Source organism: Lepisosteus oculatus, chromosome 2, assembly GCF_040954835.1.
Source record: "Lepisosteus oculatus isolate fLepOcu1 chromosome 2, fLepOcu1.hap2, whole genome shotgun sequence".
Lineage (NCBI taxonomy): Eukaryota > Metazoa > Chordata > Actinopteri > Semionotiformes > Lepisosteidae > Lepisosteus > Lepisosteus oculatus.
Window position 1 is genome coordinate 32,797,561 of NC_090697.1, and position 60,948 is coordinate 32,858,508.

A 60,948-nucleotide genomic window follows, 5' to 3' on the forward strand; every position below is an offset into this window, starting at 1 on the left:
CCCCAGAGCTGGATCATGGAAAGGACACTTGATAGCCGCTGTTTCCATGGCTGGAATATTTGTGAAGTTAACGCATAATCTGAAAGCAGAAGCTAATAAATTACAGGGTGCTAATTGGAGCTGGAGTGGAGCTGTCAATCACATTATCCTAAACACACAGGGACCCTTTTAACCTAAAAAGGAAAGGGACTCGAAGAGGAGCAACCAGTTGTCACCACGCGTGCCCTTCACTGCTGTTACAATTGAGCATTCAACCGGTGCAGACTGAACAGAATGATTAAAGCAAAAAAAACAACAACAAAACTTTAGAGCAGACATTTAATGAGCATGTGTGCAAATTACATTTGGGTTTTAACTCTGGCAAGGATTAAATCATTTGGTAAGATTTGTTTTTAAAGTGTCATAATCTTTCACGCAAGCACAGATGCATACACTCAGTCAAAAGGATTGACTTGAACAGACGATTCTATGCTTATTTTTATTCGGTAACTAGGCTGTGGTGTCATAATTCAAAAGGCTATTTTCATTAGGTGTTTGCTGACATAAAGTTCCCTTTATGGAGCACTACTTACGTATTCACCTAGAATCAGGGTAATTTGTTCAAATGTTTTTTAGTCTGTCTTTGTATGCAGGATTTTACTACACTGTTGTCTTACTAACATTGTCTTCTATATCGGAATAAGATGAAACAAAATTATATTTGGAATGTTTTTCTTAATTTGTGCTATATATTTTAAAATAATGTATACATTTTTCCATACATAATGACATGCTATATAGAATTGGTGTGGTATGGCTAATTCATTAGTCATGGGATCACTATGTGTTACATACATAAATAACAAAAACTACATGTTTATTTAAGAAAGCACTTAAGAACAGGACTTTTCAACCTATTTTCTAAATAGAATACAGATTAGGTTAGAGTGGGAAGCTGCACAGTTCACTCATCAGAAGAAGGCCTCACTGTTGAAAAGTTGTATCTTGTGCTTTGCAGATCTTGTTGCTTTACAGATCGTTTCTCAAACATTTTTTTTTCTCTGGAGTGCCAGTCATGATTAAAACACAACTAGGGAGATTAATTTAAATTTGAGGCTGCACTTGCATTTTCCCCATCGAACTTAGAGCACTGATGATGTTAATGCATTGAAGAACCGCTGGTGGTAAACAGCCGAAAACTTGAATGTGCACACCTGAGAATATCATTTGTAGTATGTATGTTAACAACTGTATGTTTTCCATTCAGTTTCTGAATTTATCATGATGTGTTCTTGCTTTTCCTCAATTTCTTTGCCCAGAAATAAGGTGACCTTTAAAATCACATTTTATTATATACTCACCTGATTTAGAATCACAAATTTATTTAAGGTTCGACTCCTCAATGACTCCTCTACTTTCTCGGGTCTCGGCTATGATATACTGTATAACATACAGTAGACACACACATTCAGGGCTAATCATCATTTCACATGAACCCAGCTTCAACCTACCTGACAAGACAGTTAGCACTAAAGGGAAGAGCATTGCATCTTTTACTTTTGTCACTCTAACCCCAGCAAGATAGTGGAATGGCTCTGATAGAGCCTTGACCGCTGACCAGGACATTTTTCAACACCACTGGATTTTAAAATGACGACATACTATAAATTGAAAAAATGTAATTTCCAAAATGCCTGTGTGCAACACAAGCATCTGTTCACAGCAAAATCAGACTTGAAGCTTTTGGACAAACCAGTAACATTGCTCAGCTGTTTACACAGTCTAATTCTTGGCAGAAACAGTACTCTGCATGGATATTAATTAACATATTTTATCTCAGCAATACAATACACATTTAACCTTTGCAGTCTTCCAATTTTTGATTTTTTAAAATCCTCTCCTGGGTCAAAGTGTCTAAGTGAACACAACATGATATTGTTACCCTCCGCAAGGAAAACTGGTGATTTTTGGGCCACAGAGCTCAGCCTGCACTCAGATCCAGGGCCTTCGCTAATTGAGCCACTGGGGAATCAATTTCAGTTTTCAAAGGTCTGAAATTCAAAACTTGTTGTCTTTTTCTTTGAAATGGTAAATTACCTTTTCAAATTTAACAAGCAGCATAGTAACATCACTTTGTAGAGGGTATGGATACAGACTGGGGAATCTCAAACAATTTCACAAAACGGGAATCATACAGTATATAGGAAATCCCTCTGCTTCTGTTTTGTTTTTGCTGTTTCTTGGTCACACTAGTATACATCTTATAATGCCATTGACCCAGCCTTGAAATACAAGATGGGAAAGAACACTGTAGACATTAACTTTAAGCAAAAAAATGTTGTCATCAAAACTGATCAGATACTTGAGAAACAGACACTATTGATCATGATTTTAAAAATGCATCGTTACCACCTTGTAGCCTCATCGGAGCTCAGAAGCTAAGCAATGCTGTGCTGAGGCTGGACAGATGGACAGTGCTGACAGTAAAACGTGGGTCCCACTGGTGTTACTGGTCAGTGGCAATCACTTCTGAAGCAGTGCCCATATTATGATGACAGGCAACACTTTACTGGAGGAGATGCTATCCTTCAGCTGAGATGTTAATCTGAGCTCTTGGCTATTGGTTATTGAAGATCCTATGGTCTTGTTAGTAAGAGTAGTTGTATCAACAGCAGCGTCCTTAGTTAAACTGTACTGCACAATCTGGTCTCTCTAAATTTCCTTTGTATTTCAACTGTTAAAGCACTTTCTGTCTTCACCAGCTGATCTGCTGTGTAGTGGAACTGCTGACACATAATAGTTGGTGTGTTTTACCCAGGTGGTTGCAACATTGCAGTGGTGAACAAAGTGAGTCCTCTCCTATGTGTGAAGTACTTTATGAATCTTTGGGATGAAAAATTATATAAATGTAATGAATTATTAGCAACAGATCTACCAACAGGCAGGAAACATCTTTGAATTATGATCAGTTACATGCAATAATGACAGAATGACACGATTCCTGTATTTGAAAAGAGTCACATCAGGCGTCATTTTCACAAAGGAAAAATTTACGGCTTCAGATACAGTAAGTTGGGCATCATGACATACAGTACAGTAGGTGCTGTTGATGATGCAGTAAACTACTACACTGCAATATAATAATCAGACTTTGAAACCTGGATTCTACCTATTGTTACAGCAAAACCAATTTTAACATAATACCTTAACAATACAAGAATGCTAGAGTCACCCAAGATATTTTGCTTCATGCTGGTTCCAAAATAGTTCATTAACCTGCTGTTTCACCAGATCATGAGAAAACTAGCCACTTGTGGTGCAATAAATGTTTGTCAGTATCACTTGGGCATAATTTACTTATACAGAGGTACCTGTTTTAAATACACTGTGGTGACCTTATCCTTTTCTTTGCTAGAAATGTGTTGAAAGTGATATCACAATCACAATTTATACAAGAAACATTATATTGTCCTTTGTTTTGCTGCAAATATATGGCTGTATTTAAGGGCTTCAGAATGCATATTTTGCAAAATCCTATAAAAATATTCTCATAAATGCAAAGAAAAATGGATCTGAAAGTATTATTGTAAACATACCACAACTAAATAACACATGGTATTAGGTTCTTACTGAGAGGATGAATAAATCACCCTGTAACCTTACACTTTCAAGTACTCTAACATGACGTGCCACTGACCTTTTACCATGAAGCTCTGGGCAACACGCCACAGCAAGGAGTTCCACAAAATAAATAACAAACCGACAACTGATATTTACACATCTTTTCTTCCTTTTAGGATCATACACATTTATAGAAATGTTTGCATAGAAAGGTGATTTTTGAATTGTTTTGTGCATCAAGTCCGGTGAAAGGTTTTACTCCCATGTGCGGAAAAAAAAACCTTTGTCAGACACTTTTTTTAATAAGATTTTTTATTTATTTCCAGTTTCTCTTTGAAAATTGCTAGATAAACTATGCAATTAAAACCGGGTGTAGGACTTAACCATCCCAATTGTTTCGAAAACACCAGTCTAGCTGAAGAAATTCGTTTTTATGTTGATTATAAGAAGGGCTGGTAGTATCATAACCCCGCAGGACGATTTGAAGAGGAATGTTAATAATGCTAATGCAGTAGTTGTAAAGCAGCTCTATATGACATTCAGACAGTGCACATGTCCCACATGGTTGGCAATTTTCACACCACTAGCACTGGCATTTTTCACATTAGTCAACATAAGCACTACAAATGCTACCTTGGAACTAACTACAGAAACAGTGTAGAATGGCCTTCATAAGGCTTGACTTTAGTTAGTTTAGTACAGAAAACATTTTGTAAAATTTAATTGCTATGCCATTTTAAATATTGCAATGAGTGTATTTTTATTGCGAAAAAGCATTTTTTTTTATCATCACCCTTTTCAGTCCAATTAACACACTTCAAAACACGGTGCTGCGCCAGAAGTTTTTAAATTCCAAATTTCTATATCATGTCATTAGCATTTGCTTTCCCTGTAACTGGTGTGTCAGGCATGGCAGGATGTAGCAGCTGTATCACTCCCACTGAGGAGGTGTCAGCAACAGTCGTACTTCCACCTCAAACATGCTGGACATTTGAGCATACAGTCAACGGCACTGGTCTTGGGTGCAGTATGTTGGCACTAGCCTACTTAAGCTAATTCTACACTCGAAGTATGGCTCAGTTAGTACAGAACTTTTTATAAGAGTATGTAATGGAGCAGATTCAGCCCACATTCTGTATTAGTCTTGATAGACAATGGCATTTTCCTGTACAGAAATCTCCACATCTGTGGTACAGTATCTGTGTTAAATATGTTGTTCCTCTTTAATGAATTGTCTTGATCGCTGCTCCATTGTGATCATGTCTGTAAGCAAAAAAGGGTTGTGCTCTTCTAGTAGTTTGTAACTATATTGTATCAGTTCTTTGTTTTTCTTTTAATGACACACACTGAAAAATGTACATGAATAACTTTCCCTTAATCGCAATGAATCCCAAAGAGCTTTGACCACAGCAGGACGCTCACTGCATTCACCACTGAAACCCACCTGGGTGACGTTCATCAGCCATAACGCGCCAACAGCCCATGTACCTAACAGGCAGAAAAGTGAGAAAGTGCTTCACCAATCCTGAAATAAGGTGAAAGTTCAGATAGGCAAGATTGTGCCAGAGTAGAATTTAGCCAGGATACCATGATTATCAACCCTGATCCTACAAACAATTCTAAGTCATCTTTAATGGCTAAGTAGTCAGGACATTGATTTAACAATTCATCTGAGGACTGGCACCTCCTACAGCAACAAGTGCCCTGTTGCCATACTGGCATGCCGATAGAACCACCCACCTGTAATAAACAGTACGACAAATAGTATTTATTTAGTATTTTCTAGGTGTAGAAGTTCTTTGTACTACAGTATCTTAACATAATTCAGCATACTGGAGACTAAAAATGTCTTTCCCATTGACAGAAAGCAATGAAGGCAAACTAGTGATAGAAAAAATATGAGACCAATCTTAATTTGTGAACAATAGGTTTATTTTTTCCACTCGTCTTTGTGTAAAATATTCTGAAAACTGTACAAACTAAAATTATAAATCTATAAACAGAGGAGGGCACCAAAGAGAGTACATTTATCACAATTTTTACATCTCATCCCTAACTGTCTGATACTTCACAATTTAATTCTTCATCTGTAATGTAATCCGTAAAATCAGGAAGAACAGAAGTGGTTTTTACAGTTTGTCCACAATCACATCAATGAAAAAACGTATTCCATGACTTGTGCTGCGCAAGATAACTCAAGAAACTTATTTGTTCGTTATATATTGTTTATATGGAGTCACTTCTATGTAATGCCTTCATAAACTAGCGAAACAGAACAAAAAGGTACAAACTAAAAATAACTTTCAGCATGTATCCCATTAAACCCGTTTTGCTCAGGATGACATATTCATTCAGACATCTATGAAAACATTACCTAAAAGGCAATTAATTGAAGTTTCTGCATTTGACTCACAGATGTGTACAGCACACTTTGCATTTGTATATTATCATTTCCTTTATATGAAAGAATCAGTATTTTAAACTACAAACATATGCGGCACATGTAGTCATGCTAAAATTGGGAACAGACCTGTCATGTCCTATATGAGCAAGCAGTCCAAAACACAAAAACTAAGAATTTTTCTACTCACCCAATTTACAGGGAAACACAACTAAGAAAGGAAGGTTTCTGCAGAATGCACCTCAGGAAGGTGGCATGTGGGAAAAGGAATTTTCATTTCAGCATTGTTATGGACCTAAACACATAGCCAGACAACTCAAACCAGTGGTAGATGAATAAAGGATTTTGGACGTTGCTGGAATAAGCTTAAAAAAAAGGATAAGAAACCAGCGCAAATTGCTCTTGGGCAGATTTAAGACTGAATGCACAGAACATAATGGTATTACTCTGCTAAAGCTTAATAATCAGAATGCTTGCCATGTACTCTACATCCATAATTGCTCAAAAGGGGTGGATATGCTAATAAGAAATATTTTAATTAAACTGCTAGCAAAAGATGTCCTCCTTTGCATTTCCTTTTCAGAGGGTTGCCTAGACTTCACTTTAATGTTGACATTAAGATAAATGGTCTATGCTCTGTAATTTCTAAAGGACAGTCAAAGGTTATTTAAAGTGCTGTTTCTGCTAATGATCTGAATCTCCTTTATGATGTAACAATGGAAATATGAGCTAAGAAATCTGTATTCCCATTGCAGTAGTTTAGCTTCAGTTCATTCAATGCATTTCATGTCAGCAAGTCCATATTTTAGGAGCCCTCAGTGGCGGAAGAACCCGACAAATAATGTTCCTCCTCTTCCAGCACACTCCTGTCCGTCTGAAGCATCAGGTAGTTAAGTCCTTCACTGTTGTAAACCTGGGTTAATCCCTCTAAGATACTACCATCTTCATCCTCTTTACAAAAAGCTTCATCAGAGTCTGTATGAGAACAGGAAGAGAAGATTTAGGTGAATTTTCACATGAAAACAAGAAGGTTCTGTAACCTGGGAGCTGCGTAATCCATAAAAAACAGAATCCTTACAACAATGAAAAGTCTTTTTCTGTCCTCAAACAGAAGTATTTCTACTTGTTGATTGCACAAGAAATCAGGAGTGATGTAAGGAGACAAAAAAACAAATGTTTTTTTTTATGTCATGTATTTTTGTTTGCTTGTTTTTAAGAAGGGGGTTGTTAATCGGACCATAATTTGTCACGGTGGCATACCAGAGAGCTGAATTTTTTATATTATACTTATATGTACTTATAGTACTCTTTGGCTGGATGAATGAAAAATAAATTATGTCATGCTCAGTGACTGCTCACAGTATGTTTTGAACTTTACTGTGTACTTTGTTTAAAGTTTTAAAAGTTGGATGTTTTATCAAACTTATGATCTCCATCATTTTCAGGTATTTATCAGTTAGACATTTTTCATATATGAATACACTGTATACAAGTGTTTGTACCACATAATCTAATGCCCAATGCACACTGTATACCTGAAGGTTACATGGATATAAACTATTCAATTAAGAGACACTTTTTAGAATTTCAGCTAAAGATCAGATGTTGTATTTTTCTTGGGGTTTTTATAAAAGACTTTCAGTACTAATGTAAAAAGTATGTACTGTAATTTTAGCAACAGAGAATACCATAAAAAACAACAAGACATTATATATACACAGAATAATATATAAGTATACTAGGCGGATAAAACAACAATATAACTTAATAAAGAATCTAAAGATTAAACTGTACAGTAAAGCAAAGGGTATTCTCATAACATGGCAAATAATATGGAAAAAATAAATCCTATCTTTTTACTTAATAAAAGTATTTTGGCACCCTTAATAGTAAAATGCACTGCCCTTTTACAACTTAGACCATTTGGTTTGTTGTAGCCAGTTCTTGGCATGTTTCCAGATATTTTGCTCATTTTCAGTGCATTCTGCAATCAGCTTTGTTTTCCTCTTTGTTATAGTAAATCACTCAAAATGTCTTGATGGAGTCCAAGCAGAAAACCAGGCAGAATACAGCATCTATTGCACTTTCTTCCACACAAATAAAACCCATTTCTGAAGAACAGAAACCTGCCTTTATCTTCACACAACCTCATCCATGTTTACCACTGGACGTCTGATTTTCCTTTTCTCTTCCACCAGGCATATTGTTTAAAGAAATTAATTTGTATTCTAATGGTTTATTCAAATATTCTTCTTTTAGGTGTAAATATTTTTTAAATAAGCTTTGCATCCTGCTCATCTCTATGGAATTTCTTCATGTCACATTTAACTAAATTGTACACCCATCAATCTCTCAATTGTTTTTTCTCATTTCTTATCAAATCCAAGGGTATTTCTGGCGCACTCGAACAGTTCTTACTCTTTGTTTTGCATAAAATTAAGTTTGGTTGGCTGTACATGTTTCCTGTGTTGGTTAGTCATAGCCCACACACTGCTTTTGGCACACTAAGTCCTTTATTGAGTTAAATTGCTGCCATTTTGAAATTATTGCATGTTCATTTAATTTTTAGTTACGAACCACTTCAGTTGCTTTTTTGAGTTAAAAGTTTTAGATTTAGTTTTAATTTAGTTAGATGCTTGACGGTCTTGTATTATATGTGAATAAATGTATGTATAAATTTTGCATCAATATAAAACAGATGAATCACCAGTTGCTTTTTTCATGTACTGTACAACTCAGGGACAACAATGACATGCACCAATTCTGCTCTGAGCAAAGCCTTTTGAGCAAACCCTAAAGCCCCTAGTCATATCCCTGCCAAAGCCTACCAGTGACATGACTCAGGCTTGAACCAGCAACATCGGGATCAGCCCCAGTCTGTGTTCTGACCAAGCACCTCCACTGGTTGAGCCACTTTCTACTTCCTCACAGTTCTTGGGCTCTGGGTTCGATTTCAGACTGGGGCACTTTACAAATAAGGGTTTCATGTTCACCCCTTGGTCATGTGGGTTTTCTCCGGATGCTCCTGTTTCTTCTCATCTTCCAAAGACAAGCTCGCTGGGTTAATTGCTGTTTCTGAATTGTTGCTCAGGACAACCGGACTGAGCAGCCTTCTGATAAAGGATGGATGGCTAATTAGACAGTATTAGGTGCCTTTCTACTGTATATTAACATCCATCCATCCACTTTCTAACCGCTTCTTCCATTTCAGGGTCATGGGAAGGCTGAAGCCCATGTCAGCAAGCAATGGGTGCAAGGCAGGTTACACCTTTGAGGGGATGGCAGTCAATCACAGATCACTCAGAGACACAGACACAGACACAAACACAAGCATGTACTGTACACACTCACACAAGGGCCAATTTCACAGAAGCTAATTAACCTACCAATATGTCTTTGGATTGTGGGGAGTTACATAAACATGGGGAGAACACAAAACTCCACGCAGACAGAAGCCCGGGAACTGAACGCAGGGACTCAGTGCTGTGAGGCAACAATGTCAACCACTTCACCACTGTCCCGTCCCGCCTGTCTATATTAACATCTTTGGGGGGAAAAATTCAACGTGAATTTATATATCATTATAAAGAATGAGTAATTTGTCTAAAGTTTAAATTACAAGGCATCTGGCAAACTGCTTTTGATTTCCTAGATGCCCCTTATTTTACTGTACCTATCATGTACTTAATGTGGACTAGGCTTGAGGGAGAGTTTCTCTTTGCATAGCAGTGTGTACTGTTTATGTACAAAAATACACTGATACTGAAGGGAGCTGTTAGTCTTTGTTTTCAGAATGCTTTGAATAACTAAGGTGCTTTGCAACAGTTCTTATTGTAGAACAAACAAGAGCCCCGGTTATGGATGACTGACAAAAAGGCAGAGAGGAAAAAGAAGATTCTTAAAGTAATGTACCATGAAAACCAACAAAGACAGGCTGTTGACAGAAAACAGTGTGTTAAGCATATTGGGGGTGGGAAGAACGATTGATGGGTATAGAGGCTGACCTGTTAACTTTGAGCACAAAGACAATAAAAACCAGCTTCGATACATTACTGTTCTCATGCTCCTAAAAGCTTTAAAGACTAGGCCAAGACTGGATTTCTATTTATGATAGTAAATAAAAAACTGAAGGCATTTCATCTTGTGATTGTCTTCCTTTGCAATTCACTTTTTTACTTTCTGCGTGGCTTGTCAACTGAGGACTTAACGTCATTTTCCTTCACTGACATGTGCATCATTTCCAAAAAAAAGAAATTAGTTCTGTGAAACAAACATCAGACATTGCTACAGCTATGGCAGGCTGGTGAAGGGGCATATGTCAAAAGTGTTTTAAAACCTAAATGAACAAATTACGTTTGTCTTCAATACTGGTCTATGAATGTAACAGCCAAGACAAAAAAGAGAAAATGTGATAGCATGTGTTGCTTTTTTTGTCTTTTTTGAAAAATTATAAGAGTATAATTTCATACTGAAAGCTGCAAGATCCATGATAACATAGTGATTTATGTGTAGTTCAGTCCTTGGTAACCTCAGTATGGTAACTATAATTCAGTATGAAGTATACTTATGGCATACATTGTTGCAAGTTAAGTTATCAGACCCAACTTTTTAAATAGCTTGCAACAGTTCTGTGGTTTTTATAAGTGTCTTAAAATCAGCTACACTAAAGGCCTTGGAATAAAGGAGATTTAAGCTTTTTAAGGTTAATTTATTTAATATGAAGTTCTGACTGAACATACACCTCAAAGAAAATGTGAAAATTATTTACCTCTCTAGTTCAGCCCCACTCCCAAATATAAGGTAAACCAAGGCCCAATCACAAATTACAGGCTTAGTATTTATTGACGTTGTTGACAGTCAATAGTTTACTACAGAGTTTACAGAGTAAACTAGAAGATAGTTCAAGTAGGTAGCTGCATCAGCATGCATAGGCTACAAAGGAACAGGTAAAGGTTTATTCAATGCTGAAAAGAGATTAAAAGAAACACAATGTTTCAGCTATGGAGCCTCCTTCTTCTGTGGAGTCAACATTTTGGCTGTTCAGGTGTGTCACAGAAGACAACGTCACAGCCAAAATGTTGTGTTTCTTTTCTTCTCTTTCCAGCTTGGAATAAACCTTAACCTGTTCCTAAACTAAGTTGCAGTGGAGTGAAGTCTGATTTAGTTCCAAACAGATTTTTTGAAAGGAGATTAAGAAATTAGGAGAAGACATCCATTTCCATGCAAAATGTGGTTAAATCACATCCATTGTGCAACAGACTATCACTGACAATGCTGGCTCACAGTAGACATTTTTATAAAACGTTTCATAGTAAAAGGGCTTCGATTGTTTGGTTTGACAACCATCCATCCATTTCTTACAGCTTAATTCAATACAAGGTCATGTGACAGAGCCAATTGGCCAGAGCCAATTATTTCAAGCAATGGATAGAATGGGAGGATGTACCCTGAATGGGACACCAGTCCATTGCAGGGCCAGTTTTCTCAGAAGCCAATTGACCTACAAGTATGTTTTTGGACTGTGGCAGCAAACAAGAGCACCTACCACCATGTGTACCATTATGCCACCCCACTTTCCTACATTAACATTTATGAGGGAAAAAAATCAATATGACTGCACCACTGTGCCAACCACTTTTTAAAAAGTTTTAAAATTGGAATGCTGTAATTATATACAACAGAGAAAAATGTCCTGTTTTGAAGGTGATATCTGAATTTGTATTTTCAATATTTTACTGGAAATAGTTTTGAATTAAACAATTGTGAAGACAAACTGCTACATACAAAAGACAAATTTTATGTTTTCATTCTGTCAACCAACCACTGCTCGCTTAAAAATTAAGAGAGGTACTAAAAGATCAAAGGCTCAAAGCAGAGAAAGCATTAATAAGAAAGAAAATTCCAGAATGCCCTTCAGAAGAACAGAATACAGATTGCTTCCCAGTACATGGCTGGCACTCACCTTGGAAGGCGTGATTTATGGCTCCAGCAGTGCTGTCAGGACTGTAATGGCAGTTCAGTGGAGATTCCCTCAGCTGTTCCAGACAGTCCTGGACATAATGAAAGCTTGGCCTCTTACTGGGTTCTTTGTGCCAGCATTTCAACATCAAGTCATATCTGCCAAAATAAATCGTTTCCATAAATTGCAGCCTTGTTTGTCAATTTATTTTTATTTTTTAGTCAGCAAAATGTAACGTGGCATAAACTGAGTCTAAACTATAGCCAAGTTCTTCAGGCTGTATTAGGATGTTAATGTAAAACCAGCATTTCCTGATTATAAAAATCTTCTTTCAGTCTCAGGAAATGCAGACAATGGTACAGGGTTTCTAATGTTTCCATCTGAACATGGAGCTCTGTTTGTAAATGGAGCGTACTTGTTAGCTCACACTCTTAAAAGAAATGCTGCTATGTCTTCATCAGGTAAAAGCTCACTGAGCTGCTCTGTCTCTGATCTTCTCTTTGACAGGCTTCATGCAAAGCATTGTGCTGCATGTTTTTGATGTTTGCTAAACCAAAATGCACAAAAATCATTTCAATCCAGGCGAGATCTGTAGCAAAGCAACTATAAGACTAGGACAGCTAACGGACATGCAGACATAGACTCCCATGCTTTTTGAACATTTTGCTGCAAGTCACCAGAAGTTAAGATTCTCAAATGAAAGGAGGTTAATTAGCCTTACTTGTGTCTAACACTAGGATTATTATACATCCATTGTGGAATGTGGACTTCATTGTGGAACAATCATCTCAATTGTACATTCCCAAAAACAATGCATGCATAAATGTTCAACAAATAAAAAATATATTAGCAAAGATATATTGCAATGATGTTTTGTAATGTACTTCAACAACAGTGTGTGATTGACAGCTCTTACTGCTTGTGTGTTATGTGTTTGTACAGTTCTTAATTTGATTTTTGCAAAGCAATTAGGTCTGAAACGAAGCGCGAAACACCCAGTTCAATTTCAAAAAGTGGTGAAGGCTAAGCTCTCTCTTGAGCCTTTGCAATGACCTGCTGTGAGGTTGCTGGTCACCCCAGTCTGAGATGACTCAGCCCCCTCCTTCTCATTTTTCACTCTGGACTGTGTTACTTTCTTGATAGGTCTGTGTTAATAACGATGCATTTTCTAAATCTGAAAAAAATGTATCATTCTCAAAACATCTTCAAAGAAAATGACAAATGTTCTATATGATAGGGACATTCAAATTTCATGTATTTGAAGCCAAACTTCAAAGGAACAAATGCGGGTTACATTAGCACAGCAGTAAATACTGTGGAAGTTCTGAAAAAAAAAATAGAAAACATACAAAACACAAGTAGAAAATAAAATAGATTCCCTACAATACAGTATGCCTACAAAATTATTTAAATACACCATTTAGGAGAAGCAATTATAAAGTACAAACGTTTACTGACTACTGTTTAACACATTAGGGTAAAAATAACTTTTGAGTTTTGATTCTTCTGTTGAAAAGGAATGTGAGAATGCCAGCAGTGAAGCACCAGGACAGTCACAATAGCAGGATTAAGTGTCAGCTATTTTAAATGTCAAACTTGCCACACATTCAAAGTCAGATTACTCCTTCTTTTTGTTGTAAGACCCTGGATCAGCACTAAAACTAGTAAATAAACAGAATCTTACCTGGCAAGTAAACTGATATTCTAACACTTCCTGCCTATGGGATACCTAAGAGCTGAGATTCGGCTGCTCTGGCCATTAAGGCCTGGCCCCAGGGCTTGTGGAGTGCACAGCCCTGTGGAGGGCTCTCAGTGGAGACCTAATGAAGCAGAAAAGCATTTACTGCCTGAAAAGCACAGTCAAAGAAAAAAAAAGGAAACAGTGGAAAGGAAGAAAGAGAAGGGATGAGAAGGGTCTGATTTGTGAGGTGTGAAGCTAAGGTGTGCTGAGTGCCCTTAGCGGGGATGAGTTCTCCATCTCTTAAGCAAAGAGTTGAAAGTGACAGGTGATATTCACTAACAAGAAAAAAGGGCAATATCTTATTGTTGGGCAACATTTCAGGGGCTCAACCACACCTGTTGAAATAACTTAAAACAAAACACCGCCTGTGGTATCACTCCACAGGCTGATCTGAGATCAACTGAGTTTGGGCAGGCAGAAGAGAAATAATGCCCAAAAGACAGACACTACCATTTGCACACTGGCTTATAAGTAAAACCTGTAACAGAATCCAACAACTGCACTCGAGCAATCCTCATCTGCCAGGGAGGGACTTCAGGCAGACTACATTATTCCGTCTTTTACTCATATTGCTCTTTTGAATAGGGCCATGGAATCTTTCATGATCAAGCAGTCAGTATCTCGATTTAATGTGTCTTTCTAAAGATGGCACCTCCTACACCGCAGTGTTCCCAGTCACCACACTGGGTTTGCAAATTACTGTCCAGCAGGAAGAATGACACTTACTGATCCACCTACAGTACCACTTACAGAAGACATCTATGGTTTGAGATATCAGAACCAAACCTTTACTGACATTTGCAATGTACTCCAATGTATGTAATGTGGGTGTACAGTTGTTAATTCACTTTTTCAAAGCAATTAAGTGTGAATCAAATAAGTGAAAATACTGAGTTCAGTTTCAAAAAATGGTTAAGGTGAGGACCAGGGTTTGCTCTCTCTCTGAGCCTTTTTGATTATCTGGTGTGAGATTGATTGAAAAGGTGTGAGGTCTTTGATATCAGGTTCCAAAGTGGTAATCTGTAGTTATTCATAAATAAGCAGGGTTGGTACGCTTCAACAGACAACCTCAGCAGACGAGCAGCGAATATGGAGTGTCCCTGTCAATCCACCGTTTGAAAGTTTACAGCAGGTTTGTAAAACACATCTCCAGTGGATTAAAGACTAGTTTGCTAAATAAGATGTATAAACTCTCAATTTTATTTGCTCTATCTGAAACTGCTGCTTAACTGTACATTTTGGAAAGTGTTATCACAAAAATTAAACTCAGTCAAAACATACAATGCAAATTGCAAATCAAAAATGCTTCTAGAAGGTTGCAATTGAACTCTAGCAGTTTTGCAGTTCCTATCCTGTATGTACTCTTTACAGGAACCTGATATACCCACACTTTCTGGACGGGTCACTACATTATATCCTGACTTACAATATGAAGAGTAAAAAAAATATGCCATCTAATTTAATGCCTCCTTCTTTATTCTTCTGGATGACATGCTGAGAACCGGCATGTTTCAGTTGCAGCTTAAAACAAGTTAACACACAGCTTTTCACCTCAGGAAATTCAAAACAAGCTCTACAGATAGAGATCTTGAACCATTAGAAAAACATTAGAAAAACTAATTGCATTAAAAATAAATACTCATCAAGATCAATAACATAATGATAGTCATTAAAAGAGACATCAAAAGATTAATGATTACAATAATGATTTGCTTTAAGCCATGTAATTTAACAACCACTAAAGTAAAATGGAAGTAGAAGTTGCAATGAGAGCCTAAATCCCTTTTAAGGTCTGTCCTTTGAAAGTTGTAATCAAAATTACTAATATGCTTCAATTTGAACAGATTTTTTTAAATGGTAGCCAAAGATCTGTACCCAACTTTTTAGAGGTTGTACAGAATATCATGAATATCGTGAAACAGCTATTAAATGGCTATATACCCTGACCTACTGTAAATCAGGTATGAACTCTGAAGGTACTCAGATTGTGATAAATTATTGCTGCCTTCTCTCACTCCCAGGTTAACATTTAACTACCATGTACTGTATTTCCCCAACACTACATGTAGCTTTCTTCTTGGCATCAACTTAGCAATAAACACCAAACAGTGCAGTTTGCTCAACAATTTTACATTTTAAATGATGTCCATTAAAATAGAAGCATGCACTATTCTCTCTGCATTATCCATAACTTTACTTGAACCAATTTAGCGTTTTATTCACAAAACTATATTTTGAAGAAAACGCATGAAACATATTACTGTCAAGTACAGCATAGAAGACCTTTTTGTATTTTGTAAAACAATGATGTGAACAATCCATTCTTCAAAGAGTTTTACAATCATCAGTTTTTAAAACCACCTTTCAGTAACTTGTTTAATTACTTTAATGGACTGTATTTAATATATGTTTTTTATATAATCAAAATTGTAGCCACTATAATTGTAGCTACTACTTAACTGTTGCTACAGTATACTGTATACTGGACAGCAACAACTGTATCCTGTTGTGTGAGAAAGGAAGAAGCATGGATTTTCATTAAAAAAACGATGATCATTAATCAATAAGAATGCTGAGTGAACTGTATTAAAGTGTAAAGTTAAATGTTACTGTATATCTGCCAAATCAAAGAGACCTGTAACTTTTTTTAATTTTGTGTTGTTGTGGCATGAAAATGTTTTATCATGTGATTAAAATAGTTTTTGTGCATTTTAAAGTGGATATTACCAATGCATTATTTTCAGAAGTTTCTGTGAATTAGCAAACAGTGCCCCCTAGTAACCACATCATTTTCATTATTAGTATTATAATCGCACAATAATCATTATGAATATACAGTACAGTACATACATCACATGAAATTAAAACGAAATCTGCTTTTCACAGTTGAAAGGCTAAATTTGAAATGAAAATTGCTCTTCTTGTCTTATGACAATCTCCCCTCACCCTGCAGAAGTTTATTTTGACCTGCTTCTGAGTTGTCAATGTATTATTCCATATCTGTCCATGAGCAGGTCTTCAAGACACATTTTTGGGTGAGGAATTTCACCAGATCTACTTGGGTTTCCAGTATTTTTTACAGCATTAACCCTTAACCATTGTTTCTAATTGTGCTAACTTGTAAATCTGTTTTTCTCTTCTTATTGTAAAGTGCTTTAAGAAGCGACTTTTAAAGGTGCAGTATAAAATAAAGTTGTTTTTTTTATTATTACTGTTACTTTTTACGTGATGAAATTGCAGAAAATGGTGAATTTAAATTTTTGATGGAAAGTTTTTAAATGTATCTTTAATCAATCCTTGATATATCTACGTAATTGATAAGATTCTGAGTTACTTAATCATTTCTTTAGTGATTGTGGGATCTACTGTATATATTACATTAAGTCAATATTTGTCTTGCAATGCTCCCTGCTTCTAAATGTCTGAAAATATCTAGCAACACAGTTCAATTACTCAGTTAAACATCACATCACAATTCAAAGTTTTAAGCATTTTCCATTCATATTTAATGAAAATTATTCTTATAAAAGTTTAATAAGGTACAGTATGCTTTGGTTATAAATAAAAAGTAGGAAAACACAATCAAAGAATACTGACATGACTAGCACTTTGCAGGCACATTTTCACAGCTGACTTTTTGGTGACATTACAATTCAGTTGATTCTGGGACAGCAGTTCTAGCCTTCCCGTTTGTCCATATAGTGTCTTACTCTGTACCGTTTTATTTACATCTGATAGTATTTCCTGACAGGAATGAAAAACTAATTTGTTTAAGAGGTTACAGTAGCATAACTATAAATGGCATTCAGATATCTGGAATAAAAGCACACTTCTACAAAAATAATGACAAATGCCACTATGTTTTGACACACTCATGCTGAACATTACATCACAAATATTTATGTTGCAGATCTTCACGCTTTGTGAAAGAAACACTGTATCTTTATCTTACAATACTGTATCCTCAGTATGCTCTTTGTGCACATTCTTAGAGAGTGCACTTTTATATTTTTGTATTTAGAGACATGGAGTCCAAATTATTATTGTATCATATTATACATGATATCCAATAGCCATAAGCAAACAATTAATAGAAATGATTATGACAGAACTAGGGATAATGATTTTTTTAATTTCTTTGTCACCTTTACAGTATAATGCCCTTTGAAAAAAAGGAATGCAATTCAGTTTTACCATCAATCCATTTTCTAACCTGCTTTATCCAGTACAGGGTCAGAGTCTACCCTGGCAAAGCAGGGTACACCTTGTATGGGATGCAAGCCTATTGCAAGGCACACACAGACAAAAATATACACACACTCAACCCAGGGCCAATTTTTACCAGAAACCCATAAACCTAACACTATGTCTTTGGACTGTCAGTGGAAGCATCCAGAGGAAAACCCAGCAAACATAGGGAATGCATACAGTACAAACTCCATGCAGACCTAACCCGACGTTCAGAATTGAACCCTGGGCCTCAGTGCTGCAAGGCAGCAGTGCTAACCACTGCTTCACTATGCTGCCACAGTTCAATTTTATATCCAAGTGTAACTGGATGTAAATTACACTTCAGTATCAAAACATGCAAGTGAAGGTATTTGCTTCAAAAGACACCTTCTTAGTTTGTTTATCGGAAAATATTTATCTAGCTCATATTTCACTTATCCACAATGGTGATCATAAAACCTTGTGGGGGTTAGTTTTAAGATAAATACAGTAAAATGGGGATGTGATATCATGCACCCATCATCTCAAAACCCTTAATCGACTGATTATTTTATTCTCTGTATGTACTTATCTGTAACAACCAATGATACTATTGGTCCAAAGCTGGAAGAAAATTATTCTCATAATATGTATTGAAAGGTACTAGGAGACTATTTCTCATGAAAAGGGAATTTTGAATATTGTGTAAATGCTATTTACACAATGCATGAGACTCAATTGTTGGTCAGTCTGGGAATGACATTCACTTGTGGCAGTTTCATGACCATAAGGACAAATTTGGTCCTTTCCGAAGACACTGTAGCTACCACTAGTTCTACTCATGCTAGAAAAATTAAAAAAGATCTTTTCACTTTCATTTATTATCTTGACAGTAATCATAAAGTGTTTTACCTGTTTGCCAATGAGCAAGGGAGTTACTGAAAACTACTCATACTAAATATCCTAACTAGTAAATGAGGGGGTACACTACAGCCATTAACTGTCATACAAAGAAAGAAATATAAAAATAGGATTTTCTTGATTCATTTTAGGTTAGTGTTGAGATAGATTGGGAAGCTATAGTTTTTTCAGGTAAACAGAAAAAACATAAATAAAAAACTAGGATTTAAAAGATATTTTTTCACTTCAATGTAATTACAAATCACATCCTTTTGTTTTAAAATAATGATTGTGCATCTATGTGCAATAAATTAATTTCCCACCGCAAATAATAAATGTATAATATTATTACAGTATACTGTGGATTTCAAATAACCCACATACTAAAAGAAAATGTGTATTTAAAAAGGTCATTGGAATGCAAATTTGACAGGATTTTTCAGGCTTAAATTGTGTGGAAGTATCTACAGTATATGCATGCAAATCTATAATGTAGAGTAACAACTCCCAGCACTTGTAAGGACAAGTAAAGGAAGAGTAACGCAAACAATAATTTTGGGTTCTCATCTGCACTCCCACACACTTTCTCATACTCTCCTACATACTATACAACTGCAGCACTAATCAGTTAAGCTATTTTGTCCTTTGAATTCTCCTTTCACGTCAAAGCTCTGTAATTTAGTTGAACGACAATCAGAAAACTGAAGCTGATAGAGGACAATTAATAATTGGTTGTACTGTGCAGGCTCAGAAGCATGTTAGGCGAATTTGGAATGAAAAACATCTAAGCATTCCTTTTTCAACAAAGTGAAGGAATAAAGAGATGTGTACTTTACTGACAGGCCATGCATGCAGGTGCTGAGGTTTGGCGTAATTGAACAAGAAGACAAAGGAAAATGCAGAAGTGAAAGGATCTATGATGAAACATCCATATATTGTTGCAAAAGAGGAATGTTGTTAATTCTTATATTAGTTGTTGACTATAGTTCAAAGCACACACTTACTTAGTTTCATCAATAAATGAAAGGATTATAAATGCAGACAGTGCAATTCTTAGACAGAAGTAATTACCTATGCAGCATCCTCTACAGCGAGAATGCTTTTGTAGCTTCTTTTGAAACCTTCTTCCATTATGTCTTCACAAAATTAAAACATGTTAAATGAAAACAATATTAGAATTTTTTAATAACAGTTTTATATAATAGTTGATGTGAAATGTAGCACTTTTCACTTAGGGGGACATTAAAAGGATACAAAGCCTTTTAAAAAATGCCAGTTTGTCATGCAACTGTGACATGAAATACTTCAAATGCCCTCAAGGTTTACAGAGATACAGAATTGTTCTTCTGAAAATTAGCAATTTTCAGCTCAGGGTGAGACTCTAAAGGAATACATCCCAGAAAGCCTTTTTTAAAAAAAAGATCTGCTTGTCATACAATGGTGATATTAAATACTTTAGATACACTCAAGGTTCAGAGAGATTACACAGGGAAAATAAAAGCCTGATTATCTTCTTACTCTGTGTAGGATGTGAAGGGTTCTGCTGTTCACAAAAACAGGAAGATCACAAATGTAATTTTGCGAGTGAAATTCAGGAGTTCACTTCTTCAACTTCTCCAACAAAAGTAGAAGAAACACAATTGCGATGGAAATAAATATGTGCAGCTACAGTTACAAAGAAAACATAACTTTTGTATGGTAGTGATTATTCAAAAACTGTATAAAATATGTCATACTTACGTGACTGATCTTTTGCTATATTATAATTCAACTGATATTATACAGGGACAGCAAAATCTCAGAAACTGTATAATTTTGCACTAAAGAAAGTGATGGAATAGAGACTCTCTAAGTTGATCAATATCTGCCCCTACTATTCTTAATCATATGTAATTGCATATTACTTGTTCTTAGATTGGTTTTACAAAGTATAAGTTACATGTAGAAGTAATTTGAAAAAATGTAATTAATTGCTTGTACTTATTACTTTGAATGAAGTATTTCTTATTCACTTCTCAATACTGTAGATGAACAGGTCTTAAATACTACTTTGATAGTGGTTATTATCAGATCACTTTATTGGCCATATACAATTTCTTGTTTTATGAATTTGTCTTTTGGCATACCCCAACTTGCTCTCCGTGAGACACGCGAGCAGTGAGAGAAGCTTGGGGTTAGAGCACAGGGCCACCCATTTATATGGCAGTTGGGGTTAAGGGTCTTGCTCAGGGGCCCAATGGAGTAGGATTCATCTGCCGGCCGTGGGATACGAACCGGCAACCTTCCAGCCACAGGCACAGATCCTTAGTCCTGTTTTTTCCAAGCAAAAAAAAATAATAACTACTGTAGTCTCAACTCAACTCCCTCAACTGCAAAATCTACAAACTACCCTTTAGGACATCAACCTGAATTTCAGCATTAGCAATCCAGCAAGTTATCCACATCAAGCACCACCTGGGCCCTGAAAACACAACCTGGCAGTTTAATAGCCCTCTCTTCTAGCCCTGTTGGTGTATATTCAGAAGCAGATTGAAAATAATCAGTGCTCCCTACTGGATTTCTAGCAGTGTCCCTGCAATCTCCAGTTTGCAGAACAAGCACACAAATGGTTTGCGATTTCTGGACCTATCAGGTACAGTACCAGTATGGTGAGGTGTGTTGCCGAAAGTCATCCCTCATAGAATTACAGTAGTCACTCCAAAGAGGTGGGACAAGTCCAGAGAAAACTTAGCAAAACAGTACAGGTGGGTGTGGCAGCAATACTCACCTCAACCCAACGGGGACAGATCATACAACATTCACCTTCATCCAGAAGCCACTGCAGAATATCTTATCAGACTTGGCAGCAGCTAGCCATACTTTAACTCAGGGAACACGTTCAACTACATTACTGAGAGGCAACTATAGAAGCTGCCCCCAACTGCAGAGGAGAATTCCATTGTAATGAGCATCAAATGGCTATTGTTGCTCAGAGCCTTGCAATCCATTTAGTTGCTGATCCTCTAAAATCCTCTCACCAGTTTCACAATTACTACAGATCACTATCCATGTCCAGTCCCTCCCCACCTTTTCAATACCTTATCACTAACCTGGCAACCCAGCAAACCTGCTTCAGAGGTCCTGCTTCAGAACTAGGGAACTTTACACTGGAGCTTGGAATTCATGCTGGGTTTGAGTATATCTTTGCTCTCCCTCTGGCCTCAGGCTGTGAAGATCCAGCATTTGCAGTTGCTTGTGAAACCAAGTTGAAGAACACAGCAAAACTGTGCACTTCCCTAGGTCTCTGAACCTTTAAAGCACCGGCCCTCTGCGCACAGTAGAGGAGTATTGTACATAGAGCAAAAGCAGAATTTCAACAAGCTGCTTACAACCTAGGCTGGACTTGAGGAAACTGCGGCTATCTCCCAGCCTCCATCCCTGTGGTTCTCCAGCACTTTGTAATTGAGGAAAAAAGTTAAACTGGCTCTTACGTTCACAGCTTGGAACCTGTGACCCAGTACTTATGCTAGCAGACTGGGATTCGTACTGATTGAAAAGATATCTGTTCCCCCAGCCCCAGAGTTACTTGCAGTAAAAGCAGAGGTAAAAATCAGTTCTTGTACTAGGTGCTTGGAGCATATGTTGGGTTCGAGAGCACATACTGTATCTGCTCTCTCCTGAACCAGTGGTGCTCCAGCATTCCTTTTTGCAGTAGCAGACTGTAATGGACACTTTCTGAAAAATGGCTTTGCCTTGTCTCACACCTCTGAATACTTATTGTCTCACTTTTCTCAAGGAAATGGATCCTTAATATAACATTTTCATAGGTATTTTTCAACTTTTGATAGTACAAAGATGTTTTTGATAAACGGTGCTTTGATGACAGCTTACATTTTTACTACGCTATTGAATGCCTTGTTGTAGTGAGCAAAAATAAAGCTATCTGATGGAGAATTGATCAATATGATCAATGGTGGAAATCTAGATCTGGTTGTTCACCCTTTAGTTGCTTGGCAAATCTTGTGACTGGTACTTTAGTAAAGGTCTTAAATAAGATCGGTAACAGACTAATTAAGGTGGTTCGTTGTCACCTGCAGCTCCTGGAGTGTCCTGATGAACAATTCTAACACTAGTTAGTTGGTACAATATAACTGCTCAGTATGCTTCAGGATCTTTGCACTTTTAACACAGAAGCCTGTAAATTCACTTAAAGAGTTTTCCGTTGTTCCTTTTTGTAGAGTCTGTTCTTACTTCTTTCTTTCCACTTTGATATTATAATATCCACTCAGTTCTTTCTGTTACATTCTTAGTTTTCTTCAGTTAGATCAGCTTATTTTTCCAGAGATGTTTTCAGAACACTAGTTTCTTGTCTCCTTTTCACTAATGTGATCATATTATCTGACAATACATCAAACTTTTAGAGGTCCTTTTCTTCACCAATTTCTGTCTTTCCTTTGCCAAAATAAGCTGCATTGTATTTCTTCCTAGATGATAGTCACTACCAGCAGTGTTGAGATCTTCTATTGCTGAGACTTCTTGTACCATGAAGCTTACTTCTTAAAGAAGGATACATCACGAACAACTTGTTGAACTTGCAGAATACAACTAATTATTAAACGCATTCATTTGATCTTCCTTACCCAAAATCTCCCAGTATCTGTTTTAATATTCTTTGTTTCTATATGAGGCAATAAAATCTCCTATGAAGGTTGCGTTTGATTCCATAGCTTCTCCATAAACTTGCTCAACTTCCTCATTGTCAATAGTCCGTTATTTCAATCACTACATAAAATCGCATAGCATTTACTGAGTTGCAGAGATGACAGGAGATACAGTATTATTCCTTACTGTCAAACCAAAAATACCCGCATCTTAAATTAATGGAAAGGAGCTGTATTTTTGCACCTTTGTGAAAATATGTATTCTTCATTTTAAATCCACCAGGCACAATCACTTACTATTGCTTTGGATTTAGATACACCTCTGCAGAGGGGCCAGAGTTTATGTCCCTTTAGTATCATTTTTGTGGAATTTGTTTTTATGAAAAAAACTCTTACTTTACTACTTTCCCATATAAAGATTTATGGTTTGTATTAGGGTTTGTCTGAGTAATAAAAGGGAAAAGCAACCTGCAAGTTTAACTGATAAATTATATTTATTTTCAGTTTTACAGATTGTAATAAAAACAGATTTTCAGAATAAATATGAAAAATAATGATTTCTTTTTTGATTTCCACAGTACTAGGAATCCAGAATTGCACAAAGATTTTTAATTATAAATGTGAAGAACCGGTAATTGTGAAAGAGTCATACATTGTCACTATATCATAAGCTTGAAACTGACTGTTTGTAAGTATACTTACAAATCATAAGGACAGTTCTTAGGAGATTCTAGTCGTCCTCCTGAATTGACAAAATGCAAGACTTCAACATTGGAATAGGCTGGGTAAGGCTGTTTTCCGAAAGACATAATTTCCCACAGTAGAACCCCAAATGACCTACAAAAAGCAAGAATAATTGCATATATTAAGATTTATAGTGATTTTTACACTTTTTACACACGTAGTCCTTGTTCAAGTTACAGTGTTCATAATGTATCAAAGTGCACCTACTTAAAACACAGTTCAATAGCTTATATTGTTTGGAGCTACAGTACATAATACCAGAGGCGAAAGTCACAACTTTGTTTTCAGAACATCTTTTAAAAGGATATTAAGAATATTATTTTTGGTAATCCATTAAATTCCATTAGTGATAGCAAAATACAGTTCAGCTCAACAAATCGGTGTACAGTAATGTAGATATTGTTCCGTGACTGAGGTATTGACCTGTGACTTTGCTTGACGGATCAAAAGAAAATCATAATTCATGTTCTTACCACACATCAGAGGCTGTGGTGAAGACTCCATCATTAAGGCTCTCCGGTGGCATCCAGCGCACGGGGAGGAGCCCTTCCCCTTTCTTCCTGTAGTAGTCATTTTTATAAATGTCTCGAGCTAGACCAAAATCTCCAATTTTCACCGTCCTGTTGCAGCTATCGTACTCCTTCACGGTTACCAAGCAGTTCCTGGCAGCCAGATCCCTGTGTGTGTAATTGAGATAAATTTATCTTTTGAAGGGAATCACCATACATCAGTGGTGCACAACTCCAGTCCTAGAAGGGCCCCAGTGCCTGAAGGCATTCATTCTACCTCCCCAAGAAGATGTCCAAATAGTGCAGAGGGACTGTCACCCAGTAAGATGCCCATGTACCCCTCAGGGAGGCAGATATTCTCACAACAATAGAAGAGTACTATGGTGTCTAAAAACAAAATTACACCCTTCATTGTGCACAGATGTGCAGAGAAGCAAAATGTTAAACAAATACTAGGCTTAATCCCTCAAGACAAGAAATGAACGAAAGGTGCCAGAAAATTCTTCCTGAAGTAAAGTTTAAGCCTTTTCCTGGCAAGGGGATTACAGATTCGTTGTTTACAGCAAAATATCTCCTCTCAACAATGAGTTCTCCCAAAGTAACAAAGCTAAGGGATTAAATCCCCTAATCCCCCAGATGGGAGATACCAACATATCTCACACAATGGATCTATGGATCTACAGTGATGCTACTACCACCAAGATGGATTTATCCCACAGACAAATGACAAATACATATTTCAATAGGAAATACTGAGCTCTGTTAACAATATACAGTAAAACTACCTTACGCATGTCTTCATGACCCAATTGAGGTAATTAGGACTATATTTTACACTTTTCTAAGGTCTGTTGATCTTTCAGATGTTGATCAATTAAAGGGTTTTATAAAACCTGCTGGATTCTGGATCTTAAGGATTGGAGTTATGTTCCTGTTCAGTTTATTCAGAGACTCTGCATAACCCTTAGGACTTAAAAGGACAAAAATATCATTATATGTATGAAAATGTATTAAATTATTTAGATCATGGCTTCCATATCCAGGTCTTCATGAATTCAGGGTTGATTTATGTTCTAACTACGAATCTTGACTATTATTGAACCACAAATTTTAACTTATGTTTTATACTTATAATATATATAATATATATAACTTATAATGTTCCCGAAAACCTCAAGTATTGGTAAATACTTGAGTGAATGGCAAATAAGGGGTTAGGGTCAATGGCTCTCTTGTGCCCAGTGTACTGGAGGTCAAGTCTCACACCATTCTCCTCCCACAGAAGCCACAGACAATGCAGAGCACCCGGACCCACAGAATGTGGATTCTAGCACTGCTCCCATGAGCCATGGGACCTGCTGCCTGAGCTCCACAGAGGGCGCCGAAAATGCACCGCATGGACCTGCGAGTGCCCCCCACCTACTGTGAGCTGCTGGACCCTACTGCTGAAGCACGGTTGGCAAAACCAGGCTCCGAACAGCCCGAGAGCGGATGTCTTGCCCTTATCTCTGAGAGCGGACAGCGGATCCGAGGACGCTGGGGGCGTGGGGGGGCTCTGTGGTGATCTGCAAGACCTCTCCCCTTCTGCCCCAGCTTCACCCCTTCCTACCACCCCCTCTCTTTCTCCTTACCCCCGATCAGAGTTCAGAGGATGTCTGTTTTCTATCTGTCTTCCTATCTTTACCTGCTCTGTGATCAACTTGCCTCCCTGGAATAAAAAGCCGGTAAGACGTATTGAGCCTGTCTTTCTAAATGCAACTGCCGCCAAAAAAGGAGCAATTATTGCAATACGTATAGTAGATTTATTCTCACATACAGTAATAGTGTGTTTTGAGCTAAGAAAAACATTCAAGATTTAAAAGACATTCAGCAATAACAGACACCCCTTCTCCCCATTAGTCCAATAAACCGAGGGCTTACTGTGCAGAGTCAAAAGCTAGTGAAGAACTCACATGCTTTTTCAAAAATTATTTTGACAGAACCGCATATCAGCTAGGGTTTACTGGCGGTTAGGAAGGGAAACCTTTACACCTTTCAGAGATTCCACAGAAAAACCTTGCATTTTTAGGAACATGCAGTACAACAATTTAAAAAATCTACTTAATCAGATTATTAGTTCAATGTAACAATGGGGAATCCAGCTGGAAAAATACCAGCACAGACTGAGTGACTAAGAACAGCAAGAGGAAACCCCACTTTAGATTTTTAACAATAATTTAACAGAAACACATTTGTCATTGGGATAGCATGGCAGGTATTCATATGTCTAATAAAATACTGCAAATCACAAAACAATAGTCAGATTTTGCAACATTGACAGAACATTTTAACATAAAACATAAAAAGCTCTTTTAAATGACATTTTGATGCAAACCCAAATATGCACATACAGTATGCATATTAAATTTGTACAGTATTTCAATTCCAAAAAAGAAATGTAATTCTGCCAAATACCTGTGAACAAAGTGCAGTTTCTCTAGGTACATGCAGCCTTTGGAAACATCCAGAGAGATATGAAGCAGATCTGATGCACTCAGTAATGGACACTGACCCTGAAAATTACACATACAGTGGCTTTTTCATGCTCTTGCAAGTCATTCAGAAATTAAATAGAAAATTCAACAAATATTGAATCTAAAGTGTTTTGTCCATGAATTTCAGTCTGTGTGATTCAAAGCATTTTCAGTCTCTACACTCAGCTTGTGCCAACAGTCATGTGTTTGCAGAGGATCAATTCTTTCAATGATTTCTTTCCGCAATGTATTTTTAGAATTTTGCTTAAGAAAATATAAAGAGAGTTCTCTTCCTTCATATAACCTGCTCCTGAAGGAAGCCACTGTTTATACCATAAACAAGACATTTAATCACTTCAGGATAAGAAAAAAAATGGCTTTAGGGTTTTATCATAGCTGGATACTGCTTCAGACAAGCTCTGCTTTTGTGATGTCCTGGGAAAAAAATCTGGATACCTACTGGTTTTGCCCTAGCCTCTCTCAGAAAGGAACGCAAGTCTCCTCCCTCCATGAGTTCCAGTAAGATGTACTGCGGCTCATTCAGCAAACACACTCCCAGCAGCTTCAGGATGTTGGGGTGGTCAAACTGGCTTCACAGACCATTACCAAGAAAAGGAACAAGAGACTTTAAAATATCTTATAACTTACATAGAGAAGAGTGATTTGTGCATCAAATACACAAACATGCTACTAATAAAAGAAAACATCGCAAAAGATATAATGGACTAAATGATTTGTATTTTAAAATGTAAACTATTTAGAGATTTACACTTTCTTTATCTTACTACAATCAATTGCCTGCTTTTTAATAATTTCTCACATTTCTACATTCAACTTATTCTGTCTTTACCATATTAGGTAACTGAACCTTCTCGTATGATTGTTTCCCATTAATGTCTACAGTTCTACAGGTGTCTACTGTAGTATATTGTAAACCTTTAAAAGACATGTACTGCCAAGAGCAGTATTTGAATAACAGAGTAATCCTCATTAAAATTAATTAAACATAATTCAATATACATTAAGCAATTCATAATCAATCTATTATTACCTTGATTAGCTTGAAACTACATGTACTATATTGCTTGCATTTTGAGGATTTATCTTTTATGAACTTCATATAATGCTCTAGTACAGTATAATAGATTACGTTCTTTCCTTAGTCATTACTGTTACATCTTCAAAGAACTCAAATAAATTATATAAGCAAGATGTATATTTTCTAAATCCACACTGATATTTTAGTTTAATTTTAATTATTGTTTCCATAACTTTGCATGTAACTGAGGTATGAGTTACTGGTCTATAATTATTTGGTACAATTTTAATCATGCTTTTTATACACGGGCGCTACATTAGAACCCAATCAATGGATACTACACATTCTCCGAGAGACTGTTGGAAGAGTCTTCAAGGACAAGGAATAACATCTTTTTTGTCCTTATGCACAATTAGTAGAACATTATTAGGGTTTGGATATCTGTTTCACTGCTTCTAGTACTTGTAACAATTCTGTGTAATTTTGTGTTAGTACTGTTGAATATAGAACCTTGTTTTTAATCACCTGGGGTATGTTTTCTGGTTTTTTTCTAGGTTAACGCCTGAGTAAAACTGTAATGGAATACTGTACATCAGACACTTATTTTCCTGTCACCATCTAAAGAGTTCCCATCACTGAGACACTTTACTTCATCCTTTACTGTTCTTATGCTATTGAAATACTGAAAAACCCTTTTATTATTTATTTTAGCATCTCCTCCAATACTCATTTCAATTTTTCTTTTGGCCTTTCCAATATCCTTTTTAACCTTTATGACCTTCCGAGGCCAGGTCAAAAGCAGTAAAAAGCATTTGATAAAGGCACCTTTTAAATGATATAAACTGAAGTATGTGAAAATAATAGGAAATAATTAAAAAATCAGTCTTTTATAATAAAATGTATATAGTGTACAGAGAAAGTGAAGTGATTTGAGTGAAGATGTATGAAAGGGTTCTTCATTGTATAACATGCCTTTAATCATTACTTTTGATCCGCACTAAAAGGTTTACATTAAAAGGAGACAAGGATTCAAAAAGTCTGCAGTTATTCTTAATATTATGCCTCCCATATTACTAAAGTAGGCAAGATCTGAAAAGGGTTTTATTAAAGCAAATAAAAATTTATTTATGATGAAAACCTACAATGCAAAATTCCATTTTTCTGTTCATAAATTTAATTTACAATAGCTCTGTATTGTGTTTCAATTACAATTAATACAAAACAAATGTAAACGATTGGATAGAAAGGAGGAATTCGGGATCACACATTACCCAACCCTTCATTTCGCCAGACCTCCATTTCTACTACATGTCACTGTTTTCTAAACACCAGAAAATTGCTGCTAAACCCACTTGAGTGAAAATGAAAATATTTCTACTTTGTTAAGTGCTTGTTTCATAAACGCCCCTTATGATAAAACCATACAATCTCTAAAGCTGCATTCAATCGGTAAAGCTTTTCACGTTGAATCTTGTAAATAAAAAGAAGTTTTGCTGTTGTTTTCATTTCACTCTGGTACTCTCAAGGAACATATCACCCATGTATAAAAACGAATTAAATCTGTTATTCCAATAAAGAACCCCTTTATTAGTGAAATATTGAAGACATCTGATTATCTATGACGATGCTTTTGCATCATCATAGAAGATGTATACAATAAAATACATCTTCACAAACAGTTACAAAATGAGGAAAAGTTTCAGAGACACGAGATGCTAGAAGTGAAAATGAGGCTTTTTTTATGTTCGCTACGCATTTCAATAGAAAACATATCAGAGCTTGTACTTTTAGTGCATGCACTGTTAAATATGTTACAATTCCCTTCCAGTCTAAAAATAACATTTAAAAGGCTATAAGGTATCCTGGGAAAACACTGCACCAATTTAGTTTTATTTTTAGAATTTAGAATTATAGAAAAAAATTAGAAATTCTTTTAAAACAAAACCATTCTGATAGTATATATGATATTGAAAACTTGAAATCTATGGTGCCATTACACATTATACATGCTTTTTAAGTTTACTATGGCCCCTTTCTTTACTAGCAAGTCTGATGGAAGAATGATTCAAACACACATGACAAAAACTGCCAATGTTTCCAGTGAGTACTAGACAAGCATTTCAGCTCAATGCAGCACATGAGGACACAAATAAGCTAATAATTAATTAAATCCCATAATGGAACACGTATCAAATAGGGAAATAGCTGAGACAACTCAAAGCATTGAATAAAAAATAGTTCAGCTTCTCTTGCCTAACAAAATTGCAACATGTAGATTTATGTTTATCAGTTCCACATCTACTTATTGTTTATTCAGCACATACAGTATGGGATGACTTAATGTGGAATGTAAATGAGCTGCATGATAGTTGCATTTTAGGAAATTGATGCCTGAAAAGGACCAAACATGAAATCTGTCCATTTGTATGCCTCAACCAATTTTGTTTAACACTATCACCTGATTTTTTCTGTATCTGTTGGTTTCCCCATTATGAAACATACTGGAAGTGTGGTGTACATCCCAGTATACTTCAAGGTTCATACTTGTGTGTTGTGCAACAACTACATTTACATGATTCTTTTTTTTACTTACCAAGAGCCCAATGCACATTTTCTTTAATAATAATACACTTCTGCAAAAGCAAATTGGAAAAATGGATGATATGCACCGTTTTCATCTTTTGTTTTCTTTCAAAGAGGCTTTCCCCACTTTTCAAGAAAACCCCGTATTACTCTTCTACCATTTTTCATATGGGAAGTTCAGGAGAATGTGAAGTAAAAACACGCAACCCGCAGAAAAGAGAGCGGTCAGAGGACAGAGTGTTCCCCTCGCTGACCACATCCCCCATCTCCACTGTAAAACCAAGGGTTCGTGGTAATGGACTTGCTCTTTACCTCATCAAATGTGCCTCCTTCAGGAATTCAGCTTTTTCATGGTCTGTAGCTCCTCTCTTCAAGGTCTGCTCAAAACAAGGATACAATATCCATTTAGTGATCCTCAGTCACTGTCAGCACCTCAGTTGAAAGCATGATACGGGCGCAGCAGCTCAGTGGAGTCTCCGCACACCTGAATCCACCGGCTCTTGGTTCAGTTAGCAGGAGGCTAGCCAGGGACCCTTAACAGCGTAACTGACTTGGCATGAGAGTGCAAACCAGCTTTCGAAGAGCATTGTTGTGACATGGGCTTCATTGTGTGCTTTCTGTTCTGCCTATCATCTTTGGTATAAATGAATATTTGAGTGTAGGGTTACATTAGTTTCCAAAGGTATCAAGAGCACTCCCTGCTTGTTAAGGAGTGGTGTTATTTTTTAAACCTTTAGAAATAATGTGGGGGGGGAATGAATACAAACACTTCAACGCCGTATTCAACACGCACATTAACAAATTGCTTCGCCACATCATTAAATGGTTTTCTTGGTTAGTGACATTTTTTTTTCTTATTCAGTAGATGTGCACACACAGCTGTGCTTTTAGAAATGTTGCTGGTGAAGCACTTTGAATGCTGGAATCTTGTACTTCACACACGGAATTTACTGAGTTGGCCTTTATTTTTATTATCATCCCATTTCTATGAAAATCCTTGGCAGAATCTCATTCCAGTTGCGCTTCTTGAAACCTGCATGTAAAGTGAGAGGCATTCAAAATGGACCCAAGAGTATTTGTTTACTGTCCTTATATGTTGATGGTAAAAATAGTATAGCGTATCACATATATTACTTTACATAAAATCACACATTAATCAACTATAATACCCAAGCAAATTTTAAGTACAATTCTTACCTGTGATAAACAAACCTGAAACTGACGAGCAAAATATATTTTTTGAATTTTGTACTATCCTTCTTTAATTAATTGATTGAATTGATTATTTAGTTAATAGGGCTATATTATTAGTTTCCATGTCTTTAGGTCAGTTTTGGCAACCTTATTTTGGACAGGACTGCAGATTAAAACAGGCAAGTGTGACAGGTATCTAGCTTTTCTGGATCATGCTGTCCTCTGATTTCATTTAAAACTGCATATTGCTACTAAAGTTTCATTCTTAAATGAAACAGAAATGACTGACTGAAAGAATAAAAAAGAGAATTATTTTCCAGATATCAAGACTGCAAATTGGGTGAATGCATTTGTATATAAAAGATGGTACTGTACAGTACCTTTGTATCACCTGCATTTTCTTCCATTGAGTAATTTTTTTGACAAATTAAAGAATATGTTTTCCTAACTGCTTCTGCTTTGTATTTTGCAAAGCATTTACCGAACCTAAAACTACCTAGCAAATTACAATGTGCAACTTGACAGAAACAAAACAATCCCTCCGTGCACGCTAAAGTGAGAAATCAACAGCGCCATCTCCTGGAAAAGCAACGAGGAACCGCAAAAGACTTCATAACAAAGGAGCACCTTGAAGAGCAATTTGTCATTTTAGAACAAACTGCCTGTAGCTGACAATTCTGTTACATTAGACCCTGAGGTTTGTCTTAAAAATAGGAGGAAAAACGGAATGGGAAGGAGAATGTACGGCTTCTTTGTGCTTTGGACGAGTTCACCTTTATGGCCACTTGGGTTTCTCCAGTTCCATCCCCCAGGATGTTCACAGCAGTGCCTGAATAGACCTCACCAAAAGCCCCGCTGCCCAGGAAACTCAGCAGTTTAAGCCTCTCCCTTGGAAACACTGGCAGTCTGCTGGTCTCACAAGCATTTGGAAGAGTACTGGACACAGAAAGAAGACATTTTAATTTGAATGGACTGTAAGCAGAGGTGCTTGTCTATCTGTTGCCGTCCGCGGCTTTTTGTGTCTTAGATCTTTCCATACTAGCCTTAAAGAGCACGTTTACATTATGCCATGGTACTATCAAAACTGAATTCATCCGCTTTGCAGCATGACACCTTTTTTTATACAAGTCCTCTCCTGAATGATGACATTTTGTTACTTAAGAGGTGCGGGGGAGACAAAGGCAATGGTGCAGTAGATTGAGCCCCTTATATTTTAAAAGGCCATCAAATGATTTTCAAATGAATGAGCTTTTCCCTCAATCCTTCAAAAATCAATTTTGTTTACTGTCAAGGTTTAAAACACAAAAGTAACTAGAGAACTCATTGAGCTTCACATAGTGTACATGCATCCTTATTGGCTTTGTGCCACCCTGGCACTCAGCCACCTATCAGCTGCTGCCATTAGAGGATAAACAACCCTTTATGGCCATCACCTTCTGCATTGCAACACCTACCTATAAAACACACAGCTACGTTGTATCACCAAAAATTCTGGTTCAACAGATGGAAAAAGTCTGGTGGCATTTCGCAAAGCTTACATCCCAAACCATTTAATCCCTGATATTGTGAGGAGAAATAGTTTTTTCAGCATGTTCTTTATTTTATGATGTGCAGTGAAGCATGTTAGACTACACCACAGTATTCTTTAATACACACAATACAATTTAGCACTCTTAGCCTGCTTTTGTTTATGTGTCCTATTGGTTAGATCACAGTTACAGTACATTGGTTCATTTACCTTATAGCATAGCAGGCATTAGCCAGTCCCACCAGCCCCCGGAGGTTATCAAGTTCTTGATCTGGCTCCAAGTGAATGGTTATGTTGTTAGGACAAGACTTCTTTTGTTTGTGTCTTTTATACACAACTAGAAAAAAACAGAAAAGAAAGTGGGATTTGTATTAAAATGACGTTTTATTTAGTAGTAAAAAATGTAAATGTTCAAAGGGAAATTTGAAGGTTGTAAGAGGGTGGCGACTCCAGATGAGGGGGAGATTCTTGTCTGGACTACATTCCCCAGAATGCTGTCGGGATTGATCAGATGCCCTTAGTCACCTGACCACTTGGCAACAGTTGTACCAGAGGGGGAAGGAAAAAACACAGACTTACAGTACCAAGTGAGTGCATAACTGAGGAACTTGAGAGATTTTAAATTTTGGAACAGTGTTTTGAAGACTCTCAAGAGAAAAGAGTTTTGGAAAACTGGTAAGCAGATTAGATGCCAAGTTTTGTTAGAGATTCAAGAAGTCAATCAAGAGCTGGAAAAAGACAAAGGCTTTGTTCTGCTGTTTGGTTTAATGTTTGCAGCACTGTAAACAGACTACATTTGATTTGTACCACAGAGCTACTGTGTTTTTTTTCTAACCCTGACCCCCATTTAAAATTCCCATTTTAAGACACCCCACACCAGTAGTTTTACAAAGGTGTTCAAAGAGAGTACAACCAGAATCACTATTTGCATGGACAGGTATTGGGGTGTGTCCTCCACCCCCATCTTTATGGAGATCAGACAGGTTCTGAACCTTGGACATGGGTAGTATTACAGTATGTTACTTTGAATACTCACTGGAGCCACCCAGTCCCAATTCCAAGAAAAATATTGTGACATTTCACAGTCACTTGTAATCAACAATTTATTTTCCAGTTAATCTTAAAAAAGGCAAGCATGCATTCACCCTGCATTTTCTCCCAGACCCCTATACAGCTCAGAGTATAAAAGCACAGTATGGCCCATCACATGACACTAGAAATAACAGATCTAGTTCATGTCTGTCATCCTACCATGATCCTAATAGTTATTTGTATATACTGATGTCAAATTGACATGACAGAGAGTTTGAGCAGGGAACTTTGTCAGTGTGTAAGCTGCACAGAAGCAAGTAGAGGTTAATTTCATGTTAAAATGTAGAACAAAATACACTAGGCTCTGGCTTTTGAATCTTTTTATGGTGTCATTCATACTTGAAGGCTTTAGCTGTAATGTGTTCTATTCTTTCCACTCTTCAGTGCTGAATTAGCCTGTACTTGTTCCATAATGAATTAGCCTGTACTTGTTCCATAATAGTGTTTCTGTGAACTCCAATTAAAACACACCATGATAAAAAATGTAAACAAATATAAAACTGGGGGATGTTCACAAAACAGCATTAATAGAACAAGCTCAGAAGACAGAATTTTTGCAACAAAAATATAATATTTTGTATATTTTCTTTCTGTAAATGAGTGTCACCAAATGTGTTTTAATGGTATTTTTCCGTGGTCTTTATCTGACCTCACAAAGTAGACCTTAAGATTTTCATAATCTCACAAGCGAAAGATGTAGTGCCTGAAGATGCATAGTAAATGCAGAAATACATACTGGAAGCACATTAGTTACAAACGCACACAAACTCACAGAACACTCAGGAGTGAGTTGACAGTAGTTTTTACCTGGAGCTGCCCAAGTTTTTGTACACATTCTAAGTACGAGTTAAAAATAGTTCAGTTGGTGAGCTAGTTTTCTAACAAGAACAGAAAGTATAGTCCAAATCTGCATCCCAAACAGTTCTACCTCCTAGCCTGTCTGGTTCTCTATCCCATTTAAGACAAACTAGCCTTCCCTGCTAAATTTAAATCACTTTTTGCATTGTTTTATATATTATCAATGCTCTCAAATGGCCTGTACCATGGGTTGAATATGCATATTGTAAGAAACACTTTTCACATTTATAGTGTTTTTTAAGAGCACATATTGCTGTGGATTATGAAATATATGAATATTTATGAATGATAATAGGTTCAAAATCAAGGAAAGTACAACATACCACAGCAATGAGCTTTAATAAAGATGAACCAGCTGTGATGGTTGCTGTGTTTGACTATATAAGAAGAATCTCTTTATTCTGTTCTGCTTTCTAACATTGATCAGTGTCAATTAACATTTATTTATGCCATAATAAAATATTATACTCAGTGACTGCTCTGCTAAAATACTTACCCAAAGCAATTATCATTACCAGCAATACAAGAACTGCAGTCACTGCTGTCACAGTAATGAACGGATCTACATTGTGAGAATCGCCTGGAATGAAGTGAAAGAAAGGTCAGTGTGTATGTTTAGATGTAGTCATTTGTTCTGTTTACAATGGCACACCACTATACCTCAGTATAGCAGTCACTATACCAGTGACGTACTGTAGATCTGAGTGGCCTCAGATCTTTTTTTATCCCTTGGGAGATCATTATTTTTGCTTGTGATTAACTTTTGATGTAGACACTACATATTGTACGGTGATCAATAATTCTTTGTGCTTATGGGGGATGTTGTAAAATGTACAAGGCGTAATATTCTGAAATCAGTTGTCCCTGCTATAAATACAGTTAACAACAATACACAGCCTGTTGACCTTGGTATCCTGTTCCCTCCCCAGATTAAATGAGCTTCTAGAAGTTGATTAGTATTATTTGCCAGCAGATCACACTTCATACAAGTTTCCCCAAAGGTTTTTAATTGCTATAATTGACAAGGCTGGGCAAGACAGTACTACTTGTGTTGATGCACCAGATTTTATGTAGTAATAATTATAAATTAAATTTACAAAACATTTTTCATATCAAAGACACCCAAAGAGTGTCCTCATCCACCACCGAAGTGCAGCACCAATCTGGGTGTGATGTGGTACAGCCCAATAACACAGAAAACCAGAGAGAAAAATGAGAAATCACTTCACCAATAACATTAAAGGGGAACTTTAAGGTCAGATAGCCAGATTGAGTGGGTCAGAGTAGAATTTAGCCTGGACACCTGGATTTATTCTCCTATTCTTACTGGCACACTCTGGTCATGAAGCAAGTACAGCAAGTACAGTACATACAAAAAAAATAAAATGGGCACATTTCCAGACTTCGAAAGCTGAAATAGTGAAACGTACTGTGCAATTCTATAGCCCCACTGATATCACTGTATTCTCCAAGACCAAGCAAACTGGCAGCTGCTGCACGAAACTGAAAGGACCCCCTGTGGTTTTTAGCTTTCCAGGTGCAAACACTTGAGCTGCAGGAGTCATTGTGAACCAGCCGCCAGGGTCCAGGGTCAGTCTCATTCGCTGCAACACTCTTCTTCTGCACCTGCCTGGAGGCCAGCAGGAAAAATCAATACACATGTTATCATGCATTCTGCAATGCAAGAATATTAATGAGATATAAATACAATGAAGATTAATTTTGATGTAAATTTTAAAGAAGAGATCATTTCTCTAACACCACAAATCTTCTCCAGGGACTGCTCACTCACAAAGACATGTTTGCCATTCTAAACCTACCTTCTGTTTCTCTGATTTACTCTCATCTGTTCTATTATACATCACACTGTGACTACCCCCATTAAAAAGAAAATAGGACGTCCTACTGTAGCTTTAAAATCACTTTCTGGAAATATTAAAATAATGATTGCCTCTAAGCCACTATTTCCTCTTCATTTTTTCTCTGAGATGTCAGGTAACTTTATAAATGCAGGATGTTTTTTTTTTAAAACCTTATTTTCCTTTATTATTTGATTAATGGAAACATCAAATGTTTGTAAATTATTTTATAAGTAAATTGTAGATTTTGAATGGTATGTGTGATCTATTAGTCTATTTAATCCTAAATCCATGTATAAAGGGATTGATGAGATTGATGAGATATAGCACTGTGGTAAGGAGCAAATAAAGTAGTTAAATAATGCATTAATTAATGCCTTATCAAACAGATTTAGCTAAATATAACATGCCCTTTAACTAAAATTTAAAATCAGAGTGACCTAAACTGATAAAGCCAGTTCTACCAGGTGTGGAACTTTGCCAGATTCACTTTAACTTGGCTTAACAAGTTTATCAGTTTCTTGATTAACCAAGACTGAATAAACAAAAGATATCTGGGGCCTCCACCAGCTCCTTTGAGGTCAGACTTTAACTGAAAGTTTCTTCCTTTCCACAACTGTCTTATTTGAGACAGCAAACCCATGGATTGACTGGCCAATCAGGATGGTCAATCTATCAGCTCATGCATGAGCTATTCAATCATCTGGTTTGTACTGTACATCTGACACAAACAAAATAAAAGAGAACACTGTTGCAAATGTTACAAATGTTGACAAATGCATCACTAATTAAGGGGACCTGATCTCCAGTATGTAGTAAGTGATGCTGCAACCATTGTCTTCAGCCTTCTGCCATTCAATTGTCTTTCCTTCTTTCCAGAACCTCGGAACTCCAGGCTTGCCTGGGACTCCAGCTGTTAAAGATCAATGTTTTACAATCCATTACAAACAAAAACCAGAATCAAAGAGAGCAAAGTCTCTTCAATAAGTAAACGCATGATTTAGTCAAATGAGTTGTACTTTGCTTGGAAGGCTTATTTCAGTTTTTATTTCCATGTTCAAAAAGTTTTGGTTTTTTCTTACATACTGTAGCACACTGACAAATCCCTCTCGTCTTACCTGTTGTTGTGAATGCCACTTCTGGTGAAACAGCTGCCTCCTCAGTCTTATAAAGCACTTTAATTCGAACCAAATACTTCCTGTTTGGATGAATGGATAACACGACGCATGTATTCATAGATCCATTCCTGCATTCAGTCTGTGGCTGATACCATATTCCAGTGAGTGGCTGCAAATGTTAAGAATTAGCACAGAACAGTTTATTAGAGTTAAGACGTAGCCCATTTCCTCAGCTCACACATACCTGCAGCTTTTAGAAAACTGATGTTCTTCTTAAACATTATGAAGCATCATAAAAAAAAACAATCATTATTGGAGTCACTTTGGTTTTTTCAGCCTTTTCTTTTTTTTTTAGAACAAAATCCAAAAGGAGTGGTTAGAATAATGCTTTCTCAACAATATTCAATTGAACCAATTTGACTTCTCAACTTGATTTCTCCATTCTTATCTCAAATCATTCCATTGTTGTGTTCAAAACACAGAGGGCATATTGAGGAAATGACCTGATTTTTCATTTCTTGTCTTGTCTTTACCTCAGATAGTTCAAACCAGAAGTGCCTTGTACTATTGTCACTGGGTGCTTTCCACTGTAGTTCTACACTGGTGTTGCCCAGAGTTACAAGTATTGGTGCAGAAGGGGACTGGAAGGTTGTAACACGGAGTGGAGCACTGATGGAAAACCAGTTTTCTTCAGGGTGAAATGACAGTACCTTTATATGAAATACAGTTCAAAGAGATCAAGAAAATAAACAGTCTAATATAAATCAAAAGTCAATAATACAAAACATTACTCTTTTGATTTTGAATCGTACGTTATCCCTCACTTGAGGTTTTTGGTGTGGCTGTGGAGCTCATCTATCTTTAGATCTATCTATTATTAAAGCCATTGTTCTTTATAGGGAAATGAGGAGAAAGACATATCTTTGCAACCTTTCAGACACAATTCATTATTGGTAAAAAGAGAGACTGAATCAAAGACTTAGTCTAAAGGTTTAGGTGGTTATCAGTGGAAAATGAGGTCGTTAAATATTCAAAAGTTGTTATGTAAACTGACACACAGTGGAAACACTATATAAGTTTTTCACTAATTGCACTGAAACACTCATCAATTATCAGAATGCTGCTGATAAGGGCCTGTCCTGGAAGCAGAGGGCACAACATAGGACAGGACAGGATGCCAGTTCGTCGCAGTGCAACAGGAAAGGATGTTAAATGCTACAACTTGCCATTTACTAGTTAGTACAGATACCAATATATTAAGAAGCAGTTTAGTCATTTGTTACTCATTCTTTGAAAGATTAAAGCCAAAATCAAACCACATTTTCTTAACGCAGTATCAAGAAAAATATAAACACAGTATATTGTATATAAGAGCACATCTAAAAAATAACTGAACATACCTCAAATTTATACGATGTACCTCCTCTGAGATGATGAAACATCATTGAAAGGCAGTGCTCAGGAAATTCATTTTTTGTCTGAGGTTCTGAGGGATAACAGTCCAATGCATTTATTAGGGCCTGATACCTGATTTTAGCAGTGGGACCATTTGGCTGCGAAGGTTCAGTCCATGATAAGTTAACAGCTCTGTCAGAGGCCACAGTGAGAGTAATGTTTGTAACTGCCCCAGGTGCTGAGAAATGAAAAATCAGGCTGTCACCATTCTAAACGATTTAAGCGAACAAATAAATTCTACGGCTGTATTGTAACAATAGTGACAAATTCAAGTGGGAACGACACAATAATTCTACAGTATGTGCAAGATAGATATTTATATAGCAAACCAAGAAGAAATAGTTACAGAAAACTAAATCATGAGGATTTGGAGTTGAACTTCTGTTAGTGTTTGAGTTAAGGCTATGGGAAGGGGCTATCTGAAACAGAACTGGGTTTAGAGCTAAAACTTGAATTAGGGTGAACAGTAGGGTTAGGATTTCAGATGAGTTACTGCAGGGTTGGTACAAGGCCTTGTTGTTTGTGATGGACAATAAACGACTACAAGTAATTTGTAACTAACACCTTACTTCCAAAAAAAGTAGAGTTAATGACCTCTTCTCCAAGATGTTCCTCAAAGCCCCCATAGTAATTCTTCACAGCAGTTTGCATTAAATAGGTTGTGAATGCCTGTAATCCTTGGAGATGAAAAATGGGTTCCTGGACATCCTATAATCACAGATTAATCATTAGACCTACAGCAGTGTATTTGCTTTGCAATATTATTATCTGCAACTAAATCTGCTAAACGTTTTCGGAAGCAATTATTTTTCTCTGGATCAGCAATTAGTCAGTGTGCTACAGTAAACTTCTCAAGAAGAATACATAACAAGGAGAACACATGTAGCAAATCAAGACAGAAGAAAACTAATTACAGGAAAAGCCAAGAAGATACCAAGCACCTTCATGTCCACATTGAGTGAATTTAAGTGCTAATATAAAATACTATATGGTCATTAAAAATAATAATTTAACTTTTGTGACTAACTGCTCAATGTTTTAGCATTAATAATGTTTGGCAAATTGATGGATTATATAGATTAACCTTTCTTAACAAATATCTTTTTTTAATGATTGGAACCAAGCCACAGGAAAGATAAAAACTGTCATGAAAGCACAGCTTTCTTTTCACAAAAAGGGCATTTATAAATTTCACAAAATGGGACATTGATTTACTGTAGATGAAACCTTGAAAAAATCCCACTCACATTCATCTTTTCACCTTTGAGAAGATATGATTGTTTTTGGGTTGTTTTGATGCTTCAAAAAAACAAACCCAATCATTTGACCTTGTGCTTTGATTTTTTAACATTTTTTATTTATATGTTTCTTCACAGAGCATCAGGAGTAGTAGCGTTCCATTTTAATCTACATATAAAAGCACATAAAACTTTTTTTATTAAATCAAAATTCATCATAATGTATTTTTCATGTTTCATTATATATATTGAGCTCAGCTCTATAGGTTTTCTGGATTTAAATTAAAATTTTTTATTATTCACATGTCCTTTTACTTGAGTGTTTTAAAACTATACAAAATGCCTATTTAGAAAGCTGAATGATTCTGGAATGTCTTATTATGCAAGGTTTCATTAAAAAAAGATGTCTGTTTATCAAACAGCAAAACAGTCCTTGCAATAAACACAATTAAATGCAAAAACATTGAGGGTTTTCACCCAGTTATTTGGCCATTTTCTTAAAGGGACTACAGTATTTCTGCAGAACCACTACAAGTATTTAATTAAACACTAAAATAATGATTATGCACACTAGCATGCTGGTACAGCAGAACAAAGGTGTCGTTTTTATCATGAGAACAGTTTTTAATCAGCCTTTGGCCATAGACACTGATGTGAAAATCTTGTTGTGGTTGAAATACCCAATATAATCTTCAAAGTCTAAAAATGCAAACATCTGAAAGAAATTAGTGAATTGCAATATTACCACAACAGTACACTGCAGTCCATGTAAGCAGTTGTATCCATTGCTAACGTTCTTCACAACACCATAATATAGTAGGTAGGTAGGTCTGGGCAAGGTTATCCCATTGCACTGAGTGAGAGGACTGTATTGGGGGAATTCAAGCACAAAACTGCTGTTTGAAGCTCGAATTATTCTAGCTTTATCCTTGTTTGGAGCTGGTATCAAGCAGTTTTTCTCTGTAAAACAAAACATCGACTACACTGAATACATACATGATCTCACTTTTTATGTTATGTTAAACAAGTTAGACTGGTAATGTTGTACTAACGCAGAACAAAAGCGTATTAGTCGAGTTGAAGATGTGTTTCACAGTTCTCATTCTGTTTGAGAACTCATTTCGCACAAGTAAAACATCATAAAGAAGCTCTTCTCCATCTTAAAAAAAACCAAGATAAAGCACTTGCAACACGGAACACAGAAAAAAACGATACAGACGTTTGCTACATCCAGGCTACACTAGTGGGCTACTGTATTCACAAAATTCTTCAGCTTGTTCGATTCTTAACTAAAAACCTTAACAATGAATTCTCTTTTGTCAACAAAAACGAAGCCACGTGTTTACTGTATAAGTCCAATATTAGCATTCTTTCATTTTCTCCCACTTCGTTATGATATGGATTTTAAAGTAGTACTTCTTTCTTAATGAACTGCTACGGTTGAAATATTCACACCGAGCAGAGAACTGCACTCCGAAGACAGCAGTTACCTAATAGTTTGGAAAATTTCCGAAATAACCGCTGGCGACAGAACCTTTAGTCACACGGCCGTTAATGTGAAATAACCGTTCGAACACAAGATATAATCATTCACATCTTTACTCTCTTTACTCTCATGATAGCATTTCTAAACCTTCATACGCAGAAAAGGTTTTGAAAGACGCGTATTAATATAGCTGTCAGAGTTTTGAATAGAGTATGAAAGAATGTTCTCATACAGTATCTCACATGTACTGTACCTGGGTAAGGATGCAGATTTGAACTGTAAGCCTTGAGGTGAACAGGGTGTTTCTCAGTGAACAAGGCCCTCTGCTGGCCACTGGATTTTTCCATCAGAAACACTGTCTCATTATTGCCCGCTATGGCAGTCCAGTAAATGAACTGTTCATCAACAATCAAACTCCTGATTTTTTCACCTGTATCAAGGAGGAAACACAATATGACATTATTTTATATAGTTACGGTACATAACGCTAGTGTTTGCAATTCAGCAATATACAATATGTGCCTTTAAGGCCAAGAAGAAAAATAATGTCTAGAAAACCGAGTAGATATCATTTTATGACCTGAGGATAATATATATATATATCGAAAAGTCTACCACAGATATTTGTTTGATAAATGTTTGATTGATACTTAAATATGTTAAAAATAATTAAAATTTCTTGTTCTGAAAACTTTACAATTTATTATATGCAAATGTCGACATGCATGTGTATGTACAGTATGGACTTTCTGGACTTTGTTCTGTAACAAAGTGAGAGCCTAACTACTTGATTAGCCAATGGCACCCTACAGGTTGCTAGCTGCCTGCAAAGTCACATTTGCGAAACAGGCTGATCGAGAATCTTGGAATTTGAGGAATGTCAATGCAGTTGTCTGCATGTTTACTTGCACATTGTCTATTGTTTGTTTGTACATTGTCTTGATGCACGGTTTGCACTTTGTTTTGTTTTTTACACTTGTTTTACAAACGAGAGACTTTCTGTTAGTAAGAATTCCATTGTACCAGTACCGGTTACATATGGCAATAAAGTTCAAGTTCAAGTTCATTTCGTTATTGTTTAGTTAGGCATGTGATAACACAGGTCAGTCAGGACATTTAAAAGTGGATGAAATTGGTTTTCTTTTATCTTGTATTTGTACTTGTATTTGATCTTGGGTCTCAGCTGAAGTTTTAACTTCTATAAATGTGTCCATGTGAAATATTAATATATAGAATATATGTAAATATTGTTTACAATATTCTGAAAAATATTGTTTTTTCTTTTAATTGACATTCTGTCTTCAAATTGAAGAATTCAATTGATCCACATCATCTATGTACATACAGTCTAATTTATATAGAAATAAATATATTAGGAAATATTTGCTATAAAAGTTGGCAACATCTTGATCTTGCACAAAGTTCAATGTTGTTAAGTGTGAGCAATAAAACACTGTAAACTGTTAAAAAAATCATCATATTACAAATTCGTGTCAGGTTTGATCATTTCCACAGTCAAACATTCTAATGGTAAAGGGTGAAAATAGTCTTTTCTGTTGTTTGCAGATCAATGCTGATTTCAGCCTATGATGATAACTGAATTGAGTAATTTATTCTGTTTATGTTCTCATATTTCAGAAAATCTCATATTTGCATTGAAAAAAAAATCTGAAAATCTAGCTATTTTCAACTTACCAGACAGCAAAGGAACTCTAGTTATGTTTTTGCAACAGCATCCTTCTAGGTCTGTAGCCCATATGTCTCCTATTTGAGTGGAGAAATAAATGCGGCCATTTTCTCTGCCTGATGTATCCAAAGCCATCGAATTGCCCAGATTTAACTGGACTGTAGTGCAGTTACAGGGCTCCTCTTCAAGAGACACGTTTTTCATTTCTAATTGATCTCGGACAACACAGTGCACAGTGTTGTTTTGCAGATCTAAGTAGACAATTCTTGTCTCCATATCAGAGCTTTCAACCCAGTAAACACGGCTGTGGAGTAAATATTATGGAGGGAACAAAAACACACACTAGATTCAGAAAGTACATTAGTAAAAAGGTTTCAAAAGTTTTACAATCATTTTGAAGAAATGTCCAAACTCTCAAGCATTCACAATGTTTCTTGGCATCCTGAATGACCTGCTCTTCCAAAAATAGAGAGCACCTTTCTGTCAATTTCACATCATTATCACTCTGTAAGGTGTATATTGATATTTGCTTACAGCAATAAAAAGCAAATGTATTTCATTGATATATATACAGTATACACCATACAGAAAAAACAACACATAGTCCTGCTGCCTCAGAACCACAACATTTTTGTTTGTTCAGGATTAAATCACAATACAGTAATAGGAGCATCAATATCACTTTATGATTTTTATCACTATGTCAGCTCAGGTTCATTCTACATACCTCAGTAATGGGTAGATAGCAAAAGCACCTATTGTAGAGTTTATGTTGTTTTGAGGGATGACAATAACTTCCAATGCTCTGGGTTTCAGGTCTAAATCCACCACATAGAGCTGCATGTCACTCATGGTGAAGTATGAGGCAATCAACAAATGCCTTCCAATCCAATCCACTGCCATGTCCCTAGCCTTGCACAAGCGACTGTCCATCAGGACCTAAGGACAGAAATTTATTGCAAACACTTTAGAGATAAGATAAAAATGATAATCACGTCTGCAGAATCTAGTTTTCACATATAAGATTCTTTACAGTAAGGTAGAAACCACAGGATACTTTTGTTTTCTGGTTAGTTAAATCATAGAATAAAACTAAAATGTTTTTGAAAGCGTGAAACTTGTATGTAAAAGCACCAAAAGATGTGCATTCAAAGTTTAGATATTTGTCATTTTTTTGTATAGAGACCAGATCCATCAGAGAGACTAATTGTGTACAAGCCACCAGGGGGAAATCGATCTTAACAACTAAAAGACAAGATGGCAATAAAGGTTTTGTCGGTTACAAAAGTTAGAAATGAAAAAAATTTGTAGGTCAACATCTTGACAATATAAAATCAACTTCCAAAAATCTGAACCATTGAATTATTTACTATTATATTATAAATTTCTTGTAATAGGTTACTTGACAACTCAAAGACGTATTTCCTAGTCTCTTGTATGGCGGAGCGGTGGCTCTGTGGCTAAGGATCTGCGCCCTTAACCCCAACTGCTCCAGGGGCGCTGTATAAATGGCTGACCCTGCGCTCTGACTCCAAGCTTCTCTCCCTGTCTGTGTGTCTCATGGAGAGCAAGTTGGGGTTTGTGAAAAGACACATTCCTAATACAAGAAACTGTATATGGCCAATAAAGTGATCTTATCTGCTTATATCCTTTCTACACATTTTGAAAAATGTCTTGATGTGGTTAAGTTCTGGAAGTAGGGTTCTCCTTCTTTGTCTACTGTTCTAAACATGGATATTCTTCACTCTTACTTGGAAGTCTAGCTAGATGATACTCCTATGGGCCTCTCACACTCAGAGCATTTTGTCATCATTTAACCCTTTAATATGAGGTTTTCTCCTGCTTGGGTACATGGTGCTACAAAGCAGGATATATGGTAGAAAGTCCTGGAGTGTTTCTCCTGAAAACCCGTTGAACCCTGTACAGCCTACATTTTTGTTTTTGTGTAAAAAGTAAAAATGCTGTTGAATGAAAGGTTGTGGAAAAATCATTACAGATCAGAAAATTGTCAACATGTCGTATATGGATAGCTGTGCATTAAATTGAAAACGAGATGTGTCCAAGAAAAAAGTGTTCAAACTGTATATAATAGGCCCATATTCATCTGGCTCTTAGGAAGATGAAGTCTAGCCAGTGCCCATCTTGATTCTACAGTCTAATGTCATCGCTCACTGAAAAACATACCTTCATTTACATTAAAGACTAGATTCAAAGTTCACAATTTTTTTCTATTGTTGAGTCTTTCAAGTCCAATCAATAACACCGTGTTGAGAAAGGGGGATATTGTGCTTTACTGTGTTTTCTTGGTTTTTTAAAATTATAATAAAAACTTGTTAATTTCAGAATTCCATTGTGATTAGCATAATGCACCCTGTTCAGATGGAATTATATAGACAAACATACATTTAATTTTAATTACTGATTAAGCTAAAAGTCTGCAAGAAAAGTAAACTATAGGTACCTTCCAATTAATCTATTAACTTAGATCAGATAATATCATTCCCAATAAAAGTCAATATCACTGCTAATTTCTGTAGATTTTTAAAAAGATTTTGAAGGAAGTTGCACTATTAATTGCATTTTAACATTTTTTAATTAATTACCAAAAAACATAAATGGAACAATTGACATGATACTGATTTATATTTATAATATGAACATTAATCATAATAATCATAATAAATTTAACATTACCATGACAGTGCTAAGGTTTATCTAGGCTAACAATCACATCTTTCCATGAAATTTTAATATTTGACAATCAATTGAAGGATAATGTTGAACTCATTATCAAAAATAGTTTATGTTGTATGAACTGCATGCCTTTATCCCAGTATTAGGGTCTGAAATATATCAGTAAAAAGATTACCTTTACTCTTGAACTACTATGCACATTAGTTTCATAAAGTGTGTCATTTTCAATGTCATACAGAATTCCTTCGTCAGCCCCAGAGCTAATTAGAGATGCATTGCCCTCTATTGAAACTAGCTGAACAGTCTGGCCAGTGTCGATATCCAGAAGGGAAATGTGTTTTTCTGCTGAAATTAGAAGCCGTGGAACTGGTATCAGAGCTACAACAAAAACAGAAGCAGTTATGTAAAGCACTTTACATTTTCAGCTTGTTATAGTGAATACTAAACATCCTCACTTATTCACATAAAACCTGCAATGCAACACGTTTCATTTCTACTGTAGCCCACACTTTTCTCTTTAGTGCAGAAACAATTTGCAATGATGACTGAACACCTATTGAGGTTTGTCAATTGTTCCATCAATTTTCTTTTTAAACATTACTTTTTCTGAAAAAGATAGAATCAGAACTGAGCGTTTTTTAAGCATTTCGAAATAATTCAACTTTACAATAAACATAGAACATGAGTGCTGTGTTGTATAACTTATTCCAATGCTGTGGGAGACCTTATACTGTACTTATGCTCTTATTTAATATGGCATTCAATCATGGGTCTTTCATTTAGTAGAAATGCTGAAGACAAATAATGTACTTGTCTGAAATATCTAGGCACTTAAGAGTTCCTGGACTAGCTTAAAAAATACTTTCTTATTAAATGATACAATTTTTAGGAAACTCAGCCCAAAATTGAAGACACTTGCCTGAAGTGTTGGCTTGTGAAATGCTGGACATTTTTCCTGGACCTATTGAGGTAAAGGCCTGAACCTGTAAAAACAGAAGAAAAAAATCTTAAGAACATAAAGGTTATTCAAGCTTGTTAATTTAAATGCATAAGCTTTTTATAAAAAGCAACTTAAATCTCGGCTCTAAAACTTTCACTTTCGCTGAAGTAATCCAAGGGAAAAGCATTGCTCAAGAGTGATGCCCCAACTGGTATTTAAAATCACTACCTTCCACGTAGAAGTCCAGTGTCCCTAAGATAGCTGATTTTAAAATCCTTCTACCCACTTTCTAGGTTCCACCTGCCTCTTTCATATCGACAAATGTTAGAACTGCACTAAACTTTTTATTTCACAGTGAAAAAGTAAACCAGGAAATGGGAGAGGTGTACCTTAAAAAGAATTAGAGAATCATACTGCACGTCTATGAGCTTATAAAATGTTTTATCGTCCAGAATACGCTTTATTTCCCATTTAATGGATGTGTTATTGGAGCTGCTTGTATTCAGCACACTGTAATGTAGCATGTATCCCACTATGATTCCGTTTGCATGTTGAGGTGCATCCCATCGCAATTCCACCTGTGTCGCCTCTGAATCCCATGGCTCATTGGTGCTTAACACATACATTCGGAGTTTCTGTGGCGCTGACGGCACTGTTCAGAATAAAACAAACAATCTGAAATTAAACTGAAAGGATCACTGCATTAAATATACAGTATAATACATTGATTTTAACAAAAAAAAACTTTAAAAGTATCAGCATGGATCTAAACACTCCCAAATAACATGCAAAAGTAAAACATAATATATATTATGCATTATAAAAAAGTAATAGTAACAAAATAGGAAAAACATTGTTCCTTTCATCTACCTCTCCTTGTTAAAGGAAAAATAAGAATAAATGATGGAGTAATTGTCCTATGGGCACACCATACGATACAAAAATATTTAAATTAGTAAATGTTACAGGCTTCAACACTGCATGTGAATTTTTTACCTTTCTGATTTCACACTAAAAATATTTCAGATTATTTTTATACACTCACCAATTGTTTCTGAATAATCTACAGTCCCTAGATTGCACAGGCAGAATAATGCATGTACTCTCAGGTGTGTCATTTAACATGCTGTGAGCTCCACAGTACCATACAGGTACAGCTAGGTGCTGGTTACAGGGGTGGTCTCTCTCTACTGTCACTGTATGCCCAGAGGCACTTGGCAGTGCCCAGGAGACACTTTTGTACAGCCAGCCATGGCAACCCTTGTTGACTGAACACACTGAACTCTGAAGGCTCTCAGACAATTGTGTGAAGTTACTGTACTTGAGGAAATCCTTCTCCGGTATATTGATAAGCTTTTTACTATCTTAAATCATAATATGGCAATGAAAACAAAATTTCCCCCACACAACAAGTACAGTAAGTCCTAAATCCAAATGGGTCAGAGCAAGTGAAAGAAATCTAAAGAACCAGCTGATTAAGAAAAGAGCAGCAATTTGAAGAAGTGATATGCTATGACTTAAAAACTCTTCTTTACCAATAACCATCAACTGACAAGTTTTGAGCTGAATGTAAGATATGGTGACTGAATCAAAATTAAAAAAACCTCTATTCCCCCATACAACAGTAAGCAATAAAAACCAAAAAACCATAAGCTCGTAACGTAAGCAGAAAGAATCATAAAGGCTTACACTGAGGAACATACACAGCAAATCATACAGGCATTAATGTAACCTTTATTTCATGCATCACAGTTGTTCATATTTTAGACACATTGTAATATAATGGTCCTGATGTCTATGCAACAGCCTACACATTTAACAAGATACTGTATCTCCTGCTTTTAAAACAAAAATGCCATACCTCCTTCAGGTGCTTGTAAGGTTGTCTTTGTTGTGTTTCCCCTTCCCCAGTAAGTGTATGGGGTAATACTTATGTCAAATATAGTGTAAGGCTGCAAACCTCTCACTTCAATCCTTGGTTCAGATGATTCAATCGATAACTGACAATAGCTGGCAAAGTGACTCTAAAGATAATAAAACTCTCAGTGAAAATAAAACCAGATGCTCTAAAAAGCCAAAGAACATTGGAAAGGAAATACTACCATTTCCATAATACAAATACATTATATTAATCTCATATTTATTAAATCTCATCTCATTTATTAAATTTAAAAGAAATCCAATCAATTTTCCATTATTAAAAAACAACAAAAAGAAGACTGCTTTTACAAAAGCACCAGGATACACTACAAATGTTTCTTACAAGGCAGGTAAGTGATTTGTCTAACACTGAAACAGACTCTATATAACAATCTCAAAGATTTCTTTTCCATAGCCTACATGCTGGAAAATTAATCTTCTTCTAAATTGGAAGATGTACAGTAAGCAGAAGCAGAGGGAAAAAATGAAAAATCATGCACAAAAAGCACTAAATGTAGAATAAAACTGCAGATCAATCTTTCAAAGGAGTTCATAAATTCTACTTAGACGTAACAGCTAAAGTTACTATTTTTCAAATGGCATTTTTCATAACTTTTTGATTAATCAATACTGTAAATGTGCCTTGATGTAAAGGACAAATTCTAAACAAGGAAGAAAGGGCTCTAACTCTATAAAAAATATGTTGCAGTTTTAAAATGATCAAATGTAACTGGTTTTAGGATTACAATTATGTTGTGTAATAAATGCACAAATATGTGACACATACTGTACACCCACATTTCCTTCTCATCCACTGCAGTGTTTTACAATTGGTTTAGTATCTGATACCATATTTTCACTCCTGAAATATCCCAGCCAACAATTTTAATACACAAATTGTAAATTTAGTATGCATAATGTAGCTGCACATCCCTTACAACTGCTGCAAAGTTGTTTTCTGCAACATTAAAAAGCTCATTTGGCATGTAGGTACCTTCAGATCAAGCTGTCTTCTGTGATTTTGTAGCATTTTAGAATTGACACAATAGACGACAGTGCCATACTCAGTAATGCTGTTCTCCCAAACTATCCAGAAGATGGAATAATTTCCTATGATTCGAATGGATGTTTTTGGCACTGGCTTTGGAATTACAACAGGGGGAGAAATAAACCCATCTGAAAAATAGGACAGAAGAATAAACTGCTTAAAATTTTAAATGTATTCAGGAATTCTATAAAGGGCAACACACACATTTACTGTAACAAATCTGAGTAACAAAACTCTGACTATTGCTACATGAAGCTAACCACAGTATAACAGTGTTCTATATCAATACAAAGACAAACATTTAAAAAGTGTTACAATTGTTTTAACACACAAGCATCCATGGTAAATCACACATCATAAAGATGACAAAAAACAGGAGTAATTCAGCCCATCTGGCCCATTTGGTAGTTAGTAGTTCCATAGTTTCCCACTTGTATCCTCTGGTTCATGTTTCACTGCTGAAATCTCCCAGACTTTTTGTCAATGCATTTGTGGATTTTGAAAACTTTAATCATGTCAGCTCATAGTCTTTTCTGTCCAAGACTAAAAAAGTTTGATTCCTTCAGCGTGTGTCAGTGTAGTCCTTGAACACTGGAATGCATCTGGTTGTTTTTCTCTGGACAGATTCTGGAGCAACAATATCCTGTCTATGACGTGGTGACTAAAAGTGTGTACATTATTCCAGGTGAGGCTTTATTATACAGTTTGAACATAAATCCCTTCATTTAAATTTATATGCTTTAACTAGATTTTTTGCATTTAGTTTGCTTTTTTAATTTTCTCCACATTTTCTAAAGGATGTAAATGACGTGTATAGCAGTGCGGCAGTGGGAGGAGCCACGGCGAGCGGCGGTAAATTGGCCCCGCCCCGTGTGTGGCGGTGGTGGCGGCACCAGTATGAGGTTGGCGAGAACCGAAAGAAAACATAAAAGGGAAAATACAAAAGTACTCCGTCACAGAAAGCGGCGCTGCACCGTCGGGGCAGAGCTAATGGGGCCCAGCCAGGAAAAAGACCCCGCTTGGCGGCGGGGACCAGACTGCACGACGGGACAGGAGAAAAATAAAGAAAATGGTCGACCTCATGCTCGGGTACAATCCCCTCTGGGACTACCAGTATAGTATAGTATAGTATAGTGAGACTCGACTCGACTCGACTCGACTCGACTCGACTCGACTCCCCTCTCCCAGAAGACTCATTCCGTCGGAGGCCTGTCCAGTGTGGTTATATATTGCCTGAACAGATGCTCTTCAATTGGTTAAGGCGGTCCAGCTGTGACTCATCAGCCAATGTGTCGCCTTTCATCCAGGGCTCTGCCTCCACACTGAACACGCCCCTTGCGTACTACACGTGTCAACATAAACACCTAAACATCATTCATTTTTTCATACTATCCTATCATGTATACAAATAAAATAGAACTGTGGTACAGCTCAAGTTAGAATTTTGCTATTTTGAGGGATGTAGATAGAAAACTGCTGCTTGAATTTTTTACTCGTTGGCCACTCATAAATCAAAAGTGAGAAGGTTTTCAAAAAGTGAAGCAGTGGAAAAACAGAACCTTGCACTTACATCAAAGCCAACACCTTTCTGACCATTTTACCTGATCATTAGTAGAATAGAAATAAACGTGAACCACAAGCTGAAAATGCAAGTACCTGGCAGAGGTTTCAGTGTTCTTTGAAAAAGAGCAAAAGCAGTTAGTTTAGCATCTGTGGAAAGGGCAACACTACTATGCTGGTTCAATTCTTGTACAGTGAGCCAGCCTTCAACATCTAGCCAGAAAAGTCTCCCACTGTAATATGCTAATGAATGATGGGACACCCAAGAGGAACTCCAGTCTTCAAACTCCATTATGTGAATGTCCATAAACCTGGTAAAAATATAGATAATTTAGAGATGTTCATGTAATTTATGTACAGTATATTAGGAATTAAGGAAAGATTTTCATGTTGCTTTGCAACCTGACAACACTGACAAACCAAAAAACCTTATGAGCTGTATTTCAGCTCATACAATGACTGTTTGTACACTAGTTCCTGTTTTATCTTTTTAGGTTAATTGAACTCATAGAATTGTTGCAGACTTCATTACCCATCTTTCAGAAGACTAGCTCTGTGTAAGTGCAAGAATGAATCCTCTTGAACTAGCCAGTAGATATGCCCCTCAGCAAGGTCTGTTGTGAGACCTGTTGCCTGTAACAATATGAATTCAGAGGGAACAGAATTATTTTAACTTATACATTATTTTATATCGATGCTTAAGATTAATGATGACTTAAAATCATTCAAATCAAGTCCCTGAAATTAAAAATCCTTCAGTTTTATCGAAAATCACATCTTTATTTCAGGATGGGTTCAGACAGTGTTCCAATTTGTCTGCAGAATGTACAGCTCAAAGTAATATAGGGATACTTTTATCATCATTTTATATTTAGCAAATGTTTGGATCCAGGAAGACAGTTGTGCGCACATACACACAAAACATAGTTTATTATTAAAATGAAAATGGACTAAAGCGATATACTATGTAAAAGTGATGTTATAGATATAGACACACTGATTAAACAGAGGATCTTCATCCAATGTCTGATGTGGCCATCCATGAATAAAGTATTAAAGTGATCATGTTTGTGAAGTGGAATGACCAATGACCAGGCTTATGATCTTGTTAAGGCAGTACTGGTCTCTGGCTCTGCCATGTACAGTCCAACTATAAGTTCTGTCTTGAGGCTGCTGGACACTCTATACAAGCTTACATGGCTATCATCATATCTGTCTCTCTCCAAGACACTGGCATCAGGGTATCCTTCACTATGGAGCTTTCATAGTCATGTATTCTCCTCCGAGAAAAACAGATGAAATCAGATTCCATCAGTGAAGCCTGCTGACCAACAATGACTGAATACAAACTAAGCAAGTTCTAACACTTGAGATGCTAGAGATGGTTTCATAATGCTTGTAGGTAGCCTTGATAGCACAAGATGCCCATACAGCATTGTTGCAGCTAGCCTGCAGAAGTTGATGCAGAGAAACGTTTATCATATTTCTTTATGTTTCTTCCATGACCAATTCATGTGATATCTATCAATCTTCTGGTCCTAAACCTGACTATGCGATGATGCTCTACATTCAGATGACTCTTTCAGTTCAACACTTCATTAGACATACAGTCCTTATTAGTAGCTACTAAATTTATGGCAACATGTCCTCTTTGTGTTTTTATGCCTTTACAACCTTAAGTAAAAACTATATTTTTTGAAAACCTTCTGTGAAAATATTTTTCTATTGCAGTCAATAAGCACAATTGGAGCTCTAGAAACTTTAGAAAAAAGCAAACACTCTTCATTAAGAGTAATGCACTCCACTTTAATTTCAAATAAAATGTCAATTAAAATAATTTCCAACCTATAAATCTATAAATTTTTCATTATAAATGTGTAGATATTAATATCCAAAGCCTAACACTGATACTATGACAGAAACACTTTCCACTTTCCATGCTATTGCCTTACCTGTTTTCCAGAAAACGGAGGCAGCTCCTGGAAGATGAGATGGTTCTTACCATCTAATCTTGAACTTTCTACAGAATGTGCAGTGGTCCAGTAAATGAATGCATTAACAGAATCTACTGCCAAATCCCTAACCAGGTATTTGCCTTGAGCAACTACTTGTGGTGCTAGGGAAGTAGTTGATTTCCTATAAATCTGAAATAGAAAATTAAAAAACTATTAAATTATTGATCTTACACACATTGTGGTAAAAGGATATGTAGTTTGAGTGCTATAAATTACCACACTTGAAGATGAGTCAGCCCAATACAGGTGTTGTCCAAGCCAATCATAAGCTAAGGCACTGCCTTTGTGAATTGTCGGCAGCACAGAAACACTTGCACTTCCACTGAAATCCTCTACCACTGTCACATGGATATATCCTGAACCATTACTCCAGAAGATGGTGCCATTGTACCAGTCAATATCTGCAGAGTGAGGGACAAAAATAAAGTGGAAGAGAAACATGGCATTCATTATTTCTTTCTGAATGGTCTTATAATCATTTAGAAACGATAAAAACATTTTGTGAGATGAATTTTGTTTTTGAATATAATCTGTTGTGAACAATCAGGTTTAAAGCTCAAAAGTGTCTTCATTAATCAAATTTCCAGCCGCCAGGAAGGGATCAGTACATCATTCGACTGTTCATCAAAGTAATGAATGGTTTTGTTTGATAATGAGAACAACAAGACAGACAGAGAGATAAGAAGTGGAAGCAGCAGAATTATAAAGAAAGACAACAAACGAAGTTCACAAAAGTTATCTGCAGTGAACATAATAGCTAACAACAGAGCTGAACAGGCTGTACTGTGTTATATTGAAGACGTGCAAGAGCCAGTTGAGTTTAATATTCCTTGTTTAGATAATAAAGAATGTACCACCTAGATTTCTAGGAACAGACTCCATACAGTACCTGTAAGTTTACATCTTGTTAGAGGTAAATCAGGACAGTAGCTATAGTGCTTGCGAGAGCCAGAGCCAATATTAATAATCACCTCAATATTCAATAATTAATCACCACAATTAAGAGTTTTCTTCTCATGTGATCTAATGAAGTGTTTTATACATGTACTAAATGTGTGTGGAGAAGGTACTTAGATTTTGACTATTGTGCAGAAAACAAAAGAGATTATTTAGTATTGATTAATCTTGTATATGGTAGAACTGAATTGTTTGGTGAAATGTTTGAATAGACAGCTGCTCCTGTCAAATTAAAAAAATAATAATTATGGACTTTCATCATTTCCTTCCTTTCTGACATTTATTTTTGTTTTGTTTACATGCTTTAGAGTGATTTGTTATTGTGATATTCCACAGTAATCGGTTGTAGTTAAGTATAACATTTAAATGTATCAACAGTTCTAAACTACCCATAAGTCATGTGTTAATTGGTAAGCAAATAAAGTTGTTTTTCTGTTTATGTGCTTTATTTTTCATGAACATACATATAACAAATAAGAACATTTTGATCATGTTTGTTTTTACATAAAGAATAACCACTGTCAAAGCTGTTGCTTTCTTGTGTACATTCAAAATTAGAAAGCCAAAAACATATGCATAATTAAAAATATTTTTTTATTTTTACATTTCATGGATTTTACCTTTCACATCTTTAATATCAGGGACAATTAATGTTCTGGAATCAAAACTTTCCAGTCTTTGGTTCCAAAGAGCATTTTGTCCAGCAGCAATTATGTAGGGATTTTCCATTACTGTCAAAAGAAAACAGGCTTAGCCTATAGTTACACATACTATAATAACTCAGTAATGTACTGTTTTTTCCTAGACAAATTACCAGAATTAAAGAAACCCTATGGGGCTCCTTTGAAATTATTCCTACAGTTCAATAGCAATCACCACAAGAATATCTGAATATTAACTTCTTCAGAGAATACTGAACATACAGTATCTTTCAAAATCTACATTTTCAAGACTTTCCAGGAGCTTCCAGTCTCACGAAAGTGCTTTTTAGATTTTAATTAAACAATCTGGAACAGGTTCTCAGTGTAACTGTTCCACAAATTAAAACTCATGAAAAAGCATATTGTAGAGCCCTTCATTTGTAAAAACAAATGTCTCGTTGTAAAATTCTGATGATTGCTTTCTATAATTTAATGAAAAGTACTTGTGGAGGCCAATTCTTTTTGCTCAGTCAGTAGTTTAGTTCATCAGCAAAGGTACTGTAGTTACTAACAGTAAACACTGAGATAGACCCAACTGTGAAGGCAGTTTTATCACCTAGTTCTGTGTAAACGTTCTACCATTTGCAAACTGCTTTCTCTTTACTCATTCTTGACTTCTACAGCTACCTATTTGGAATCATTTGAAGAATAATATATTTTATTATACAATGTTGCATTTACACAGCCCATGCTAAGTAGTTGCTATAGTTGCTATATCTCACCTTCTTTTTGTGTTGTTCCCTCAAATGCTTTGGAAGGTGGGCTTCTCCCTCCTGGTGATTCTGCCCAGATAGTCATTTTATATCTGCTGGAACTCACCAGTTCTTCAGCAGCCATCTGTGTGTCAACAATGTCCCTGTACTCCTTTATCACAGATGAATTAAATGCAGAAATCCTCACAGTGTATGTCCAGTTCTGCCAGGCAGCAGGGCCTTAAGGGAAGAAAATCTAGATTTCAGTGCCCTTTTTGAAAATGTATTATCAGTATACTCAGCTATAAAGTAATACAATTCTTTCTGGATTTTGTTCCAAGAATACATCGTTATTATGGTGATAGATGCTTCACTGGACACAAATATTTAGGGCTGTCTAAGTTAGGAGATCTACATAAGAAAAAGAACATCAAAATATGAATCATGGCAGCCCAACCAATTACTATACTTTGGAGTATATTAGAATATATCATAATAAGACACATTGTACTGGCACACTCACTTGATCCAATCATTGCTGCAGGTCTCTCCCACTTCAAGGAAGCATTGTTTGATCCAAACAAGACCCGAACATTTTGGGGACTTCTGGGTACTGGATATGGCTGACTGAATTCACTAAAAAAGTACAAGTTGTCAAACCCAAAGTACTCAAAAGGAACAGAACAGTCCACCACGTATTCATTGTAGAAAAACAGATCACCAAGGCGTGTCTCATGGAAGACTGCTCTTCCATCTGTGAGCATGAAGAAGTTGTCTTCATAAGTAAGACTCATCACTGGGTCTACCAGACTTACAGGGGGCCGAATGATGCTGAAAGATGAGCCATCTAGAAAGGCAGATGATATACTTCTATCACTTTCATTAAAATACAGCAGTCGCCTAGACTGAAAGCTGACAACAAAGTCTCGAATAAAGTCACTTCTCACAACCAAGCCATTGTAACTCTTCTGCCCAGGCAGCTGTGGGAGAGACATTCGATAAATCCCATCATCCACCAACAAGAATATGTATCTGAAAAAGAAAAGCACATTAAAAATAACATCAGTGAAGTAAAAATTATATACCAAGGTTTTTAAAATCAGTAACAGATGGGTAAAACCCAACTCATGATCCATACTACTGTTTGTTCATGGTTTCTTAAGAACAGGATATGAATAATGCTATAATGGTATTTAAACATCATAAAAACATAAACTTTATAGTTTTTCGACATGAATGATAATGAAAAGTCATTAAGTGAGGAATATTATTTGCTGATATTGCATCATATAAGGAAGTAGGCACAATCAATGGATCCATGATTTTAAAAACAGTCCTGTAAATTTCTTTTTTAACTTACTCTGGAATAGTAAGGAAACAGTCAGTAGAAGACTACACCTGAAGGTTTGATTTTATACTATTAATTAAAAAATTAAAGTCTCCCGATCAATTTGTCAAGATCCAGCAGTCAAATGCTATTACTGTATACCCTATGTAAGCACAGACCAAATCATTTATCCTTTCTTTAATTATTGAACAGTCAGAACTCTTCTATAAACACATAAAACTGCATTAATGTCACCATCAGAATAAGTACAATTATAGAAAAAATATTTATTAATATTGTTTTCTGTTTCAAAAATGGACAAAAATAAACAAAATCTGGCATATTTTTCACAAAGACACTAACTGAATTTTTATCTGTAAGCTGAATTGTATATGCATGCTTACCCATTGTAAGGATCTGCAATAATTTTTGAGGGAAAACTGTGGTTAGCAGCAATAAAGTCCACTGTGTTGTTGCAGTCATCTATACTGCAGAAGCAAACCTAAACTCAAGAGGAAACATCATATAACAGGTTAACATCACATGATGATGTAATTCATCACAATTAGAGAGTCAAAGAAATATAATTACTAAAACTTTTTTTCCAGATGCATAAAGCCTTTTTGAAGGCTAAGTACTTTTAGAAGTACTTCTAAAAGTGAAGACTAAAGACCTGAAGACTAAGCCTAAAGACTAAAAACCTGGAGACTAAGTACTTGCATAAAAGTGCATTTTGAAAAGCACATTTACATTATAGACTTAGACTTAGTCATTTTAAATTGGTGTAATAAAACCTATTTAACTTTTAAATTCTTAGCCATTAAAAATTAGGCGTAAGCTAATGTATGCAACTAGCGATAAACACAGGAATCTGAATAAGGACCACTAACAAATGTATATCAGTAATGTAGAGTCTGCTATGATTTGCAAAATAGTGAACATCACAGACAAGGAGGATTAACACTGGAGGAGGAGCTGCAAATATAATTCAAAATGTAAGAAGTGTAAGAAGTTGGAGTCCGCGAAATGTGAATCAGTATCGTGGAAGAAAGAGGTCATGAAGGGAGGGACCAAGGCATGTGGTCTAACAAGATCTTACAGTCCAGTTTGTGGGTGACGAGGGTGATATGTCATGAGTGTGGGACTCTTATCCTGTGAGTGATGAGCTTGGATTCACAAAAGATAAATCTGCAGATGTCAAGACCCTACTGTATATATGAATCATAACCAACATAGACAAAGACATACTTTAGAAAGGCATCACATGGTGTAATTTTAGGTTTGTACCTGTCCACCCATGACAAAATAAATATTTTTGTACAGCCAATCGACGGATATTGACGTGATCTCCACAGGACCAGTGAACACTATTTTCAGATCTGAAACGTCAGATAAATGGAGTGCTCCTTTCCTCCAGATGTGGGTTCCTTCAGAGAAGTAAATATGTTTGGAGTTGTAGCTTGCAGAAATCCCTAAAAAACAAATCAATATTTAAATATGAATCAGATATTCTTTTTCTGAGTAATCTTTTTCTTTATTGTTTTTGTAATGGAAGAATAAAAAAGTAGTTTTACAGAGCATAATTAGCAATCGGAGTGGCAGGGTTAGCTTTTCTGCAATGCGCCGTTGTGGCCCTAGGTTCAGATCTGGAACCAGGGAGCTATCTGTGTGGACTTTGTATGTTCTTCACGTGTTCAAGCAGGTTTTCTTCAAGGTTCTCCAGCTTCCTTCTACAGTCCAAAGACATATTGGTAGTTTAATAAGCTTCTGGGAAAATTGGCCTGAGTTTTTGTAAGCGTGTCTGCCCTGTGATACACTAGCATCCTGTCCAGGCTGTAGCCTGCCTTGAGACCCTGAATTGGAAGAAGTGGTTAGAAAATGGATGGATAATTAGCAATAGTCACCTGAATAAACAATAGCAATGTCAGGATTAGTAGTAGTTATGCTCTGTGAAACCACTGGAAAATGTGTTAGTTTTGTCATGAATTATACTTGCCACTAATATTATATTGTATTGATTCAGTTGGAAGACACTCTGCTCCTGAAAATAAATCTGCCACAGTCTTCCTCCTCAATGAATTCATTCGTGACAGAATTAACCATTGTTTTTCGCTGGTGGCTAAAAAAAAGTGAAAATACATAAAGATGTGAGCTGCAGCTCTAGTTTAATTTCAGTTTGATCAAACTGACAAGTGTCTCAATCGTCAAATGTACTTGCTTTCTTTTGCCGTTGTTATCCCATTCCTCTCTGCTGCAGGTCCTTCTCCTTCTGTATTTACAGCAGCTATGATTATCCTTCCAAAACAAATTTGAAAGCATGTTCATTATGTCTAAGCATCAGTTCAGTTCCAGAGAGAAGGATGATTTTTTCAGGTCTTAAACATTTATTTCCATTAAATTTTGAAAATCATATAAACAAAGCTCATCAACATCCCTCCACACATATAATTGTAATGGCAAACCCCAAAACTCAACCAGAAAAATACCAACAGTCATCCATTCACTACCCTTGACATAATGCAGTGCAGATTAAATAACCATGTACAACATCACAATTAAAATTAACCTTGTTAATTAATTAAAAAATACAATATCAGTCATTTTCAATCTGTCTACCATGTCAACATTGGTTCCCTTTTTGCCACAGAACACACTACATCCCCCCTTGCCTATGCCTCTAGAAACAATTCAGTCTGTTGGATGAGTCCTTAATAAGCAAACAGCTCTTGTTGGAGCATTAG

General features: G+C 36.2%; 1 protein-coding gene across 1 annotated transcript; it reads right to left on the reverse strand.

Annotated features, from left to right (window-relative positions):
* Nucleotides 1-5,510: 5,510 nt before the first annotated feature.
* Nucleotides 5,511-59,567, reverse strand: ros1 (c-ros oncogene 1, receptor tyrosine kinase). The gene is made up of 34 exons (XM_015355816.2): nt 59,495-59,567; nt 58,612-58,709; nt 57,404-57,912; nt 56,911-57,120; nt 56,108-56,218; nt 54,747-54,931; nt 54,468-54,659; nt 53,048-53,148; nt 52,612-52,826; nt 50,902-51,083; nt 49,849-50,011; nt 48,377-48,639; nt 47,967-48,030; nt 47,223-47,425; nt 45,081-45,292; nt 44,362-44,657; nt 42,920-43,096; nt 41,926-42,140; nt 40,512-40,650; nt 39,888-40,120; nt 39,021-39,197; nt 38,488-38,656; nt 38,168-38,282; nt 36,941-37,140; nt 36,007-36,090; nt 33,771-33,897; nt 32,806-32,968; nt 31,151-31,215; nt 27,677-27,806; nt 27,158-27,255; nt 24,668-24,871; nt 24,153-24,287; nt 11,964-12,118; nt 5,511-6,976 (listed from the first exon to the last, which is right to left on the reverse strand). Exons 1-34 carry the CDS (start codon nt 59,504-59,506, stop codon nt 6,807-6,809), a joined length of 5,772 nt encoding a protein of 1,923 aa, XP_015211302.2. The 5' UTR covers nt 59,507-59,567; the 3' UTR covers nt 5,511-6,806.
* Between the last annotated feature and the right edge of the window lie 1,381 nt (nt 59,568-60,948).

Coding starts and splice junctions, on each gene's coding strand:
- ros1 (XM_015355816.2), bottom strand. Junction 48,640..49,848: donor CTTACAAGCACCTGAAGGAG/GTATGGCATTTT, acceptor TATTCTGAACAG/TGCCGTCAGCGCCACAGAAA. Junction 38,657..39,020: donor TCTGGTTTGAACTATCTGAG/GTAAAGACAAGA, acceptor TAACATTTGCAG/CCACTCACTGGAATATGGTA.